General features: G+C 37.2%; 2 protein-coding genes and 1 pseudogene across 2 annotated transcripts; 1 reads left to right on the top strand and 2 right to left on the bottom strand.

Moving 5' to 3' along the window:
- Positions 1-1,853: 1,853 nt before the first annotated feature.
- LOC116143246 (NDR1/HIN1-like protein 13) lies at positions 1,854-2,964 on the bottom strand. The gene has a single exon (XM_031428697.1). It carries the CDS (start codon positions 2,770-2,772, stop codon positions 2,017-2,019), a length of 756 nt encoding a protein of 251 aa, XP_031284557.1. The 5' UTR covers positions 2,773-2,964; the 3' UTR covers positions 1,854-2,016.
- Positions 2,965-10,782: 7,818 nt separating this feature from the next.
- On the bottom strand, positions 10,783-11,841 carry LOC116143181 (pathogen-associated molecular patterns-induced protein A70-like). Its single transcript, XM_031428610.1, has one exon. The coding sequence runs from the start codon at positions 11,839-11,841 to the stop codon at positions 10,948-10,950; it is 894 nt and encodes a 297-aa protein (XP_031284470.1). The 3' UTR covers positions 10,783-10,947.
- Positions 11,840-28,660, top strand: LOC116143180 (annotated as a pseudogene).
- Positions 28,661-55,566: the final 26,906 nt, after the last annotated feature.

Here is a 55,566-nt window from a genome sequence, read left to right as displayed (position 1 = left end):
GTAACAACGTTAGTGATAATTGGATTTTGATATAAATGTAAAAAGTGTTATTACCAAACTGCCCTTGAACCATCTCATTCCAAACCACCACCACAGCCGGGCCACCTACAAAGCAATACCCACAAGCCCCCATCACCTCTCCAAAACAACACCCATTGTGAAGTAAGTCAACCCAACACAACACAAGCAAATAAACCTAAATCCACACCATCAACACATGCAAACAGCAGGCACACAAACAACAATCAATAAGCATGCTGTCAAGGCCTATATTATCGTGAACAAGAACCCTCAAAGTTCTACGATTGGTTGCATCAGCTCCTTCAAGGGAAACCTAAACCCTCGACAATACATAAGTCTTCACCCTTTTTATCATTTGAGCCACTTCCCAGCCTAATTGTCCAAGATCTAGTTGGATTAGGGCCTTTTTCCAAGACGTGACTATCGACCCAAGCCAAATCGACATATTTTCAGTGTCATTGACCTTCCCTAACACCACCAACATACTCCACGCAACCCCCTCACCAAAACCCCTACCACCTCACACCTATTTGCGTCACCTTTCGCCAGTCACCACCCTTGGTTTGATTTGCACACCTCAAGCCTTTTTGATTGATCTTGTCATCGAAAATCACCCCTCACACCACTAATCGCATCATCGACACCTCCTCTCCAAAACCCCAAACAACCTCAACCCTGTTTGCCCTCCAATCGCCGCCCCACTTCTTAAGGTTTCGCTTTAATGATGAATTGAATTTGATTTGATTGATGTTTGTGTTTAAGGTTGTTTTATTGTTGATTTCGAGCCTTGTGGTTGTTTCATTATTGGGGGTGGAGGATTTTGTGCAATTCAATCGAAATCGCACTTGGCCACGTGTGATTCAAGCCAAATCACACTTTGCCAGGTGTTATTCTAGTCGAACCGCATCTAGCCAACGATCTCCGGTTCCTCCTTGCCATTATTGTATAATTTTGATATTTTAATTTCAAATTATAGTCAATAACGATTATAGTCTTTAATTGTTAAAAGAAACGAAACAGTATTATTTTAAAGGTGAAAATCTATAATTTATGAAAATAAGAGGGGAAATCTATAATTTATGAAACGTGGGAACTTGCCATTTCGCTAAACCGTGGGTGGAAACATGTCATTTACTCTTTCACTTAATTAGGTAGATGATGGGAATAGATTTATGATTAAGGAGAGTAAGATGCACGCAAAAGAAGACAAAACTTTATTAATTGAAATGGACCTACCTTCACATTAACCCAGTGAGAAGAGGATTTGCTTTCATATTGATTTCATAACATTGCTTTGCCTACCTGTCCCATGTTACTTCTGTTTTCTAATTCTCTCAGATCCAATACTCTTCCCCTTTCATATTAATTTTTATCTCACACCCACTCCAAATTCCCATTAATTATCCCAACTTAATTCTCGAGGGTCCTTTTTTACCTTTTTTTTTTTTCAATTCTAAACATAAACATAAACAGAAAGTGAAAGAAAGCACTGGATATGATTCAGGTACTTGACTACTATTACAACAAAAATTATCAACAATCAACAAACCCTACCACTCATAATCATAACTTCCTAATTGAAAAGATGCACTTCAATTATCTCTCCAATTCCATCATTCATTACTCCACTTACCCATTACTACCTAATTATGGTTGAGATTTCAGTGGCTGTGACTGTGTCATCTCCTCCATTCAATTAATGGATATTCAAAATCATAAATAAAACTTATTTTCTAATTGTATAGTAATTCTCAATAACACATAACAAAGTGAAACGAAGATGAGAAACACTTGTGTCACAATAATTATAGCACAGAAAATCATCATCAATATTTTCAAAATCAGTGAAACAACTTACTTTACTACCATTTCTCAACCCCTTAATTCTTCTTTTAACACTCTTCAACAATTGACAGAACAAAATAATATATGTATTTATATCAAAAAAAAAAAAAAAAAAAAACACCAAACAGAGATAGTTAAAATATAACTAGACTAGAAAGTCCATTTCCAGATCTTGATTCGAAGATCAACCTTACACTTAGATTTATTAGAAGTAGCCACCGATGGCGACTTACCTTTCGGTACTACCCCTTTGAACTCCTCACACGTAACTCTGATTCCAATCTTCTTGCTGTTCAGCTTCCCTGCTTTCACTTTCACTTTAGTGTCCAGCACGATTTTCAAAGGAACCCCACTCTTTTTCTTCAGATCCGATTTCAATGAAGTTACAGAATCCGTATCAAGCTCATTCGACCCAGAAACGATGACGTTCTTGAAAACCGTTTGGTTTTTAGTCGGGGATGTGAAAGCAGGTATAGTACCGTTACCCAAGAAGACGTCGTTGGATGAAAAAAATGAGATATCAAATGGTTCATAAAAGTAAGTGAGATGGGAGTTAGGGTTTTTGGAGGTGACAGTGAAGTTGAAAAGAGTAGAGAGATGATTAGAGGAGGAGTCGGAGGTGGTGGTGAGATTGAGTCGGTGGACACGGAGTGAAGGGATGGAGAAAGCGGGGCGTTGAGGGCGGTAGAGGACATAAAGAGCAGTGCCAGCAATTGCTATAATTAGAGCGAGGATAAGGAGGATGAGAATGGTCCAAAAGCAGCAACAACAACAGTAGTTGCGGTGGGTACGGTGTCGTCGGTGGTGGGGTTGCGAACGGTATGGATGGCGAAGGGGTGGCTTGGTGGCGGGTGCGGTGGTGCCATTGGTGGCGGGTTTGGAAGAAGGGAAAACTCTGTCAGACATTATTTGTGATTTGAGTTTAGGAAGAAGATGGGGGAGAAAGAGAAAGATTGTGGATTGTATGTAAAGAGAGTAAGTGGGAGAGAGGTAATCGTCGCCACCCAAAAGGGATGCCTACACCTCACCAAATTTGGAATCTCTCTTCTTCTTCTTTTTTTTTTTCTTTTTTTTTCCCAGTTTCAGTTTCACTCTTTGCGATGTAATTTCACTTTTTATTAACTTTTATGCCAAGCCAAGTTTCTCATCTCTCGAACACGTACTTAACTTAATTCTTGTTTATTACATCTTGTGAATTGTCAGACAACGTGGGCTCCATCCTTTAGTATAATTTTTTATTAAGAGAACCCTGATTTTAACTCTGTTAATTGCTGAACTTTTTGAACGTTTTAAGAGAAATTTAATTTAATTATTGGGATTCAGGAAGTTTTAAGAAAAATATGGTACCTGCCCCTAGAGAAAGGGCAGCGCAGTATCCCACCGACGACACTCGGTAGTAGTTTGACTGAGTTCATGTCTTTTTTTCTAGATAAATAATGGTTTAATGACTTATAGGATATTATTTTATTATTCACGTTTATATTTTAGTGATAAAGAAAAAGTAAAAATTTAGTTTAAATTATTAAGATTCTAAAAAAGAGAAGACCGATAAATATTTTAGTTATTAGAACTAATCAAAATTTGATTAGAGAAAAACAGTTATATAAATTATAATCATTTGATTGCTAACGATGAGATTGATCAAAATAGGATTTGAAGGATTTTGATGAAAGATGATTGAAAAAAAGAATGTTAACTACGTTGAAATTAAAATCAAAATATAAATTTAAATAATAAAATAATATTTTAAAAATTTATTATTGAAAAATATTATTAAACAATTATTAGGATGGAAAAGAGTCATTTACTCGGTTTGATTTCATTTCGAAATGGGCAGGTTGGTCAAGGTAATTATTACGTACTCCCAGTCGCTAACTTCGACTTGAATCTTAAGTCAATATATGTTATGGACTAATAGTGCTTCGTTATTAATTAACGCTGCTTTCGAGGTTGGAGGATCATTTCCTTCTCTTAATTAATCATTGATTAAGGTCAATAAGATTTAAGCTCAAAGGCAACCAACAACTTTCGTCTAATGGTTATAGGTCCCCCTCATCATTACAAGTACATCATTTGTAGAGAAATGAGACTCCCTCATGCTTCATCCACAGGGCACACCGACACCCTCCTAGAAAATTGAGACTGACTGAGTGGACAGTACAATAATCCCCACTAAACAAAGTCAGGATACCCCATTTAATACTCAAAACAATACGCATTACATCCATTCTTTTCTACCCACTATAGTTATTTACATTAAGCTTCCTTCTTCATTGTGTACTAAACACTTGTTAAATTCTGTCAATTCCCTGTGATGTGTGCGTGTAATGTATCTTGCTCGAACCCTCATATTATGTACCAGTAAAAGTAACAATGCGTTTTATATTTACTCATGATGTATTTTAACCTAGATTAAGGGTCAGTATTGGGGTCAGTTTGACCGCACCCTAATTATTCTTCTGGGACTTTGAAGTTAACAGTCGATAAATCCTTTTAGTGGTTACCTCTATTAATGTCTGGAGGAACCTCGAACTTAAACCCTGAACCTCTTTACTCTTTACCACTAGGTCATCCATATGTTGTGGTGTGTTTATTGTCATCAACACCTTACTTTGACAGAGGGCAAGGAATAATTTGGTAACCTTCCAAATTTCCTGATGAAAAGAAAGGCAACACACTTCTACGGTTCTACCTAAGCCAACAAGGCAACAAAAAGAAACAAGACAGGCAACTGTCTTACATATCTCCATGACAAAGTACTACACTGAAGACAGCAATGTCTAGTCACTACACAATGAACACAACAGAAACAAGACACTTCTAATCACATCGATTTTCTGTCATTTAATCCACTGGAAATGATGCGCACATATCCATCTTCATTACCCACCTGATAGTAGTTATATTGATTTGTAAGCATCAAAACACTATTATATAAAGTTCACATCATGATATCCGAAGTTGATTTCCAGTTATTCTACATTTTGGTTGACTAAAGCAACTTAAATCAGATTCTGATGATATTACACCATCAATGATTACGGTGGAACACAGCATGTTTTAGCCATGCCATGCACATGCTGTTGCATGTGAATAGCAATGCCTTTCTTTACTTGACAGAAGTACAAGCATAAAAAACCGCAATAATATAATTATGCATTATGCCGCTATAATAAAAAATTTCCAGAGCAAACAGCATATGTGAAGACATGCTATGTAAAAATGTTTGACAACCATATGGCATTTAAAATTGATACTTTTTGTTCTCATACTTCCTCGGATGCCTGGATAATTATGAAATATACTACTGCAAATTTCAAGCAGTATTGCACCCCTTTGCAATGTTTGGACCAACAGCATAGGTGAGCATTGAACTCTCAACACATGGAGAATAAGGTTAAGGACATCCATGTTCATGGCCTGTGCTCTGTTCTCATACTTCTACCATGCCAAGACTTGTACAATCACTAAGGTTGGAGCAATCACAGGGCCCTCACCTGCTAGCATGGAAGCGAATTTACATGGCAAACATTCATTTAACACAATTATAAAACAAGCAACACTTCCAGATATTTTGCAATAATTTCAGCTAAATCACGCCTCGAAATGGCAGAATCTTGTAAGCCGGTAGTAAAACTACCATATGAAAGACAGATCATCCCAAAAAATATAATAATAATAGAGAGGATACAACCAACAGATTCTATTTCATCTTCACTAAGTAATTTGAGTTTTGGTACAAATAGAGTTTACATCAGAATCTAAATCTTCACTGGTAACAAAATCTATTATGAATAACCTGTTGCTTCCCACGATGATTTCCTTGTATGCTGGGGCACCTGATAACTATCGCATGGGAATGCTTCTTTCTCAACTTCATGGACGCTCTTATAGTCACCTAATCTGTTATAATCCTCAGACAAATAAGAATAAAGAAATCCTTCACCTCTCCTCTTAAGGTATAAGAATTATACAGAGTGAAACAAGCACACACGTATACAATATACATGTAAATCAAATGAATTCTAGATTCTAGAATATAATTTCCCCATATAGTTTAAAAATGAACTGAGATTCTCAAATACCTTTGAAATCTTGTATTTCTAACAAGAGCATGATTGAAAGCAGACAGGGACACTGCCGACACAATTCTCCATGGAATGTCCGCTGATAATGTAATGATTTGCATATATTTTTCCTGTCAGCGACAGCTTCAAATCTTGCTAGGAGGTGAACTCCTGCAGCAGAGAATGCATGACTAATAAATTAAAAGCAAAATAAAATTTCACAATGTTATAACTACTTAATACTTTCAAATTATGCATCTGTGACAAACTAATGGACTGATATAATTACGTTTAAGAAGTAAAATAAAGAAAACATAGTGGAAACAAAAATCATCATGGATCTTCTAAACTCTTTCGACTACTTGATCCACATCAGTAAATCCCTCTCATGGTTTAGTTGTGTCTGAAAAATGATACATATCTTGTGAACTTCACAGAAATGAACATCGGTTCAAAGAAAAGTTCAAGTGGGAATGTTTGATAACTCTGAATCTTCCAAAGATAGCTTTGATCTTCAACTCAATCAAAATTCCCTCACAGGTAGAGGTACAACAAATTCAAGATCAAACCTTGCTCAAGCCTTATAGATCAACCTTGCTCAAGCCTATAAATGACACAACCCATTTAATTATATTTGGACCACAAATGTTTGCACTAACCATAAAAGGACTGAAGTCAGCTTAACAAAAGATCTCTTCTTTGACATATAGATAAAACAAATTTAAATAAACAATCAAGGACGTGAAATACCTGCTGCATAGAGCCAATATCTTGAGTGAGTATATTTGGGTGGGAACAAAAATGCCATAGCCGGAATGGCTATGCATGGAATCAGCTGGAACGTCATGCACAACCGAAAATCATTAAATGTTCTGCAACCACTAGCAACACTTTTCAACAAACCCTTATGAATATTTCAGCAAACAAGTCCCAAAGCAGAATACAAAGTGATTAGCAAAAATCTAGAATCGAGAATCAACCTTGCATAAATCATACTAAGAAAGCAACTGAAATGAGTGCAATCAAACAACTTAGTCCATCTTCTCCCCCACTCTCTCAACAAGAAAACTTGAGACAGGAGGAATATGCATCATATCTGCAATTAGAAATGCACAAGAAAACACATCCAAAGAGTAAAATTAAAAAAAAAAACAATGCCTCCAATTGTTATTGAGCAAACTTCTATCACTTTACTTTTAAAGAATTTAAAAAATAATTTCATGCAGTCACATAATGAAAACTTGTGAGAAAGCATAGTGTTACACCTTCAAAACCGTAATTAACTATTAAATGCAGAGAAATTCTTGTTTTATAATTCCTTTCGTTCCCCTACATTTTCTAATAGCAAAAGTAATATCAAGATTCAAATAAGCATCTTAATAGAGATATATCATGGAATTGTAGTTCTAACCGGCAATTTGTCCCACATTGCCCTATCATCATCAGGCATAAGATGATATAAACAGAACCAAAGCCACAGCTGCTATTCCTGCTAGAATAGAGCCCAACCCCAAACCTCTCCTCGGCAACTGTACCACAAACCCATTCCAGACACAACACCATAAACAAATCCATCAACACCATCACAAAGTTCAACGAAAACACTCTAACAAAACGAACCAATATAATATAAACCTGATGTTAAAAAGCTTCCTGGAGAGTGAGAACAAACCCCATAACACCCACAATCAAAAAGGGAAAATTTGTGATCATTCACGGTGTTGGCACTCCTGTCAGATACCCAGATATCAAAATAACATCACTACAGAAAGAGTTATGCATTTGTAATAAAGAGAATAGATAAAGTACCAAGAAATGCGCATATCAGCAAAAAGTGGTGTTCTGGGTAAAAAGAGAACTTTGGAGTAATCAAGATGAAGAAGAGCCCAACAGAAATACTCCTCCCCATAACGAGTTTTTCTTTCCTCTCCCAAGCTGTTGTTTGACCATTAACAACCATTTCTCTTTGCTTTCTCAAGTAACTTTACTTTTGTCTATGTTAAAACTACTCTCAAGTCTCGGCGTGTTTTGGCTCTCTGTGTCTCTGCATTTCTTCTTTTACTTTTTTCTTCGCTTTCCTGAGACTCCCAATGTCCTTTTGCAAACTTTTTATTTTTTTGTGGGTTGATGTGTCTACGAGGTCATTGTTTTGTTAGGCTGTTTGTTTTTTTCGTGAAACGACGTTGTTTTGTTGTTGACAGCACGTGAAAGTGTCATTGTGGACCATTGTTTTTGGTACATGATTTGTCAAAGATTATTAGTAATTGAAGCTTTTTGTTAATACATTCTCTTTAATTCCTTAATTACCATGATACATTTATTACTTACTATGAATATTAAACAAATGATTAAGAATTAGGATATATTATTTATATTGAATTGTTATTTTAGGTACTTATTTGTAAATTATAATTTGCACTAAGGCGTGTCCAATCAACCTTAGGGGCTGGTTTGACAGTTAATTTAGTTTGTTCATTTCCTTGAATTTCTAAATTCAATCTGAGGGTCATTTATCAATAACATTATGTTTATATTCTTTTGAACTTGTTGAGTGTTTCATAGACTCCAAAAATTAGTTAGGTTACATAAACTGGTCCAACACCTCAATTACCAAAAAAAAAAATACAAAAAAAAAATGTCCACATCCTCGTACAAAAACCCAAGTCCTCGTATCATCCTCCATTAAAATGACAACAGTATAATGATAAATATGTCAAGAATATCATATCGGTGGATAGACCTTGATTATTATTCTAAACATATCATCAACTATCATCTTATTGTGATTCAAGAGATAATATAAGGGTACAAATGTAATGGCATATATGCACTCCCTTTGCGGCTGAATCATAATCATCAGAAATAAAATGTTAAACCATTATTCATTTGATGACCTAATATTTGGTATCTATCACAAGTAAGAGTAATACTATACATACATAATTTTTATACAACATTTTTCATACAATATTATGTGGCAAAATATAATTGGCTAATTTAAAGTTAAAATTAAACTTTCACCAAATCATATCTTGTCACATAATATTATATGAGAATGATGTATGTGTAATATTATTCCACAGGTAAAGCTTCTTATGACATTTTAATATAGCTACCCAATTACAAAAGCCACCGCAATTATACATCCATCCTCTTTAATTCAATGTTTCCCCTATATAAAGCCCAACTATATAGTTTATTTAAGAGTAAACTACTTTTTCCCATCTAAATAATAGTCTAGTAACACTGTCCCACCCATGGACATTTAAAATACCATTTTACTATCCAAATTATTATTTCGTTAGTAAATTTCGTTGTAAAAAAGGGTAGACGTCACCCCTATCCTTTTGCATCACCAATCGTCGGCCCCTCTCGCTCCGGCACTTAATTTCTCGCCAATGAACAGAGGCAATCAAAAAAACGATCGCTAGCAGGAGGAAAAGCTATTGCAGCGCACACACAACGTAGCTACACGTTGGGGCATGCTGAGTGGGGCAATTTGTCGAGCACTTAGTGTAAGCCGACAAAAGAGTGCAAAATGGTCGTCATCGGCAATGGAAATAGCCCAGAAAACCAATAAAATCAATCGTCAAACATTCAATAAGTCCAAACAGTCTAAAAAAAAAACAAATTGAATCCAATTTCACCGAAAAATAAAAACCCAATCACGATGGTGGAGGTGAGTTCAGCTGACAATTGACAGGCTAATAGGTGACAGGGTTTGAGGGGTTTTGTAGTTCGAATGGTGGTGTTGGATTGGATTTTGGCTGTCATTAGCCATCGGAGTTTAGCTTAGAACAGTGAAACCCTAACAAGGCGATGGCCAATGAATGGTGGGAAAAGAGGCTTGGGATTGCTGGGGGTTTTGATCTATAGAGGATGGGGAAGTTGATGAAGGGATTGAGGAAAGCCAACAACGTTGTATTTCAGCCAAAATAGGCCAGAGAAAGGGACTCGTGTGGCTGGAAAAAAATAATCGCGAACTCCACAGTCGTCCTTGACTTCCAATGATTGAGGAGTGATTGTGGGTGAGGGTGAGAAGGGTTTCGGTGGAAGGATGCCAGTGAGTTGAATGATGGTGACGTGGCCGATTTCTAGTGCTAGAATCGGCCAAAATTTGAGCTAAGGCATACGAAACTTTGATTTGCGATGAACGACGATCAAGGGTTGATCTTTGGTGTAGATATTTTTGTTTTCACAATTAATATCAAAGTGATTAATGAAAATTATTGACATAATATAATACTTAGATAATAAAGTGGTATTTTAAAAGTTGGTGAAAAAGTATAATTAGGCCTTTATTTAGGACTTTGGGTGGGAAAAAGTTGTTTACTCTTTATTCAATTTCAAAGGTTAGCATTAACAGTTGGGCTGACATAGCAATAGCATTTTCCTACTCTTTTAAATGTTACTTGTTTAAAATGACATTGATATGCACCAACATCACCATTTCACTATGTCCCATTTGTTTTTTAATAATAAATCCACTATTTGATTCCTCTCACTCTCTGTCCTGTCCTATCTTACATGCACCATATATTTGGTATTAATGCTTACTACCCTAACAAAATCACCCACGTGCTTCACACCAAACCACCTGCAAATACGGATAATACATCATGCGCCAACTACCAAAGTGCCCTCTATTTTTACCGTATCTAACGTAATACACATGGGTATTTCTGTAACTCTATCCACTTCTCCACCTCCAATCCAATGGCCATTTCAGTAATACAAGCTTCTGCAACTGCAAGTATCCCCTACTTCCATGGACATCCAACAGGAACATCCCCAAAATTACCAAAATGTCCTCAACCCCACAGCCAAGTATAGTAGTATACGAGTATTCAGAAATGAGACTAGAAATAGCAGTGGCATAATTTTGAACAAAATGTTCATCAACATAAGCAGTAGATCTGCAGTTACATCCCAAGAAATAAACTCCTGAAATTTTAATTTAAACAAAAAAATTAATTAACAAAACCCACCCTCACATAACCAAGCCATAGCTAGTTTAATTTTCACTTCCTCTAGTGATCATCTCCTTGTACCTTATAATGGAATCAATCCTCTGCAACTTCAACTGCTGCTTAAACTTGTAGATAAAATCATCAGCTTTAGCATCCACTTCATCATCAACCACTTGTGTCACTTTAGCTTTTCCTTCTTTAGTAGTTGCAGGCCTGCGAGTCTCGACAATATCTTCTTCTTCAAAGTGAGAAAAGGCAGACTTTGCACTCGCAGACTTCTTCATTTTCTTTGGTAGCTTCTTCGGTATCTCTCCCCCCACTGGTTTGGTATCAGATTTGGTTCTGCTTACGTGGCTGCCCTTCGTTTGTCCATATACCTCATCAAGATCAGGACTCTCTTCTTCATTTTCAATGTACTCGTCTCCTTCATTTCCTCCTTCTTCTTGTGGTTCTTGGTGATGCACATTTTCTTGTTGATGGGTATCTTCTTCTTGGGTTTTGGGCGAAGGAGAGGATTCTTGAGACAAATAGTTGTAGAGGTTAATGGACTTCAGCCTCTGTAACAAAGGAGATCCAGTAGTGGACTGAGGTGGTTGATGCTGGTGTTGCTCAGGTTCACGAGTGAGATTATGATAAGTGAAATGGGAGTCCATACCTGGAGTCTGAGTGAAGTTGGTGTTGGGTTCGGGGGATCTGTAAGTGTAAAAGTTGATAGATTTGAGTCTTTGCAACACAGATGGAGATCTAGCGAGTTGGTGGGGTTGTGGGTGGTCTTGTTGTTTGTGTAGGTCATTGCCTTTGTGGGAATTAGCCAAACTAGTAGTGATGAAAATGGTTCCAATCATGAGGTTGAGGAACAAAAAAAGAACGGTGGGAGTGAACCAACTGTTCATGGAAGCCCAAATTGAGGGTATAAAAGATACAGATTGTTCAAACATGGCTGTCGGTACTGGAGAGGAGGAGAGAAGAAGAAGGGGAATGGAGATAGAAGAAGAGAACAAGGGTTTTGTATAGGTGGGATATTTTGGTTTCATTTTTTAGGATCTCGAGAGACACGTGTTGCCACAAGATGGGTAAATCACAAATAGACAAAACACTATAGGCGGTTGTGAGTTAATATGAGGTTGTAGTTGCATCCAGTAAAGGCCACTGAGCGCGGACTCTGCCAATTACAACTACATCACAACAACGACACCGTTTTAGGATCTCCCGGTTTCTGTTTAACATTTTCAGCCGTTCAAATAAATCAATTGAAAGACAATGTGCAGATAATATGTCAGTACTCTTAATTAAAAACAACGCTCTTAGGTGCGTCTAGTTTTGAGAACGTTAAACTGCCGGAAATTTATGACAATTTTCTAATTCCATTCTCTAAATAATGTTTGACATATTATTTTAGAAATATTATCTTATTATTTTAATTATTTTTAGACCCTAAAAAATTATTAATTTCATTAAATACTCTTTAAAAAAATTTAAATTAATAAAAATACCCTCGTAATCCATGCTTATCAGATTCTGATAACCACCATCGGTGGTAGTCAGAATTTACCACAACGGTGAATTACCAATCAGAACTAGATGGTAATTTATCGATCTGGAGATCGACAACGGCCAAAGAAATGGCCTTTGTTGACGATCAACGACGATAAAATCTTGGCCATCGTTGACCGAAAACGACGGTCATATTACGACACAGATCCGATCGGTCTGTGTTATAACGCGATTTTCCGACCAGATTCTGACGGTGATGGCCGAAATCTGACACTGCAGGTGGTGGGGGTATTTTTGTCATTTTACATGTTAGGGTATTTATTAAATTAGCAAACGTATGGGGTTTTTTAAAAAATTTTAAATTTTACCTCGTAATACTCCCATATTCAATTATCTAATACTATCCCCAAAATCCTATCCAAAATAATGAACCAAACGCACCCTATATTACCTTGAGGGGTGTTTGGTTAGAGGGTATGACATTATTGGGGTTAAGTGATCTTATATTACTTGATATTATATTTAGTTATCAAATAATATAAGATATCAATAATCTTTAAATATCAATAGTGATTACGATCGGTGATATTTGAGGTAATCTGATTACCTTCATTTTCTTAGGTATTCTAAGATTACGAGAGTTATCTTTTTTTGTTACAATTATATCCCTTATTAATAAAATTTTAGGACAATAATGCCCTTATTTTTAAATTTATTTACATGAATATAACTTTTACTATTTCAACCCAAATTAATTAATTTTTTGAACAAAATCACCCTTGAAAACAAATTATAACCCACCCAACCCACCACCCCCAACCACCTGCCGCCGGTAACCACCACCGCGGCCAGCCGTCGTTGTCGCCGGAACGACGCACGGAAGGCCGAAAATGACCGTCGTGCACCGCTATGGCCATTTCCGGCCAGATATCTGGCCGGAAATGGCTAGATCTAATCTGGTCGGCCAGATTCGTAATTAATGGCCATAGCGGTGCACAGCCGCCATTTTCGGCCTTCCGTGCCCTGTTAGGTTGCTTGCTGCTGGTGGCTTACTGTGGTTGCCGGCGACTGGCAGTGGTTGGGTTGGTGGGGGGTGTTTTGTTGATTTTCTAAACTTTTATAATGGGGTTGTTTTGCTAAGTTTTTAAATGTAGGGGGGTTATAGTAATCCAAATAATAATAATATTAAAAAATAATATAATAATAATATTTAATTAGAGGACAATTCAGTAATTTAAATAACATACCCACCAATTTATTTCTCCCAACCAAACATATTAATATAACATACCCACCAATTAACCAAACGCATTTTTCTAAAGATTCCTAGTAATCTTCAAGGTAATCTATCTTTCCAATAATCCAACATTCCCTGAACGAAACGCCCCTTGAAGATTATTGGAAATCTTTAGGAAAATGTATTTGGTTAGTTGGTGGGTATATTATATTAATATGTTTGATTAAGGGGAATAAATTGGTGGGTATATTATTTAAATTACTAAATTGTCTTCTTTTTAAATATTAATATAATATTTTTTTTATTATTAATTTTTGAATAATTTTTTAACCCCTAATATTTTAGATTTAGCTAAAACACCCCTACTTATATAAAACTTTAATTTATAACAAAATCACCCCCACCCCCTGCCGCCACCGCAAACCACGGTCGAAAGTCACTGTGAGTAGCTCACCATGACCACGAGGCTCCGATATAGCCGTTTTTGGCCATATTGATGGCTGAAAACGGCCATATCAAGCCAAATCTCGCAGTATGGCCGAAAACAGCCATATCGAAGCCTCCCGGAGCCTCCCAGCGAATCTCCGTCATTTTTAGGGGCTCCGACGGCGATCCATGGTGGCTAGCCCACTGTCAACAGTGGTGGCTGGGTGACGGTGGTGGTCTGTAATTTGTTTTAAATATAAGGGCATTGTTGTCCAAAAACTTAATTAAACAAAGGTAAAGTTGAACTGGTATATTAATGTAAATTTATTTTAAAACAGGAGCATTATTGTCCAAAATTTTTATTAATAAGAGATAGAATTTTAACAAAAATAAGATTACCTGGATAATTTTACAATACCTAAGAAAATTAAGGTAATCAGATTACCTCAAATATTACCAACAATAACAACTATTGATAATGCAAGATTATCGGAATCTTATATTACTTGACAATCAAACATGGTAATTAAGTAATATAAGATGACATAACCTCAATAATCTTCTATTATCTTCAACCAAACACCCCCTTAATGTTGTCGGATAATAATAACCATAATTTGTATGTTATATTTAACAATCTAACGAATTAGGCATGGCAATAGGCCTTGCCCCCGTATGGGGTAGGAATTCCCCGCTTTTTTCGGGGATAGGGTCGGGAATAGGATTATCTCCCCATCCTCGGAGACGTGGAGTGCCCCTCCCCTCCCTTGGCCCCGCCCCGTATATAATATATATATGTATGCCTTCAGAACAAATTATGGCAATGCTTAAATGGTTTTTGTTTTGTTTCTTCAATTGGTGTAATTGATCAAATACATAATGAGTTTGTATTTTGGGCAAATACAATGTTTTAGCTTAAGTTTAGACGATTAACCTAAGTGTTTATTGTGTAGATGAATCTTAACATTAAAAGAAAATTAATTATTGTGTTTGGTAATGCTCAAATAGTTTTTGTCATCTGTTTCTTCTCATAAATAATGTTAATGTAAAATTAATGGCGTAGGGATGAGTTTCTAAAATTTCCTATAGGGGCGGGGATGGAGAATCTCTGTCATTCCTATAACAACAACGTGACGATGGTGGAGAGTGATTTTGAGGGCGAGAATGGGAATGCCCCGGTCTGCCCCACCCCATTGCCATGCCTACAACGAATGTGTGTATTTTCTGATGAAATTTAAACCACGTTGAATTAAATTAAATTAAAGTTTAGCAAATAAATGACGGACAATGTACTAAACTTGTTGCCATATATATATAAGTATGTCTCATTGATATGAGCATAGATCAAGATCTAATAATTGATAAGGACCACTACTGACCACTTCAATCAGTTATATGATTGCTCAATACACGTTATAGTCTATAGGTTTTGACAATTTGATTTTTTTTTTTTTTTTTTTTCCAATTTTCGGATACCAGCGCAGTCAACGTAATCTCCCCCTCCCCTTTTTTTTTTGTTTTTTTTTTCATGGACCGGGATATCCGGATTGCACGGATCTTAAATATAATTTTTTAGGACCAACACGATCAGTTGGATAACAATGTAGTAGTTACGGATTGGCTACCTTACTAATAAATGAGATGAATTAAATTTAAGATCTCTTAAATAATAATATATTTAAGAGTCTTAGTTAATCACTTAATGATAATTTTAATATATATTTTTCACGATAGGGTAAATATTTTTGTAAGATATTGTAATTTTTAGTTTCTAATTTTTTGAACTAACTATTATAAATATTTCAAATTCGTTATACAATCATTTTTTTTATGAAAGGTTATTAAAAGGAAGCATGATTATAAACACCCAAAGCTATTCATTATCAAAGTTTATTTCCTTCATCCATATGAGATTGTTTAATATGAACCACATCAATTATTATTAGAAAGCTTTATACATCTCTTTGAAAAAAAAAAAAAAAATCTGTAAATGTAAGAAAACTCTATAATAAGAATATTTAATACTTTGGGGATATTTGGATCATATAATATTTTATTATAAAGGGATATTATATTATCGGAATAAAATATCACCTTGAAGATTACTGGAAATGTTTAGAAAATGTGTTTTGTTGGTTTGAATAAATTGATGAATAGTATGTTTGGTTAGAAGGATAAACGGGTGAGTATGTTATATAGATTACTAAATTGCCCTCCTTTTTAAATATTAATATAACAATATTTATTATCATTATTTGTTGAATAATCATTTTAACCCCCTACTTTTCAGATTTAGCAAAAACACTATAGCAACAAAAATGTTTTAAACTTAACAAAAACACTGTTACCCACCCCAAGCCGCTGCTGGCAACTAGGGGTGAGCACGGGTAGCGAGTAGAACCGAAACCTGGGGGTAGAATCGGAACCAGAACCTACCCGAAACCAACACTGTGCGGGTAGGTTCCAGTTCCAATTTTTTGGAACCGATACTATGCGGTTCCGGTTTCGATTCTTGTGTGTGGAGGAACCGAAACTTGGAAAAAGGGTACCCTGTTTGGAACCTGTAGCAGGTATCCGGTTTGGAACCTGTAGCAGGCATCCGGTTTGGAACCTGTTTGGAACCTATTTTGGAACCTGCTTGGAACTTGTTTTGAAACCTGTTTTGGAACCTGGACTGCAATGAAATATTTGTGAAATGTGAATAATTGGGGGTTTCTATTATTTTACATATAAAAAAATTTAAAATAGAAAAAGTTAATTTTTTTTGGAATAACCTAATTAAATAAATATACTAATACAATTGATATTATACTTATTACATATAAATTAAACCATATTAAAAACTTTAATATATTATATATATTAATATTAAAGTTTTGATTAATTAAGTGAATAATTGGAATTATGATCCAATTAAAAGTGTTTTAAATTTTTAATATTATTAAAAGAATTATTTTTAAATAAAATAGTATATTTAATTGACTAATAATATATTTAGTTATTTACTTTAATTATCAAGTTCTAAGTATATCTCTAGTAAATTAGCAATTAATTAATTATATATGATAAATTGATAAACATTAATAAATTTTATTACTAGTTAAATATCATACTTAATCAATTGTAACATTACATTATATAATTAATTATAATTTTATAACATTACTTAACTGATTTATAGTATAATTAATTATAACATTGCATTAATTAATTACTATTTAATTAATTGACTTATAAGTTATAACATTTAGTATATTACTTAATTAAATAATTAGAAATTTAATTAATTATAGCATTACATTATAGATTTATAATATAATTACTTAATCAATTATAATATTTCATTATAAAAATTAGTACAAACTTAATTAAATAATTAAAAATTTAATTAATTATAATATTACATTAAAGATTTATAATATGATTACTCAATTCACTATAATATTACATTATAGTATGATTACATAATTAATTATAATATTACATAATTAAATGATTACTTAATTGATTATGACATTATATTATAAATATTAGTAATTGTTAATTTACTACAAAAAATTTAGCACAATACTTAATTAAATTATTAGAAATTTAATCAATTATAACATTACATTATAAATTTATAGTACGATTACATAATTAATTGTAACATTACATTATAATTAAATAATTACTTAATTAATTATAATATTCTATTATAAACAAATTAATTATAATATTATATTAAAGATTTATAGTATGATTACTTAATTCATTATAACATTTTAATATTTTATTATAGTATGATTACATAATTAATTATAACATTACATAATTAGATGATTATTTAATTAATTATGATATTATATTATAAATATTAATTATAACATTATATTATAAACAAATGATTACTTAATTAAATAATTATTTAATTAATTAAATATTACATTATAATTAAATAATTACTTAATTAGTTATAAATTTATAACATTACATTATAAACATTAATAATTTACTACATTATTACATTACTTAATTAAATGATTAAAAATTTAATTAATTATAATATTACATTAAAGATCTATAGTCTGATTACTTAATTCACTGTAACATTATATTATAATATAGTCATATAATTAATTATAATATTACATAATTAAATAATTACTTAATTGATTATGAGTTATGACATTATATTATAAACATTAGTAATTACTAATTTACTATATAAACATTAGCATAATACTTAATTAAATGATTAGAAATTTAAGTTTAATTAATTATAACATTACAGTATAAATTTATAATACAATTACTTAATTAGCTAATTAATTATAACATTACATCATAATTAAATGATCACTTAATTAATTATAATATTATATTATAAACAAATTAATTATAATATTATATTAAAGATTTATAGTATGATTACTTAATTCATTATAGTATGATTACATAATTGGTTATAACATTACATAATTAGATAATTATTTAATTTATTATGACATTACATTATAAACATTAATTGTAACATTACATTATAAACTAATTATTACTTAATTAAATAATCTGAAATTTAATTAATTAAGCATTACATTATAGTTAAATAATTACTCAATTAAATTATAATATTATTATATTACATTATATTATGATCACTTAATTAATTATAACATTACATAGTTAAATGATTACATAACTAGTTATGAATTTATAATATTACATTATAAACATTAGTAATTTACTATATTATTACATTATTTAATTAAATGATTAAAAATTTAATTAATTATAACATTACTTTATATATTTATAGTATGATTACTTAATCAATTATAACATTCTATTATAAAAATTAGTATATTAATTAAATGATTAGAAATTTAATTAATTACAATATTAAATTATAGATTTATAGTATGATTACTTAATTCATTATAACATTACATTATAGTATGATCACATAATTAATTATAACATTATATAATTAAATGATTACTTAATTAATTATGACATTATGTTATAAATATTAGTAATTTACTAATTTATATAATACTAATTAAATGATAAGAATTTTATTAATTTTAATATTACATTATAAATTTATAGTATGATTACTTAATTAATTATAACATTTTATTATAAACAATATTATAATACGTATTAAATGATTAACAATTTAATTATTTATAATATTACATTATAATTAAATATTATATTACTTAATTAATTATAACATTACAATTTACATTGTAGTATGATAACTTAATTAATTATGATATTACATAATTAAATGATTACTTAATTAATTATGACATTATATTACAAACATTAAACATAAGTAATTAATTAAATCATTAGAAATTTAATTAATTATAATATTACATTATTGTTAAATAACTACTAAATAATTATCAGTATTTATAACATTATATTATAGTATGATCACTTAATTAATTATAACATTACATTATCATTTAATAATTACTTAATTAATTACAACATTACTATATTACATTATAAACATTATTAATTTATAATATTAAATTTACAGGTTATGAGTTACATTTGGCACAAATGAATGAGTAATCAAAATTTGTTAGGGGTGTATTTGTAAACTTTTAAGGTATTTTTATCATTTTTTAAACTAATAGTGGGGTAGTTGATTTTTTACAGGGTACCCGGGAAAATAACCGGAACCTGCATTTTAGGTTCCGGTTCCTTGAATTGAAGAACCTGCACTGTGCGGTTCCAGTTCCGGTTCCGGTTCCCCCGAAAAATGCAGGTTACCCGGAACCGCTCACCCTTACTGGCAGTTAGCCACCAACGCTAGTGGCAGGCTGGCAGCTGGCACAGATTTGACCTTTTTATAACTAGATTCATGATCATGAAATAGTCAGATCTAGTCTTTTTTCGACCATGGATCCATGGTCGGAAAAAGCCTCATCGGCGCACGACGACCATATACAGCCGATCATATGTCATTATGGCGACTTTTGGCAGCCTCCGACGACGGTCGATGATGGTTGGTGGTGGTGGCTAGTTATGGGTATAATGACATTTTTGTAAATAATGACAATAACAAGGGCAACGTTGTCCGAAAAATTAAAAAAGCGGTGACAAAAGTGTTTCCACGCGTGAGTTGAGTGTTTTGTAAATGTTAACAAATTAAATACTAATTTCAATTTAAAATTATTTTTTTGTTAATAATTATTTAATTAAATTAATAATTATAATAAAAGATGTTAGAAATTTTGATTGGTTGGGTGGAGTTACATCATTGATTAAGTATTTTATTAACAAAAAAATTATGAACTTTACTTCTATATTTTATTATTCCATTCATCTTATATCAAGTCATTTTATATGCAGCTTTATACAGAAAATTTGTCTCTAGTCTTATTCATCACTCGCCTATAATTAGATACAGTACCAAACATAGATTCACGCCTGTTGAACACATGAGATAGACGCAGTAACAATTGCCGAATACCAAATGTGAATATGTGATTATGAGTGATATGGAGATCATTGGGCCAGGCTCTAAGTAACGCAGGCCTTGAGAAAGCCCATTTAGAAGTATAGTTATAAGTTTGAATAAGAATAAAATGTTCCATAATTTTTACTTTCTCACTAAAATAAAATATTTAAATTGGGACAAACTGGAATGAGTAAAGCATTGACGTAACAAAGGGAACAAGTTCCGTTTCCGAAATGAGTAAACGACATGTTCCCAAGGCTTAGTGATAGTGAAACAGTAAGTTTTCACCTCTTGTTTCATATATTTTAGATTCTCACCCTTAAAAATAACACAGTTAGTGATTGTTAGGTTCTAACACAGATGCAAACAACACTATTACCAAATTGCCCTTCGATCTTCTTCTTCTTCATCTCATTCTCCTTTGCTATTACCAAACTGTCAGCATTGCCATCGGTTGTTTGCTGTGTTTTCTGATGACGGTTCACCTTCTATTGAACCACCCGGTCTACCCTTAGCCTCGATTCATCTTTCCCCAGTTCAAATTTGGCCATTTTTGGGCCAGAATTGCTGATTCCAGTTACATAAACCCACCAACGTGCAACTGACATCTCCGACCAATCTAACCTGATTCCAGCGTCGTCTGACACCTCGACACCACCAGCACACCCCCCTTAGCCCACTCACCAAAACCCTTTTCATCCCCCACCCAATCGCACCACCACTCGCCCACTGTCTTGACCCATGGACTTCAAGCTTTTTCGGTTGAATCTGTCTACGAAAATCGCCCCCGACCCCACCATTAGCAACAGTGACGTCCCCCCCACCAAAACCCCCAATCTCCCCTACCATAATTGCATGTCGACCGCTGCCGCCAACCCCTTAGGGTTTCGCACAATTATCGTGTTTTCCGGGCAAAATTCCGGTCTCTCCTGTCACCAGAAATTCTCCCCACCACTACCTTTTGCAGCACAATGTTCCCTCTCCAAAACCCCCCAAACATCCTTAGCCTCAGTCGCCCACCGTTTGTTGACCGCTTCTTCCCTTAGAGTTTCAAGATTTTAGTGAATTTTAGGTTTTATTAGTGTTTGTTTCAGAGGTTTTTGAAAGGAGATTGAGATTTGTGATTGTTTGGAAGTTGAATGTGATTGATTCAGAAGTCTTTGTGTTGATTTTTCTTGGTTTTTGGATTGATCCTAGCTTTGGTGATTGAAGGTTTTACAGAAATAAAATATAAAAATATAATAAATGATCATTTTAGCCTTTAAGTTTTAAAAGAAACGAAACGGTGTTAATTTAAAGATGAAAATCTAAAATTTATGAAATTAGGGTGAGACCTTGCCATTTTGCTAAACCTTGGGTGGGAACAAGTTCCGTTTTGGAAATTGATACAAAGTGACAAAGGAATATATTATAGGGATTGGTATGTGAGAATAAATTTTTAATATTGTCATAATGTCAAACTGTTATTATTATCTACTAATACAGTAGTATGTAAAATATGCTAGTATGTTTGGGATCGGAAGAGAAGGAAGGATCACTGTTTCTCTCTTCTCCTTAGTGGCCAAACATTGCATTTCTTTTTGGTGAAAGTTATTTCTATCATTCTATGCTACATCAAGTCATCAATCTAGTCATTCATACTCAGTTTGAAAGAGGCCGCCCAACTACTTTGCTTTTTAGCATGAAGAACACAAATCCTAGGAGGAATTATCATTTTACATTAAATTCTTTATAGTGTTAATAAAATATATGTGACATACGAGAATTATTTTTCTTCTGTGTATTTAAAGTGTATCAATGTATTTGGAATGACAAAATTTGAGTAGAGTGAGTATATGCCTCTAAACAACAAAGCTACGGACACCGATAAATCTCACCGAAAATGTTTATTGGCCTACGTGTAACGCGCCTCTGAATTTTTTTATAATTTTTTTCTAGTGAACGGCCATTCATCAAATTTGGACGGCCGTTCACTCACATGGACGCCCGTCCATATTATATGGACGACGTCCATATATAAGGGACGGGCGTCCCCATTTAAAGGATGCCCTCCTCATTAAAATACATAAAAAAAAATTTATAAACATTAGGGACGGCCTTTCATCCGTTTGGACGGTCGTCCCTTTGTTTTGGACGGGCGTCCGCAAATAAGGGACCCCGTCCTTAACCAAAATATAAAAAAATAAAAATGAAACTTTGGGACGGCCTCCCTTGGTTTGGACTGGCGTCCATTACGAATGGACGCCAGTCCCTTAAGTTTGACGGCGTCCATTAGAAATGGACGCCCGTCCAACTTAAAAAAAAAAAAAAAAAAAAAAAAAAAGGCTAAACCTCTTCTTCTTCGCTCTTCTTCTTCGTCTTCTAACACTTGCAGTCCTCTCCAAACCAGCTTCGTTCTTAAGGCTTAAAGGCACGCGAACTATAATAGATTGCAAACTGCAAATGCAAACTGTGCACTTCCTCCCCCCGTGTTGAACTCGAGCTGGAAGACAACCCTCATCCACCCCAACGGACGCGTATTGCACTCTGGCCACCATCTCTATAGCTAACCTTGTCGTCCCCACAGATACAATACCAACTTTGCTAGCTTCTCCGCCATTTTCATTTTGCTCTCAGCCCACAGGACCCAACTTTGCTCTCTTTCCGTTCATTCATTAATGAGCAATATGCTTTTCTTTGCCATAATGATGAACTGTGTAGACCCAACTTTGACACTTGCATGTGCTTTTGACTATAGGTATCTGTTTCCCCTTCCTATGTTACCAATGAAAATAAGAGAGCACCTGCTGCTAAATTTGAGCTTGCTTCATTGTATGGTGGGCATAGTGATCAGCTAGCATTCATAGCAGCTTTTGAGTGCTGGAGGAATGCAAAACAGAGGGGTCAAGAAGCACGTTTTGTTCTCATTATTTCGTCTCTTCAAGCATCATGAATATGCTGCTTGGTATGCATAAGCACTCAGACATATTAGTTAGGAATGGTCAAGAAGCACGTTTTTTTTTTTTTTTTTTTTTTTTTTTTTTTTTTAATTATGGACGGGCGTCCATTCTAATGGACGCCCGTCCAAACTTAAGGGACTGACGTCCATTTGTAATGGACGCCAATCCAAACCCAAGGGACGGCCCCCAAAGTTTTTTTTTTTTTTTTTTTTTTTTTTTTTTTTTTTTTTTTTTTTAATTTTGGTTAAGGACGGCGTCCTTATTTGCGGACGCCCGTCCTAATGTTTATAATTTTTTTTTTTATTGTATTTAATGAGGGACGGCGTCCTTTAAATGGGGACGCCCGTCCCTTTTATATGACGCCCGTCCATGTGAGTGAACGGCGTCCAAATTTGATAGACGCCTTTCACTAGAAAAAAATTCAGAGGCGCGTTACACAGGCCGTACACATTGTCGGTGCAGATTTATCGGTTTCCGTAGCTTTGTTGGCCTCTATATATTTTTGAGACCATGACACTGTAACAGGCACACTCAAATTGATAAACTTTATAACTATGAAAAAGAGTAAACGACTTTTTCTCACCCAAGCTTTGCCTTAATGACATATTTTTACCCAAAATTTCAAAATGCTTTTTTTTCACCTAAAGTTTATATTCTATTAATACCCAAAGCTGACTTTAGGGCAAGAATTCTTCGTTACTACTATTTGAACTTCCAGTCTTTTCATTAAAAACTCTTTTTACTTCGACATCTGATTTTTTGTTGATTGTCGGTCATCACAAAATTAGAGTTTTTCGTTCTTAATTGATTTTTAAAGATGAATATTTTATCAATTATCATTATTCGATCCATCAATTTTTACTCTATAAAACCTCTTTTATTCTCTCCTGTGTTGTTGAATCGTGATTGAGAATAAAAATGTATTTATTTTTATGTATGAATGGAATATAACCTTTAAGTGGGAGAGTGATATTTTTAAACTTTTTAATTGTAAAGCGTCGCAAACCTTGGGTGGGAAAAATGGTTTACCGTCGCAAAAAGTGGCGGAGAGGAGATGCAACTTTTGAAGTGATCCATCATTTTCCCAACACAATTTAGACCGCAACTCCTGTGGGCGCGTCAGAAAGTACTATACAATTTCAATCCACAAGTCTCATCACCCATGCGAACTTCAACTAGAAACAAGACAAAACGACACGTACCGTACACGCAAATAAATCACAATTTCAATAGAGGACTCACACATTGTCGACACTATCTCCCTCATTCTCTTGCAAAAAGTTGCAACTGCAACTCACCTTCTTCTCTTACTCTTCCTTTCGTCAAATTATGTCGACACTCTCTCGTTATTCCCTTTTTCTTTCTCTTTCTGTATCGAGCTTTGCAAATATAAATAACAGCATCGGTCTTCGCTTTTACCGACGATTACGTCTTTCACTCTCTCTGTTTCTGTTTTTGTATTCATAAATAAGATTCTTGTTCGCTGAGAAATCCCATCAACACCTTTTCACTTTATTTTTGTTCATTTTCATTATTATACCCTTTCCATTCTCTTCCCATGTTTTCATCGAGGTGAGCTTCATTCTTTGGGATCCTAACCATCTCTCTGCTCTATAAACTTTCATTTATTTTTATTTAACGCTGTCGTTCTGGTTTGTCCAGGAGCTTTGGGAGTTGCAGTTTTTCGATTACTTTCGATCAAAAACTCAGGTTTTCCTAGGTAAATTCATTCATTCGCTCTCTCTGTTTAATCTTAATTATTGGGTTTCCGTTTAATTCGATGATCATAACAAATCTTAAGGCTTTTTTTGGGTCCAGCAACAGAGTTATTTTTGCAAGCACCTCGGTATCAATGTTTACTGCCAACTGCAAATCCTTGACCTTGAAACCTGCCGTAACGATGCGGCGGCGTTTACTCTCAAATTCGTTGCAATTGCTTCTATTCTGATCGCTGGAATTGTCGGAGTCGCAATTCCTCTTGTCGGCAAGCACCGTCGTTTTTTACGCACCGACGGCAGCCTCTTCGTCGCCGCTAAGCTTTTGCCGCTGGGTAATTCTGGCCACCGGTTTCGTGCACATGTTTATCCGGAGGTTCCAAGGCTTTGAATGACTCGTGTTTTGCCCGAATACCCATGTCCAAGTTCCCGTTCGCCGGTTTTTCGCCATGGTGGCTGCTCTGCTGACGCTTCTTGTTGATTTTATGGGAACTCAGTATTACGAAGGAAACAGGGCTGACCCGGACCACTGAGGATCAGGGTCGGGTTGGATCGGTTGATGCTGTGTCGGAGTCGGGTATTGTTCCGGTTGTGGATAACAAGGAGCGATGGGAAAGTGTTCTGGAAGAGGAAGGTGTGGCATGCACATTGTGGATGCATGCGCACGCGCGCACCATAGACATAGCCACCCTCATGGTCAGGACGCTTGTGAGGGACTCGTCATCGTCAAGGATCAAGCCCATGGACACGGACACGGACACGGGCACTCGCACGGGTTGGGTGATGGTGATGAGGAGAATGGTGTTCGGCACGTCGTCGTTTCGCAGGTACTTTTCTATTTATTTATATTTATTGTGTTGTCGTTGCATTTGACAGGGTGGTAGTATTGCTGTTATTGCATGGTGATTTTGGCTTTTCGCCGTTGTATTTACTGGAGAAGATAATAAATCTGTATCAGCTTATGATTAAGGCCTAATTTAACTCTATTGATTTTTACAAAAGATGGTGTTGGGTGGGTGGGCGGTCAATGGCCGTTGTTTGATGGTTCATTGAAGCTGATGGATTTGGAATTCTTTAATTAGGGTCTTTATAATTATTGAATTTAGCTTATTTTATAGTCAATTGGTAATATGGTAAGAAACATTTGTTTTCATGATTGTGATGTGTATAATTTGTCATTTGCAGGTGTTGGAACTTGGAATCGTATCACACTCGATTATTATTGGGATTTCACTTGGAGTTTCAAACAGTCCATGTACAATAAGACCTTTAATTGCAGCTTATCATCCATCAGTTCTTTGAAGGGTTTGCACTTGGGGGTTGTATTTCCCAAGCTCAATTCAACACTTCATCAGCTGCACAATGCATGCTTTTTCGCCATCACTACTCCATTAGGTATTGGGATTGGTACTGAATTGCTTCAGTTACACCCCTATAGCGCAGGTGCATTGATTGTCGAAGGTGTCTAGATTCCATGTGGCTGGAATTCTAGTTTACATGGCTTTAGTGGATCTATTGCTGCTGATTTTCTGAGTAAGAGGATGACTGCAACTTTAGGCTTCAAGTTGTTCTTATTTATGCTTTTCTTTAGCTGGATTATGTCTTTGCTTGCATCTGGGCTGAAGATATCAAAACGATTTATCTTTTATGGTTTATATTGTGGATTGTTTCATTTTGGGTCAATTAGTTTGTTCCTTATAAATTGTTTCCGGAGGCAACTGGCAACTGCCCAGGTAGGAGAAAAAGGGGAATGTAACTGTTTTAGCCTTAATGTGATGATGAATTGATGTATCATTAAATATAAAAATTCATTTTCTGGTGCTGCTGAAAGAACAGCACACAGGTTTTGAAGTTGGTTTTATTACCAAATTCCAAATGGCTACAATCATTCTTGTCGATTGGTTCACTTTTTTTTTTCGGTTGAACTACTATTTTCTTTGCTAAATCAATTTTTGGTTAAGGTGTTTTCAAGTACAAATGTTCTTCAACATGCTTCATCCTCGGTGACTACCAACCAATTGCAAACTTTTTATCTACAATATATAAATAATTGGTTTTAAAAAAAAAAAAAAAAAAAAAACTTTAAAAATGATGATAAATTTATTTTGTTAAAAAGTAAGGAGTTTTAGTGAGGATGAGAGATCAATGTATCACGGTTACGGTTTAAACCAACGGTACCCTGTTTCCAATCACCATGCAATTTCCCTAATGAGGCTCTTCTTTCACCGGCCCTCCTCTTCTTCTTCTTTTCCCGTGGCCACCAATGCAGATTCCGCCTACTCCAACAAACCTCTAGAGCCGCAAAAATATCTTTTCTACAACACCCTGCCCAGTACTTGTCTCACTTGTTTCCCTCTTCATCGGCCTGGGTGGAATAAGCTTTGCCATCAACACCATCATTCGACCACCCCTTTCCGTTTTCCCCTGTGGTATATCCTTATACACTTTCCGCCACTTCTACCCTCCCTCCGATAACGGTGCCGTCACTCATCGCCCCAAACTTCTCGGTTTCGTTGGGATTCAAACCGGTTTTGATTCGGGTGATCGGCGGGCGTCTCTTAGGACAACTTGGTTTCTTTCTGACCCCATTTCTCAATGGACTCTTGATGTAATTAATCTTTTTTATTTATATTTTGATTGGGGTCTATTAAAATTTGAATTCTGCTACTCTTTTTGCCGTTTTATAGATTAGAGCAAGCTATTGTTTTAGCCTTTCGGTTTGTAATTGCCCGAACAAAAGATGCAAAGAAGATGGCTCGGCTCCAAAAAGAGATTTATCAGTCCAGAGATTTCATGCTTATTGATATTGAGGAACAATGTCTGAAGCTTCCTTACAAAACGTAAGAGTTGAGTTAACATTCTTTATTAGGTTTATTAAAGTGATATAATCTGTGTCTGTGGCTTGTTTAATTAATGCCTTGGCCTCTTTTGTTTGTGAGATTGGCTTATTTTAAAGCAGCCTTCCAGCTTTTCGAATCAAAGCAGATGATGATATCTATTTGCGTCCAGGTATATCAAAATATGCATAAATGCAATTTTTCTTTTCTTAGCGACAAAATATATTATATGTTTTTTTAACTTACTCAGATCGTCTTGCAAAGGAACGACCACATTTGCTAAAGTACATTGGTTGCATGAAGAAAGGACCTGTGATCACTGCCCTAAATTTAAGTGGTATATGATTTTTGCTTGTTGAAACTTCTCTTCGTCATAACTCACAAACTTAAATGATTTTATGTAATTTATTAGATGATCTTTAATTGCAATATTTTCAGGCATGAGAAAGCTGGAAATCTTATTGGGAGTGCATAGTTTTTGCATGGTTATGGTCCTATAGATGTTCTGTCTGCACAGGCGATGGCTTCTTTGGCATCTGCTAGAAATAACAGGTCTTCATTTCTCTGTAGTTTTCTTCCGATGGTCTTTTTGGTTGTCTTTCGTTGTTCTTCATAATATTACTTTTCTCATCTTATTCAATCTATTAATTTAAGTACACACTGGAGAATCACTAACAGTATTCCGTTAAACTAAAGAGAGCTGATCTGGTGTGTCAAGATGTGATTTATTCCACCTTGTATAACATTAGGGAGCAAAATTTATTGTTGATTTGCTTTGGCTTTTCCTTATTCTTTCAATTGTATTTTTGCTTTGCTATGCCCTGGATGCTTTTGTTACATTGGTAATCTGACGCTGGGACATCGTGAGAAACCCCAATCTTGGCAAGGTTGGAAACCTTACTATGGATGCCAATCGTGATGAGGTTAGAATGAACCCCACTGTGGCAAGATTAACCAAAAATGCCACCATGATTGGCTTAACCAAAAATGCCACCTTGATTGGCTAAGCCAATGGTAACTATAACCTCAAAGAAGAAGAGAAGCAAATGTTTTACTCAAGCTATATTTAGTAATATTTTAGGGATGTTTACAAAGGACAAAGTAAGACTTTATTTATAGCCATTTAAGTGAAATGTAAGGCCTATTTCTTCCATGTGGGACAAAAAAAAAAGTCAACATAACATAATAATTTTATTTTTCTTTTCTTCTTTGCTCTTGCATCGGAAGAGACTTGCCGTTGAGTTTCACATCTTCATCATGTTCTCCATAGTAAGGAGATAGATCAACAACGTTGAAAGTAGCAGAAACTTCATAATATCTAGGAAGCTTAATCTTATAAGCATTATCATTAATACATTTCAAAACTTGGAATGGTCTGTCAACTTGAGGAGACAACTTCGTACGAGATTCAGGGAAACGTTCGGTCCTTATATGGATCCATACTAAGTCTCATTCCTTGAATTTATCCGGTCTTTTGTGCTTGTTGTTGATACTTAGCATTCTAACGAAGAACCTTCTATCGAACCTCTTCATGAAGCTTCTTGATCTGTTTGGCACGCCTATCAACGCTGAATTCACGAGTAATGGATAATGGCGGACGATCTAAAGGACTAAGAGGGCGTTTTCCATATACTACTTCAAATGGACATTTTCCTGTGTTTTGACTTGTAGAACTATTGTAAGAGAATTATGATTGTGCTAATACAAGATCCCATTGGCGAATGTGTTTTCCCACGAAGCTTCAAAATAGATTTCCTAAACTTTTGTTGATTACTTCAGTTTGGCCATCAGTCTAGGGGTGACTAGCGGAGCTAAATTATAAGTGTGTTCCCAATTTTCTCCATAAAGTTCGCAAAAAATGACTTATGAACTTGACATCTCAATCCGAGGTGATGGTTTTTGGAATTCCATGAAGACGCACAATCTCTTTGAAGTATAAATCAACAATGTGAGAAGCATCATCAGTTTTGTGACATGGCATAAAATGAGCAATTTTAGAAAATCTATCCACGACTACCATCACAACGTCTTTTTGCCTTTGTGTTCTTGGTAGACCCACAATAAAATCCATGCTTACATCTTCCCAAGGAGCTTGGAGAATGGGTGAGAGTTTATACGTACCAGTGTTTTGATTTCCAAGCTTAGCAATGTGACAAATGCGACACCTTCGAATGTGGCGGATAACATCTCGTTTAATCTTGCGATAATAAAATTTTTCTTTCACAAGAGTTAAGGTTTTTTCTTCTACCAAAGTGTCCAGTTAATCCTCCATTATGAGCTTTCCAAAGGATAGACTGATGTAGAGAACACTGGGGAATGCATAGTTGGTTGCCTTTGAAAAAATACATGTCTTGGTGATGAAATTGCTTGTAAGGCTACAAAGAACTAGACTTCTAGATGTTACCAAAGTCAGGGTCTTCTTTTGATAGGTCTCTGTCAGAGATTCGTGTACTACAACAATGAATTATAAGTATTCTCTTTGGGTAAGAATAGACCACACAAATTGGACTAAAAATATCTGCCTTTCTTTATTGATGTCCATGAGCAATAAATACAAATAAATCTAACAAACTTTCAGCATATGTCGCCGAAACTATAGGTCCTTAACACCATAATGAAATAAATTCAAATAAAAGATAACAAAGGGAAAGTGAAAATCAATGCAATAACTTTTATCTCTTCTACCACTACTTATGACTCGTTCCTGCATGTGGTTGTTAATAATAGAAGCTTGACTATGAAATGATCCCACAACCACTTGAATGCTTACGTGTCTTCATGCATGATATTTTGGATTTCTTTTGATGGCACGTTGCGAACGTCGTGGCCCATCCAAAGTCTTATCATTACTCCCTCCTCTCAGTGGACTCTTGTCCTCAAGGTCCTAGTTTGGAAACCGCTTCAGCAGCTCTTTGGTATTCTCCCGCGTAGCATCTTCCGCAGCCAGCATACGCCACTTGACTAAACTTTCTTCACTAAACTTAGCCCCACGTTTTACCAATGAGTATCTAATATGGCTTCGGGCTCAATCACAAGTGTACCGTTATCTGAAATTGGCAGAAGTGTTGAACTGGTCATGGAACCATCTCTTAGCTTCTTCCATAGCAGCGATACATGAAAAACTGGGTGCAGGCGCACACCGTCGGGCAGCTTCAGTTTATATGCGACGGCTCCCACTCTCTCCTCGATCGGATATGGTCCATAGTATTTGCTTGCAAGCTTCTGATGAGCGCGTTGAAAAACTGATTGTTGGCGATAAGGCTGTAATTTGAGGAAAACAAGGTCGCCTTCTTGAAATGTAACATCCCTTTGGCCATTATCTGCCATTTGTTTCATTCGATTCCTTGCTGCCGCCAAGTTGTCCTTGAGATGTTTCAACAATGCATCTCTAGTGGCTAGGTTATGATCAACTTCATCAATGGGTGAGGACCCAATCGAATATAATGGAATAACAGGGGGAGGTCGCTTGTATAGAGCCTAGAATAGGGTCATGCCTGTAGAAAAGTGATAGGCAGTATTGTACCACAACTCAGCCCAAGGCAGAAACGTACTCCATTGGCATGGTTGTTGATAGACGAAGCAACGTAGATATTGGGACTGGCCATCCGTTTAAGGATGGTAGGCAGAACTCATCTTGAGTTGTGTACCCAACATTTTAAAAAATTCCTGCCAGAACTTGCTGATGAAAATAGGGTTCCTATCATTGACACTAGACCGTGGCATTCCATGTAGTTTCACAATGCCTTCAACAAATTTTTCCGCCACCACCTTTGCTGTAAATGGATGAGATAAGGGCATAAAATGTGCGTATTTGCTGAGGCGATCAACAACCACTAGAATGGTGTTTCGACTATGGGAGGATGGCAACCTTTCAATAAAATCCATAGTAATATCATCCCACACTTGAGAAAGGGATAGGTAGTGGTTGGAGAAGTCCTGTTGGAGAGAGATTATCAGTTTTGTTTTGTTGGCAAACTTCACAAGATTGAACATATTCCTTGACTGTACGATGCATGGAAGGCCAATAGAATTGCTGTGCTAGCCTCTTGAATGTGCTTAAAACACCTGAGTGACCCCCTATTCTTGTATCATGGAATTCTTTAAGCAACTGGTGAATCAATGGTGTGTTAGGTGGCACCACTACTTGAGTCTTGTAAAAGACTAACCCGTCTCGCCAAGAGTAAGGCCGTCCCGAATTGTTGTGAGCTAACTGACATAAGCGGTCCATATATGGATGATCTTTAGCTGCCGATTTAATGTCCTTCCACAACTCAACATGTGGTACAAACAAAGCATTAAGAATATGACTCCCTGAGACCTGAGACAGCGCATCAGTTGCTGAATTTTCATGCCCTGGACCGTACACAATCTCATAGTCGTAACCCAACAGCTTTGCCACCCAATTTTGTTGCTCCGGAGTCCCAATGCGTTGCTCCAGTATATACTTGAGATTACATTGATCTGTCTGAATGAAAAATTTTCTGCCAAGTAAATATGGTCTCCAAGTACGCACCGCTTGCAAGATAGTTAACATTTCTTTGGCATAGGTGGACCAAGAGCATTTGGCAACTCCTAAGGCCCGAGTCATGAAGGCGATTGGTCAACCTTGCTGGGTGAGTACAACACCAATTCTTTCTCCAGAGGCGTCAGTCTCTACTATAAAGAGCTCATTGAAGTTCGGCATGGCCAAAATGGGAGTGTTGGTCATGGCATGCTTGAGTTTGAGGAAGGCATCTTCGGCTTCATCGTTCCACTTGAATTGCCCCTTTTTTAGCAGGTTAGTGTGAGGACATGCTATGAGCCCATAGTTCCGCACAAACTTCCGATAGTAACCTGTAAGACCCAAAAACCCACATAATCAGAAATTTTATTAGGTCGTGGCCAATTGATCATTACCTCAATCTTTCCTTGATCCACCTTGACCCCTTGGTTAGTCACGATGTGGCCAAGATATTCCAATTCGTGTTGCCCAAAAACACACTTACTGGCTTTAATAAAAAATTTGTGCTGCCGTAATATGTCAAAAGCCTTCATAACATGTTCAAAATGCAAGGTCCAATTGGGACTATAAACTAATATGTCATCAAAGAATACTAATATGAATTTGCGAAGATATGGGCGAAAAGCGGAATTCATAATAGCCTGAAAAGTAGAAGGAGCATTACAAAGGCCAAAGGGCATAACCAGATATTCATAATGACCATTATGTGTACGAAAGGCCGTTTTGTGAGTGTCATAAGGATTTACCCTTACTTGATGGTATCCTGCCCGTAGATCTAATTTGGTAAAGTATGTAGCCTGATAGAGCTCATCAAGCATATCATTAATAGTGGGAATGGGAAACCTATCTTTAATAGTCATAGCATTAAGTGCCTTATAATCTGTATAAAAATGCCAAGTTCCATCTTTCTTTTTAACTAATAGAACAGGTGAAGAGAAAGGACTAGTGCTGGGTTTAATAAGCCCCAATTTAAGCATGTCTTGAACCTATTTCTTAATCTCAGCTTTTTGAAAATGGGCATACCTGTAGGGTTCAATACCGTCCTTGAGGGGAATACAATGATCCACTTCACAGACCGGAGGTAGCTGCGTGGGTTCTTTAAAAATATCTGCATAAGCTTCTAGTGTCTTTTGCATATCCGATTGTATTTTTGGCCTAGCCACCTCGTTGATAGACTGTAAATAAACATCAAATATTGAACTTCCTTGTCGGACTTCCTTCGAAACTGCCTCTAATGATGCTGACTGGATGGCTTGACTATTTAACCCTTGCAGCTTATATTCTTGGTCTTCCCATTGGAACTCCATGGTCATCTTCTGCCAGTTACACATCACCAACCCAAGTTGTTCAAGCCATTGTACTCCTAACACAAGATCAAGTCCTGTAAGGGTTAAAGAGTAGAGGGTTAATGTGAAAGGAATACCCTAAAGGATGACCCGTACGTGCTCGAACCTTCCCTGACACTTGAGACTGCTACCATTAGCCACTCAAATGACAAACGGTTCCATCAGAATAATCGATAGCTGAAGTATCTGTGCCATTTTAGCACTAAGGAAGTTGTGCGTGGATCCACTATCAATGAGCACCTCTAATTCGTGATGGCAAATCTGAGCCTTAATCCGCATGGTGCGAGGGATGGACCAGCCGGTGAGCTCATGTAAAGAAATTTCTGGTTTGATCAGATCCGCATGTTGTTTCTTTATCAAATTTTCATCCACAACCTCGTCACACACAATCTTGTTGGTTTCGGTGTGGCCTTCCAACAATAACAGTTGAGGTCCTTGGCACCTATGTCCTACAGTTAACTTGTCATTACAATTAAAACAAAGTCCCTGTGCACGTCTTCTTTGCATCTCATCCCAAGTCAATCTCTTTATAGGTGAAGCTTTTGTTGGTATTGGTAGAGCAAACGGAGTGCGAGTAGGCAGTGGTGGGCGTGAGATCCTCCTTTGTCGCTCTAGTTGTTCGTCCTTCATGCGAGCCAAGCTTATCGCCTTCTTTAAGGTTTTAGGCTTAAACATACGAATTGCTTCTGAAATTTCAGATGGTAAAGCACCCATGAATGATCCTATGAGCGCCTTTTGTGACCAACCATGAACCCGATTACCTAGCCTCTCAAACTCTTTCTAGTAATCGCGAAGGGATCCAACCTGTCAAACTTTAGATGGGGCTTCATCAAAATCTTCACTCTCTGTGGGTCCAAAACGAGCCCAAAGTTCCTCCTCAAATGATTCCCATGTAACCAAGCGACCTTCCTCCTAGTAAGCTCGACGCAACCATTGCCACCATTGGTTGGCTTCTCCTTCAAGGTGGAAAAATGCTAAAGATACCTTTTGGTTGTCTACCGTGCCTTGAAATTCAAAGAATTGAGCTACTCGGTTGAACTATTCAGTCGGGTCATCTCCAAAATATCTCGAAAATTCTAACTTTGCCATTTTGGAAGAGAAAACTTGCCTGCCGCCGTCGTTCTCCTCACGATACGAATGGGAGGATCCTTCTCGCCAATTGTTGTTGGATGGTTCCTTAGTTGAAAGCATAGCGTTGGACAGCTTGTTGATGGTTTTCTCCAAACGGTGCAGCGTATCTGTTACACCTAACTCCAATCGTTGCATTCCATCTTGAACTCCATCGAGTCTAGCCTCCAAAGCCTCGATCCTCTCTTTGTTGGATGCCATTGTAATGAAGCTCTGATACCACTGATAGGTCCCAGTCAAAGATTCGTGTACTACAACAATGAATTATAAGTATTCTCTTTGGGTGAGAACAGACCACACAAATTGGATTAAAAATATCCGCCTTTCTTTATTGATGTCCATGAGCAATAAATACAAATAAATCTAACAGACTTTCAACATATGTCGTCGAAGCTATAGGTCCTTAACACCATAATGAAATAAATTGTAAACCCCGCGTTATTATTCCAATGCCTTAAGGTATGAAATTTACTTTTCAAATAATTTACTTTTTTTTTGAATGGAAGGGTAAAATGTTCAATTTACATGTATTTCGAGATGTGGCCATTATTAAGTGTAAGGGGTGATGTCATTGAAGAGAAATAAGGGTAGAATGGTCATAAAGTTGATTGATATGGTTAAATGGCGTAAACGGTAACCAAGGGTATAATGGTCTTTTCATACAAATCCATATGTAATAAGTATCCATAAAAGTGCATTAAGGGTAAGTTAGTCATTTACCTAATGGGATTGCTTAATTGTTAAGTGTTTTAAAGAAGTCAAATGGCATTAAATGAGTGCTTATCTTTATGTTGTGGTGGAAATGACCAAAATACCCTTATATGAAAAATTTATGCCAAATGACCCTTATATCTAACTTTTATTGACCAATCACATTAGAGTAACAATTGAATGAATATTTACAAGATTTTAAGTGAGAGGAGTCGGCCTTTTACACCCCAAGTGCATCATCTTCTTCTTCATCTCTCAAATCCACCATAAAAGCCACTAATTCAAGCATTTTATTCTCAAATTTTCATAGGATTTCAAGTTGGTTTTCAAAGGAGATCACCATCTACACTTAAAGAACTTCAATTTCAGAGTTTAAGGTGAGTTTCAAAACCCTAGTTGTTCTGATCTTTTAGTTAAAAGAGAAATTTATAAGTGGTTATGTGTATAAGGTAGAAAGGGTGAACCTTTGGAGCTAAGGAGGAGTGTCCTTGTGCTTTGTATACTAAGGTAAGGAAAAAATCTCCCTTATGACTACAATTGATAACACCTAGGGTTTATGAAACTTACATTTATTTATGTTAATATGAGTGTGATGCTATGTTTTGGTTATGGATTGTTTAAATGGGTGTGTTGATTGGTGTATGTGTGCATGTGGAGGATGATTATGCCAATTAAGAGATTTGTAGTTGGACGATGTTTTGGCACTTTTTGGTTCTGTAAAAAGGGAGGTTTTTATGGCCTTTTATACTAAGAATGATATGGCAAATGATATGAATGTGCAAATGAAGGTGACATGGTTAAAATGAATAGAATTCGGATTTGGCTTTTTGAGACTTATACTGTACATGCTTCACTGAATCAGTCATAACTGAAGTTATAGAAGTCCGATTGAGTTGATTCTTGAAGTGTTAAAAAGTTGAGAAACAGACCTAAAACTTTTATGTTTTAGCCAAAAATAAATTCGAATTAGAAGATAATGGAAAAATTGCTTGAAAGTAACGAACTGTATGGCATCCACCTTCTTAATGGAAATTCCCATTTGTTTCTAATTCTAATAAACCCCTGAATAATCTTACTACTGAAATTCCTTGTATTGTATGAGAAATTGAATGAATTAAGTTAAGAAGTTTAGTAGGAGAATATAGTATGATTGAGCATGGAATATGTTAGTCCATATGTTTGCATTCATAATGGTAATGCATATAGCTTATTTAGTTGTCTTATGAAAAATTTATGAAATGTTAAAGAATGAATTCCATGAGTCTCTTGAGGTATAAACCAAGATCAGAGGAATGGAATTCTTATGGAAACCATGAGTCCTTTGAGGTGACGACCAAGAACAAGGTAATGGTTTAAATGAATCCGATCGGATAACAAAGACTAATGAAACCATCAAGTATAAAGACAAAAGAAATAAGCATGCCATGTACATGAATATTTCATAAGTCATATATGTTCTATGTTATATTATGTATGATTATGTTATGACTTATGTTTATGAGAAAAGTCCAAAGTGTATGATATGTTTTATGAACTTGTTATGTTAAAGAATGAAGGTCATATTTTGTAGGTAGGTAAGGTCCTAAGTAATATACTTGTATAATGAACCTTAATTGTTTATAAATGGCCATATTCCTTACTGAGCGATTAGCGCTCACCCCACGAAATGTTTTAAAATGTTTTGCAGGTAAGGATTAAGGCATGAAGCTGGGAGAGGATTCCGAGGGACGCTATGAGCATGAAGGGATGTTTTAATTATGACTTTTGAATGGTTTTGCTAGTATTTAGTGTAGTAATTATGTTTATATCTCATAATGCAGTAAATATGTCCATGTTATTATGGAGTATATATGTTTGTGTTAATAAAAGAAATCAAATTGCTAGTAAATTTTGTAAAAATGTGTATGTTCTCGTAAGTACTACTATAGATTTCATAATGTACTCCAAGAAAGGAAATTATATTTTTGACTTGTACAATGAACTTATTATAGTTTAGAAATTAAAATGTTTTAAAATAAAAATAGATATATTTTTAAACTACAAGTTTATTCTTTTAATAGGATTTTAAAATAAACTTCTTTCCTAGGCGTGCATTTTCTAGGTTCTCAATGGCCAAGGGATACTTAGGAAATACTCGGCTAGGGAGGGGTTTTACATAAATTCAAATAAAAAGATAACAAAGGGAAAGTAAAAATCAATGCAACAACTTTTATCTCTTCTACCACTACTTATGACTCGTTCCTGCACGTGGTTGTTAATAATAGAAGCTTGACTATGAAATGATCCCACAACCACTTGAATGCTTACGTATCTTCATGCATGATATTTTGGATTTCTTTTGATGGCAAGTTGCGAACGTCGTGGCCCATCCAAAGTCTTATCATCTTCATATAATTCTTTCACAACTTCAAAATCAACAACCTTCAACTATAGGGTTGAAAGTAAAACATGACAATGACTTAAGGCATTAGCTACCTTATTTTGCACAGTTGATTTGTGTTTGAGAAGAAATGGAAAGGCTTGAAGAGATTCACTCCAATCTGCATGACGGTGGTTGAGTTTCTGTTGAGAGTTGAGATGTGTGAGGGCTTCATGATCAGAATATAAGATGAATTTTTTTGACAACAAGTAGTGGCTCCAGTCCCGAACAATGGTATAAAATTCTTTATCATAGGTAGAGTACTTCAACTTTGCATTATTAAGTTTCTCATTGAAGAATGCAATTGGTCGCCCTTTTTGAAAAAGTACAACACCAATACTAACATTAGAGGCATCAAAATCAACTTCAAATATTAGATCGAAGTTAGGTAATGCAAGCACAAAAGCCTTAATGAGCCTTTCTTTCAATTCTTCAAAGCTCTGTTGTGCCTTGGTATTCCATGTAAAACTATCTCCCTTGAGCCATTCAATGAGTGGAGCAGTAATAGAGATGAAATTTCAAATGAAATGCCGATAAAAAGAGGCCAACCCATGAAAGCTTCGCACATCGTGAAGGGTTTTCAGAGTGGACCGATTGATAATAGCTTCAACTTTGCTCTGGTCCACTTCAATTCCTTGGTCAGAAACAACATATCCTAGAAAGATAACTTTCTTTGTTAGAAACTCACATTTCTTCAAGTGGACAAAGAGTTTTTGCTCCCTGAGCACTTCAAAGATCTGTCGTAAATGCTCCAGATGGTCTTAAGAAGTTTGGCTATATACCAAGATATCATCGAAATATAACACAACCAATTGTTCAATGAAAGGGCAAAAAACCTGATTCATGAGGTGCATAAAGGTGTTGGGTGCATTGGAGAGGCCAAAAGGCATCACTGTCCATTTGTATAGCCCAGCACAAGTTTTGAATGCAATCTTTCATTCATCCCCAACTCGCATTCGAATTTGATGATAGCCACTTCGTAGGTCTATTTTGGAAAAAAACTGTGGTTCTATGCAACTAATCCAATAAGTCATCAAGTCAAGGAATGAGGAAACGATACTTGATAGTAATTTTGTTCATAGCACAATTATCAATGCACATATGCCAATTCCCATCTTTCTTTGGAAATAGTAAAGCAGGGACTACACATGGAATCTCTTACTAGGGCTTTCTCTAAAAGTTGCTTAACTAGGTGTTATAGCTCTTCATGTTCTTTAAGATTCATGCGATATGCTAGTTTATTTGGAATGGCAGAACCAAGAATGAAATTAATAACATGTTGAATATCTCGCATTGGTGGCAAACCATGAGGCATTTCATCTAGCACAACATCAGAGAATTAGCTGGACACTTTGGTAGAGACAAAACTATGCATTCCTCAGTGTTAAACAATGAAGACAGAGATATCTTTTTAAAGGCTACCAACTATGCATTCTCCAGTGTTCTCTACGTCAATCTATAATTTGGGAAGCTCATAATGGAGGATTAGTTGGACACTTTGGTGGAGACAAAATCTTAGCTCTTGTGCAAGAAAAATTTTATTGGCCCAAGATGGAACGAGATGTTATCCGCCACATTTGAAGGTGTCGCATTTGCCACATTGCCAAGCTTGAAAATCAAAACACTGGTACACATAAACCCTTACCCATTCTCGAAGCTCTTTGGGAAGATTGAGCATGGATTTTATTGTGGGTTTGCCAAGAACACAAAGGCAAAAAGACGCTGTGATGGTAGTCGTCGATAGATTTTTTAAAATGGCTTATTTTGTACCATGTCACAAAACTGATGATATTTCTCACATTGCTGATTTATACTTCAAAGAGATTGTGTGTCTTCATGGAATTCCAAAAACCATCATCTCGGATCGAGATGTCAAGTTCATGAGTCATTTTTGGCAGTCTTTATGGAGAAAATTGGGAACACACTTACAATTTAGCTCAGCAAGCCACCTTCAGACCAATGGTCAAACTGAAGTAATCAACAAAAGTTTGGGAAATCTATTGCGAAGCTTCGTGGGGAAATACATTTGCCAATAGGATCTTGCATTAGCAAAATTAGAATTCTCTTAAAATAGTTCTATAAGCCAAACCATAGGAAAATGCCCATTTGAAGTAGTATATGGAAAACGCACTCTTAGTCCTTTAGATCTTCCACCATTACCCCGTACTTGTGAATTCAATGCTGACGCTGATAGGCGTGCCAAATAGATTAAAAAGCTTCATGAAGAGGTTCGAGAGAAGATTCTTCGTTAGAATGCTAAGTATCAATAGCAAGCCAACAAGCACAAAAGACCAGATAAATTCAAAGAAGGAGACTTAGTATGGATTCATCTAATGAAGGAACGTTTCCCTAAGTCTTGTACGAAGTTGTCTCCTCAAGCTGACAAACCATTTCAAGTTTTGAAGCATATTAATGATAATGCTTATAAGATTGAGCTTCTTGGAGATTATGAAGTTTCTGCTACTTTCAATGTTGCTAATCTGTCTCTTTACTACAGAGAATATGATGAAGACGTGGAACTCAACAGCGAGTCTTTTCCAGCCCCGGAAGAATGATGCAAAAGCAAAAAAGAAAAGAGAAATAAAAAATTATGTTATGTTGATTTTTATTTTTGTCCCACATGGAAGAGATAGGCCTTAGCTTTTCACTTGAAGGGCTATAAATAAAGTCTTAATTTGTCCTTTGTAAGCATCCCTGAAATAATACTAAATATAGCTTCCGTAAAGCATTTTGCTTCTCTTCCTCTTTGAGGTTATAATTATCTTTGGCTTGGCCAACCAAGGTGACCTTTTTGGCTAATCTCATCATAGTGGGGTTTATTCTAACCTCACCACGATTGACATCCATAGTGGGGTTTCCAACTTTGCCAAGATTGGGGTTTCTTGTGATGTCTCGGCGTCAGATTACCAATGTAACAATTAATCGTCTCATTACACACAAACCAAGATTGGCCCCTAGCAAGGCATCATGACCACCTGATAGATTCGAATTTAGCGAAACCGCAGCCTGTCATCGGTAAGGTTACCGTGCAATCAAATCCTTTCATCAACTGTTATCTCATCGAGACTAAGGTACAGAAATAGTGTCAACCTCAGATATCCTCGACGTGTTTGTATTCAGTTACTGGACCAATGATAGGAATATTAAATTGGATTGAGTATCAACTCAATCCCTTTGTGGCCACAAATTTAGTGTCATTGTCATTTACTGAATTACCCAGTGAGATAACTTTTCCCGTACCCAGGAGTGATGAATCCTTTGTCGATCCACCATAGTCTCGATACACTTCTCAATGTAGTCAATAACTACCATATTGATAGCTCTGAATAGAACTACGTTGGGTTAGTGTCAAACTACACCAATTGGTGTACAAGGTGTTCCAGTGATCTCAAGTCTAAAGATCACATGTACCACCATCCGTTAGATGATTTATTCCATAGACACTGAGGTTACCATCCATATGGAATCCTCTAGTGGGTCTGTCTAGTGAACTTGCCTTTAGCAAGCACCCATGCGTTGAACCAAGTTGTCGGCAAACAACCTTGACAAGTGAGATTAGTCACTGACTTTCGACAGGGTCGTTCAACATTATGATAGCCTTACCGTATTATTTGTGTCCTTGGTCAGAATAATACTGGGGCTACGGACGTTTCTAGAATGGCCACCATATGTGATCATAGGGTTTTTACTATCAACATTTGAAATACTTGATACCCTCGTCATGGTTTTACCATCTTAAGAACATATATCATTACTTACATGATATAAAAGAATATGCCTTTTATTGATAAATAAACATTTATTACATAGTCAATTTTACAATAATTGATTGGCTCTAGGGCATCTACTCTAACAACTGCTAAAGCATTTGCAATCGGTGATGTACACTCTACTCGAATGCCAGCTTGCCAAGTCCTTCGAGAAGTTCGTGGCCTTGTGACCAACCGATCTGGTGACTATCGCGCTCCAACTACACAATTAGGTAAAACGGTTTGTTCCCTTCGGGAACCTTCTTAGCTTTTATGATTTTGAGAAAAGGAAGCTGACTTTTGTCTTTTTTACTATGCAGGCCCAGCTCGCCCTGACTTTGGCCTGGTAGAAGATCGACATAGACTTTGCCGGCAATCTCCATGAACTGAATGAGGAGAATGCCAAGCTAAAGCAAGACCTCGCAACCATGGATGCGAAGGCCAAAACGGCTCTTACCCAAGCGGATCAGTACTTGACAGAGAGAGATTTTGTACTTCAGGCTACGGACGTTTAGAAGGTCTAGCTCAAGAAGAAAGACGGGGACAACAAGAAGCTCTAATAGACGGTGGCAAGACTCACCAAAGAGTTGAGTGAGCGATAAAAAGAGCTGAGGGTGATTACCGATCGCATGAAGGTGACGGAAGAGAGTCGGACTCAGCTATGGGAGAACTTTGAGAGGCAGAAGAGGGCGATGGAGGCGGACCTCAAGCTATCTTAGGGGCAAGTTGCTTTACTAACCGAACAGATGAAGCGACAAAACCTCGAGCTCGAGAGGTCGACTGCTCATTGGGCAATACAAGCCATTTACAGCTTGCAGTCAAGGAACCTAGAGATGGACATCTTTGACCTTCCGAACGAATATCAGTCCATCCTTGTCTCCATGCTTGAGGCTGAAGAGGCCGAGCAGCGAAAACAGTAGGAACCTCCCCCAGAAGATGATCAGTCGAACATCCCAAGGATCAGGTGGATGATTCGAAGGTCGACGATCGTCCAGAGGATCAGGAGGTCATGCCCAACAGGCCTGGAAATGAGGACAACCGATTGTCCCTTTTTAATTTGTCATTGTAGTTCTCCCAACTTTTTATCTTTTAGTAACTCTTGGCCGCTTTCTTGTACATATTATTTTCTTTTTATAATACATAAAAGGAACTCTTGGTTACTTGCGATAGCACTTTTATAAGTTAAGCACTTCGCAGGACAAATATGGCTTTTTTGACTACTGAACTAGCAAAATGTTATAAAGAACAAGATCATTAACAAAGGACTTGAGATAGTGACACAAGTTTTTCTTCGAGAAGAAGCAAAACAATCTTATTCATAATACTTACAAGTTATAAGGACAATTTTACAAGTTCAGAGGAAAAAATCAAAGCTACATGCGAGTTCGGAATTACTGATAATAGTGGCGAAGATGTTCAGCATTCTAAGCTCGCGGTACTTCAGAACCATTTAACCTTTTGAGGTGATACATCATAGGTCGTATTACCTTTGCAATGCGGTATGGACCCTCCCAGTTGGGTCCAATACCCTTGCGCTCGATTCCCTTGTACCGAGAAAGACTTCCTTTAGAACCAGGTTGACAACCTGAAAGTCTCTTCTCCTAACCTTGGAGTCGAAGAATCTTTTTTCCCGTTGCTAGTAAGAAGCTATCCTTAATCGAGCTTTGTCACAGTGTTCTTTAACCAAGTCCAGACTAGCACGCAAGAGTGCTTCATTGTCTGCCTCGTTAAAAAATTCTCTTCGAAGTGAGCCAATTTCTACTTCCACTGGAATCGTCACCTCGCAGCCATATGTCAGCGAGAAGGGCATTTCTGAAGTAAAGGTTCTCAGAGTTGTCCTATATGCCCATAGGACCTCTAGGAGGTCATCAGCCCAATTGCCTTTGGCTGCACCAAGCTTGACCTTCAATGTGTGCTTGACAGCTTTAACCTGACCATTGGCTTGCAGCTTTGCTACTGAGGCAGACTTTTTATGAATCCCCAGTTCGTTGTAAAACTGCTTGAATTCCTCATTGTCGAATTGCTTTCCATTATCATAGATAAGTGTATGAGGAATCCCGTAGCGACACACTATGTTTTTTAAGACGAAGTCTTTGAGTTCTTTTGATAATGATCGCGACCAAAGGCTCAGCTTCAACCTACTTAGTGAAACAATCCATTGCGATCACTGTGTACTTAACACCCCCTTTACCAGTTGGCATGGGCCTGATGAGATCAATTCTCCACATAGAAAATGGTTAAGGACTGGTTATTGTCGTCAGCTGGTAGGAAGGAGCTCGCGAAATATTCGTGAATCTCTGCCACTTATCACACTTCTTCGCAAAGTTTAAGGCGTCCTTGTGAAGTAGAGGCCAATAATATCCCTGGCGAATAATCTTATTGGTTAGAGATTGTGCGGCAGTGTGATTATCGTAGATTCCCTCATGTATCTCTCTCATAATGTAGTCTGCTTCATCATCGGTTACACATTGGAGGAGGGGAGTGCTAAACCCTCGCTTGTACAGCTGGTTCCTGATTAGTATGTAACAAGCAGCTCTAGTTCATAGGATTTTTGCCTTAGTTTTATCGCTGGGCAGGGTCCCATCTCGAAGATACTGAATAATTAGAGTCATCTAGGAAATAGATTCCGTCATAGCTACGGCTTGCTCAGATGAGTTGATGATGGGAATTTTGATGAGCTGAACCAGGATGTTGTCCAGGACGTCAGAGTCCAATAATGAGGCTATCTTTGCCAAAGCATCCGGGATAAAGTTATTATCTCTCGGGATTTGACTGATCATATAATGATTGAAAGGCTCAAGTGTGGCCTTAGGTTTCCTCAAATAGCTGATCATGTTCTCTTATTTGACTTGATATTCTCCTAGGATCTGATTAACAACCAGTTGGTAGTCGCTATAGATGTCGATTATTTTCGAACCTATTTCTCTTGCATCGTAGACCAACAAGTAGTGCTTCATATTCAGCCTCGTTATTCATGGCTCTGAATCCAAACTTGAGGATCCTGTGAATCCGAGTCCCTTTGGGACTAAGGAGTAGAAGACTAGCTCTGGCTTTTCTTCTGTTCGAGGACCCATCAACATAGAGGCTCCAAGTTGTTAAGTTAGCTGTTCGGGTTCCTGATTTGGCTGATAAAAGAACTCCAAAATAAAATCAGCAATAGCCTACCCTTTGACTACTGTCTTCGGTCTATAATGCAAATCGAATTGGATTCTGAAGAACTTGCTTGAGTGGGTAGCTGGTCAAAACATGGATGGTATGAGCAAGGAAATAAGGTCGCAATCTCCTGGAAGCAATTAACAGGACATAGGCTAATCGTTCCATTTCTGGATACCGTGTTTCGACATCTAATAGTCACTTGCTCGTGTAATACACTGGCTACTGAACTCTGCCATCTTCCCAGATGAGGGCTGCGCTGACTGTATATTGAGAGACAAACATGTAGATGAATAAGATTTCCTTGGGAAGAGGCTTGGATAGGAGATGTGGCTTTTCGAGATGTTCTTTTATGCTTTGGAAAGCTCGCTCACATTCTGGAGTCCATTCAAACCTCTTGTTAGCCCTTAGTGTATTACAGAATGGCAAGCAACGATCTATTGCTCTCGAGATGAAGCGACCGAGAGCCGTTATCCTTCCATTTAAGCTCTGAACTTACTTCCTATTCGTGGGACTTTCATATCAAGGAGAGCTTGGATCTTTTCGGGGTTGATCTTGATCCTCCGATGGTTAACCATATACCCGATGAATTTCTCTAAGGATACCCTGAATGAACACTTTAGAGGATTAAGCTTCATTTTGTACCTTCAGAGTACGTTGAACATCTCGCGAGATGTGCTATGTGATCTGAAGCGACATGCGACTTAACCAGCATGTTGTCGACATAGACTTTCATGGATTTCCCGATCTACTCGAAAAACATATGATTAACTAAACGCTGGTAGGTTGCCCCAGCGTTCTTCAGACCGAAGGGCATGACCTTATAACAATATAGTCCCCGATCTGTGATGAACGAGGTATGCTCCTCGTTAGGCTCATACATCGGGATTTGGTTATACCCTGAGTAGGCATCCATGAAGTTTAACAGCTCGTGCCTAGAGGTGGCGTCGACGAACTGATCGATCTTGGGCAAAGGGAAACTGTCATTGGGACAGGATTTGTTGAGATAAGAGAAATCAACACAAGTTCACCACTTGCTGTTGGGTTTTTTCACTAACATCGGATTGGCGACCCAACTCAGGTAATGGGCTTCTCGAACAAACTCGTTAGAGAAGAGCTTATCCACCTTAACTTTAAGAGCAGCGTAGTGTTCCGGGTCCATGGCTCTTCTCTTCTGGCGAACTGGCTTGATTGTGCTGTCGATGGAAGCTCGTTAAATCTGCAGCGAGCTAAGGGTTGAGATTACTCCCGATCCTTAACACTCGCGTCAACTCATTCTGGTTGACAGATACCTCCGACAGAGACTCAACCGGCCCACTGTGGGAATACTCCTCTTGGACACAAGGATCTATGTAATCTTCCACTGGACTTGGCTACGGCTCGATCCTGCTGATCGCCATTGCCTACTCGGGAATGCCCACCAGCTTCCCTTTATTTTTGCACGTCATCTGCACTACCCTCACATAGCTGTCGTGAGATTCGCTCTGAGACACTTTCATTTCTCCGCACCCCGTCGGTGTGGGAAACTTCATCTTCAGATGATAGATGGAGGTGACGGCCTTGAAGCTTTGTAGTAGAGGTCGTCCCAGAATGCCATTAAAGGCAGACATATAGTCTACTACTAAGAACTCCGTCATCTTGGTCACTTCGTTGGTCTCACCCAAAGTGATAGGAAGTGCGATCGTTCCCTTAGGAATCAGATGATCCCCAGTAAAACCGTAAAGAGGACAGACTTCAAATCTGTCTCGTCCAATTGCATTTTTTCAAAAGCTTGCTGAAATAAGATGTTCACAATGCTGCATTGTCCACCATCATTCTGTAGACTTCGCATTGACCTATTTCAGGCGCGATGACGAGTGCATCCTCATGGGGATGATGCAATTGCACTGCATCTTTCTCTGAGAAGGTAATCTCTTATTCCCTGCGAACGTTAGAGGGTCGCGACGCCGTGCTCATCACACTCACGAGGTCATGACGAGCTTCTTGAGTATACCTCTCCTGGGCACCTCGAAAATTCCCCACGAGGTGTGGTTCTCCAAAGATGATCTCTACACAGTAGACCCTTACGCCCACGACGCTTCTTCCCCTATTCCTTTTGATCCTTCTCTCAAATGAGAGTCAGACTATCAACATACTCCTTGAAGTGCCCCTACTTGATGAGGTCTTCAATTGCTTGCTTGAGAGCCCGACACTCATCGATGTTGTGGCCATTATCCCGATGATAGAGGCAATATTTCTTACTGTTTCTCGCTGAAGGGGGATTGCTCATGGGTGCCGGCTCTTTGAGCAGGCTGGGTTCTTTTGACTTATCTAGAATAGCCGATACTGATGCGTTCAAAGGAGTATATTGATTCTTGTTGCGATTGCGACGAGGAACTTGGACATAGGATTTCTTGGGCTTAAACCTCAGCTTCTTTCCTTTCTACTGATTGTCAATAGCCCATTTGCGATTAGGTCTTCTACTACCCTTCCCCCAATCAAGAGCACTAGTCGAAGGATCGGGGTCGTGGCGATTGAGAGAGGCCACAGAATTCTCGATTCGGAGGTACTTCTCTTTGAAATCGTAGAAACGAGTGAGGGAAATGTCATCCTCGGATTGCAGCTTTTTCCATAGGTCGGTCTACAGGCAAACTCCTGCAATAATCAGAGTCTGAACAGACTCTTCAGGTGTATTAGCCACCTTGTGTAACTCCTTGTGAAACTTGTCAATGTAAGGCTGGAGGGATTTATTCTTCTCCTACTGTCTGTTGCTCAGATAGCTCAACGACATTGAGAACTTCCTATTTTCCTGGAAGTGTCTCAAGAATAATGAGCTCATTTGCTCCACAAGTTAATAGGTCATGGCTGAAGCGATCTAAACCAGTGCTTGGCGTGGGCAGTCAGGGTCACTGCCAAACAATGACACTTGGCCAAGTTGGAAACTTGGTGAAGCTCCATGAGGTCGTTAAACTCATAGAAGTAATCTTGCAGATCAGAATTCCCATCGAATGCTCGCATATTAGGCATTCTAAATCTTTATGGGAGAGGAGCAGCTAATGTTAGAGTAGATGCCCTAGAGCCAATCAATTATTGTAGAATTGACTCTTTGTAATAATGTTTATTAATAAATAAAAGACATTTTATTCTATGTCGTGTAAATCATCATTGTATGTATTGATATATGTCCTTAGAATGGTAGAATCGTAACGAGGGTATCAAGTGTTTCAAATCTTGATAGTGAGAACCTTATGAGCACATATGGTGGCCATTCTAGAAATGTCCGTAGCCCCAGTATTATTCTAAAGTAAGGGCACAGATAATATGGTAAGACTATCATAGTGTTGAACGACCCTGTCGAAAGGCAGTGACTGATCTCACTTCTCAAGGTTGTTTAGTGACAACCTGGTGCAACACATGGGTGCTTCCTGTAGGCAAGTTCACTGGATTGACCCACCAGAGGATTCCATATGGATGGTAACCCTAGTGTCTATGGAACAAATCCTCTAACGAATGGTGGTTTATGTGATCCTTAGACTTGAGATCACCGAAGTACCTTGTGCACCGATTAGTGCAGTTTGACACTAACCTAACGCAGTTCTATTCAGAGCTGTCAATACGGTACTGATTGGTTGCATCAAAGAGTGTATCAAGACTGTGGTGGATCGACAAGATTCATCACTCTCAAGTACGAGGGAAAGTTATCTCACGGCCCAATTTAGTGAATGGCAATGACACTAAAACTTTGGCCACAGTGGGATTAAGTTGTTGCTCTATCCAGATTATTATTCAAGTCATTGATTCAGTAACTGAATACATACATATCGAGAGTAACTGAGGTTGACACTATTTCTATGCCTCGGTCTCGTTGAGATAATTGATGATGAAAGGATTGGATTATACGGTAACCATATCGTTAACAGGTAGCTGCTTCGTTGAATCCGAATCTATCGGGTGGCCATGATGCCTTGCTAGGGGCCAATCTTGGTTTGTGTGTAGTGAGACGATTAATTGATATTAATCGCGATACTACACATTGCCGGTATGATAAGGAGCCTACGGGTCATTCACATAGAAGATAATTTAAGAACCAGTTTATAAGAAGGGTGTTTTCGTCTTTTTAGGCAAAATGGTATTTTAGTAATCTCACAGTGCAATTAAATTTGCTGAAGTCGTAGCCTTTATTTAATTTGATAGTAAAATTATCTAAGTGAGATTACGTTTAAATATGTGTTCGCATATATTTAAATAAATTATCATTATTGTTAAATGTTAATATATATATAATTGAATTTAATTGAAATAATGATAATTAAAATTAAAATATCTAAATAAGGCTGTTTGGATACAAGGGGTGTTTGGGTTGGTGCCGAAGCCCATTCCATGATGGAATAGGGCAAAGTGTGCACTATATAAGTGCAACACTTTGTGAATTAAAATAAGTTTTTCATTCAATGATTTAGACTAAAATTCCAACCCCTTCTCTCCCACGCCAGTTTGCCTTTTTGCTTGAATCAAATCTCTTTGATTTCATCTTGGTTTTTAAGGCTAGAGAGGATCTAGCGAATCCCTCTTTAGTTCCTAGGAATTATCTTCGTGTGGACTTCATTGGTTCGATCCTACTTTTGGGTTGGTAGCGAAATCCGTTCAGAGACAAGTTGGAGGAGCCTCCAAACGTGCGTATGACTTTTTAACTCTAGACTGAATTTTCTACAGATTCTTATTTAATGTATAAACTTTATATTTGTGCTCTGATCTTGGTTTTAAAGAACGATCTATGTCATAAATAATTTTTGTTTTTGCTGCCATGACTTGATCGTTTCCTAACAGCTAACACTACTGGGGAGAAGGGAGATGCCTCGGCGACCTGCCTACGCTCATTTTGCTGAGCTCTAAGCTAATCCAGAGCTTGCTGTAACTCCTTAATCTGAGGTAGTGCAGCTATCTGGGGATCACTTTCCGCAACGTGGGTTTGACCCTCACGATTATGGTTGGGAAAAGACAGCAGATCAGACTCTTCCTCGCATTGGTTGGAGGCTTAGGCATATCTTGACACACGCTGACTGGAGCTGTGTGAAGGCAATGAAAGGTTCGGGGAGTTAGCCCGACCTCTGCGGTGGTCAGAACCGACCCGCGTTTGCTGGGGGTTTCCCTGCCTTGCACTCTTAGGGGGGAGCCCATGCGATGTGGCGTGGGACGGTTCATGATGCGACAAATCGCCAAGTCGCAAAGCCATAGGTATTCTACCTATTTTGTGATCGGTATTCATTGGTCCCTTGGAGCCTTTCGGCCCACTATCTGCCACCTGCTTTCCCTTGCCTTTCTGCACTATAGTGCACGTGGCATGGGTCTTCACCCGTTTCCGCGCTTTAACGCGACCTACAGGCGTTTTTTGTGGTAGCACCGCCTTGTCAGACTCGGGTGGTACGACCTGGTCCAAACGGTCTAACCTTCAGTTAACCATCTGGAAAGTATTGTTGAACCTCTCTAGGTAATCCATTACAGCTGGGTCGAGCTGTGAGCTCGATGGAATGTCCATCGCGGCACTATGCTAAATCGGGGGCACTTCAGGAGAAGTGTCATCTTGTACTGGGGGGATCTCTTAGTTGCTGGAGCTAGCTCGCTCGGCTTTGAAACCGCAAGTCATTTTCTATCGAACAAAATCGATTGATCAGAGATTCTTGATGAAGAGCAAATACTAAATCAGGCCCTCTTTCTAGCGCCAAACTATTGATGTTGGATTTTGACACCAACTATTCGCACGTGCAAAGTGTTAAACAGACTTAGAAATTACACGTGAACTGAGAATGGAAATAAATAAATAAAAGAAGACGATTTTTAAAGTGGTTCAGATGCTCAAAGTGAATCCTACGTCCACTGTCTTTTTATAGAAGAAATGTTACAATTAGGTCGTAAGTAGTGATCAGAAAAGAAATACAAGGAGGGAGAGAGAGTGTTTATATTATCAGAAGTCAAATCTGGATAAAGAGAATGGAGCTCTCTATTTATAGTAAGAGGTTCTTGGGCATTGATTACGAGCCTATCAATGGGCAAGTACCATACAATTCCTACCTTGCTTGCTATTGGCTAGCTATGCGGTAGGTATCTTTAAATCGCGTAGGGATCGGGCAAGTGGATGACTCCCAACCATTCACTAGCCATACCCTTACCTTCTAAATTGATGACAGCCTTACTCTTTCTGTCATTGGACGACCTGGTAGTGCTTGGATGACACAATGCCTTCTTGAACTCTGATTAATCGTTGCTAACGTGAGTCTACGTCAGCCCTGATTTTTTAGGTATAACAAATATAAACAGTCAAAGAGTAAATTTGTCATTTTTACTGTATTAAATTTGAAATGAAAATAAAAATTTTAAAACAACCTTTCACATCTCAAAATTGCGGCGATGGTGGCCATTTGGAACTGATTCTGATTGATTTCTCACCAAAATCAACAGAAATCATCACCTTATCATTTCCCAAGCGTTTGCCAGCCTTGATAGCCCTAGATTTGGCTGATTTTCGTCGATTCTCGTAGCCCAACTCCACTGCGTGCGAAAGCCATTTTTAGCCTTTTCGGTCTGTACACGGCATCGTTGACCTTGCCTGACAACACCATCTTCCTCTCCTCAGCCCTTAGACCAAAACCTCTATGACTCCTCAACCATTTACTACGTTAATCGTCGGCCACTGTCACCTTTTGGTCAATGAGTTCTCAACCATTTTTCAGTCAAATCCTAGCATGGAAAATAACCCCTATCACCATCCATTGCTTCTCTGGCATCTGCTCTCCAAAACCCCCCACCAACCTGACCTCATTAGCCCACTGGTCGTCGTCCACCTCTCCTTAGGGTTTTGATTTTTTTTTTTAATAAAAATTAAAAAAGAGGGTGTTATTGAAATTTTTTTGAAAGTAAAATGATTTTTCCAATTCTATTAATTTTGGGGTTAAAAAGTAATTTGTTAATTTATTTGTTAAGGATAATATGATAATAGCATTTTATATATTGTATTAGAATCAAAAAAATCATTAACGGTGTTGATTTAAGGGTGAAAATCTGGAATTTATAAAACCATGGGTGGGAGATTCGCCAAACCTTGGGTGGGTAGATGTAGTTTACTCTTGTTCAAATAGTAAAAGAAAACCAAAATTTAGAATAGATATATTTGTTTCCAATTAGGCGTGAAAAGATTAATGGGAGCGGCTCTGGAAGAACAAAATTAAGATTAGAAGACAATATCTGCCGGTGCCGGTTTAGTACAAATTTGTGTTTCTCCCGGTGTTCTCGTCTTATATGGAGACTTTTTCACCACACGTTTAAGCTACACATTTACCCTAAAGTCTAAACTTAATCATTCCCTGTCACCAATCAAACAACATCAACACAATGGAAACTAACAGCACTCATACACCTTACCTGCATTCAATAATTTTCCATTACCATAATAAAGCCAAATACAGACAAGCTCTTGGCTGTACTACATCGTCATCTGATGCCACAGTTACTTACTCATGAATTCACCACGTCATCATTTGTGAACTAACCATCCTACGTGGCACTAGATTGTTCCAGCGTGTCGTTTCCTCCTTTTAACTTTCAACCCCTCTATATACGTTACTCTTCACACTCTCTTCCTCTTGCTCTCAACTCTCAACACTCTTCATTACTCTCTCTAGACTAGACATGAGAGAAGAAGATTCAAAGTCCCCGGAAACTAATTTTTCCGGCGATGTTGTTGGAAGTTTGACCATGTTGTTGACCGAAGTAGACGATGAAACGGAGCTTTCTCCCGAGTCTCCCATGAAAGAAGAGAAGATAGAGGAGATAATGCAGGAGTTATATAAAGAGTTAACTTGCTCTTCTTCCAGCAACGTTAGCCCAACCTCTCCACTGTCAAGCTTTCCATCACCGCTATCTTCTCCATCATCGTCGCTGTCATCATCATCATCTCTGCTACCGTTTGATGGAAAAAGCGAGAGCTGTGGGGCATCAGTATCGGACTCGGGTTCCACCGTGATGGCAGGAATAGAGTTTGTGGGGCCTACCGGTTGTATGACGAAGGGGAAGGTGGGGTTGTCAGGAAATGGGGAGTGGACGGTGGGGATAGGGTGTCACGGCGGAGGAGAAGGGGAGGGGTGTGATGTAATGGAGGAGGACGGCGATGAGTGGCTGGCAAGAGTACTTGGGTGGGGCCCACCGGTGGAGCTTGAAGATTGGAAGTAGTGATCAAATGGAAAATCATGAAATGATGTTAATCAACTAGTACAAGTAGAGATCAGTGAGTGTTATAATAGTAGTAGTGTAGGGAGAAGTGAGGGTGAGCAGGAGTAGATTTCTAGGTAGGAGGTGTCTCTGTTGACGGTGTTTTCATGTATGTTTGGTTCTCGTGTTCCTTTTTTTGTACCTACTCTGCTCAATAATACTCGGTATTTGTATCCCTCTTCTCAAAGACATAGCCAATGCCAAACACAGTCTTACAACAAGTAGCTGAACTTGTTTGTTCTTCTGTAGATTTTGGTTTATAATTATATTTTTCAATTGGGTTGCATGAATGTGGTATCTCCTTCACTGCCCCTCCACCTTGGGCTTAGTACTATACTCATGCATGTGATCCACTTCATTATCATACCAATACCAAAACCATCACCATTTTCTCTATTTTGGTGTTTTCTATTGCCCTTTTGGATTTTATAGGACTTGTTCGTCAATTGCTTTCCCATAGTTTTATATTATATATTTCACAAGAATGAAGCTTAAAAATCAGTGTCTTCAGTTTTCACACACACAAAAATTAGGATGAACTTGATATTAAATGATTTCATATCTATTCTTGCTCCTGTTTCAACTTTCAATGGCTCTGCTTCTAACATATATATAAACAATGCTTAGAATGGGAAACCTTGCAGTTGCTAGTGCAGTGACTACCCACCCATGGTGTTGTGGGAGTCTAATCTAAATTAAGCTATGCAATGCAAGGTGTCAGATGAAATATTATTCAAAAAATTTCTCTAGTATTCAAATGCAACTTCCTTAAAAGGAACAATAGCAAATGTGCCAGCTATCCTGCTGGTAAAATCGTATCCGATTCTGCAGCAACCAGACAAATGTTGTCACCTTCTTCTATTAATGTTCATATATTATCCCACCACAAACCAACCAAAAGATTAAAAAAAAGGGAAATTTTTTGGAAAAATAAAAATAAAAATTCCTTCCACCATAGTTATGGCATTCTCAAAAGTAGCCTCTGACTGAGACAGAACTATTGTCCAGTATTATTAAAAGGTAAGGGGTGGATGAGGGTGATGATTTTAATATCTTAACTAATAGTGAGAAATTTTTACTATAAAATTGTAAAGAAATAAATGTTTTCCATTTATTGATTGCGTATGGACTAAAAAATTGATTGAAATATATAAAGAAGAGTATACTAATATAGCAAATAGATTTACTGTTGTACCGACCCCACGGCTAACCCATAGTTCACAGAGCAGACCCATCCTCCACCTAATTGCTACCTAGCTAAAAAGCAAGGAGATGTGACAACTTTCATCACCCAGTAAAAGACTCACCTACTTTACAGATGAATCATAAACCTGCTGTGGGTTTCTTATGCTTGCCACACAGCCACTGTATTTGTAGGTTCTTTTCAGTTCAACTTTCCATTGCAAAAAAGATGTTTGCTTGCCCACACTTGTTAATTATTCTTGTCATGTAAACTCCCAATGCAACCCCTTTTTTGTTCAATCAGCCGTAACACAAGGTAATTGCCTTTCTCCAATTACTCTAACATAAGACCTTTGGGTATAACTAACCCCAATGACTAAATGATTTGTCATCCGGTCACAAGAGGAGAGGTTACATATCTATTATCTTACCTCTATGATGGCCATCGGTCAATTAAATGACTCTCATTAGTATTTATTCACCCCATTTTCATTTAACTAGTGGTTATACTTACACTCATTTCATGTAGTGATCACAATCCTTAATTCTTAAGACAACCTTGGTGAGAAGGGTATGATAAAGAGACTGACAATGGATACCAACAGCAATGTTTTGGTTATAATTTGATGTTGCAGATAAAAGAAAAGAAGGTTAGCCGCCTTGGGTCAGAGGTGCAATCAGTTTTGTGTCTTGGCAAAAATAGTAATGTACATTATTAGGTAGTATAAATGGTCATTGATTTGATATTAAAAGAGAGAGCTTGAGTAGTTGCCACTTCAAGTCTTCAACCTACTGTGGCAACCTCCATCCAAATTCCTTGATTTAGAGAGTTTGGTCCACTCTACTTTCTCCTTAAGGTTCAGGGGCGCCATTTTCATTGCCATCTCTTTAACATTTAGATTTAGGGTTGTTTTACTCAGGCCCAGAGAAGATGCTATTTCTGGTCACTGGGTTTCAAAGCGGCACTTGCAGGCGCCCAGAGCCAGGACCATCATTTCGGCCTCGGCCAATTATGAATTGAACTTATTAAGCCCAAGAAGGCCCAGAGAGACAGAGAGGTTATTATGGGACCTTTTGCCAACCAGGAAAGTGTCATCTAGCTCTAACACCGTGGCCCCCTTA

The sequence above is a fragment of the Pistacia vera genome, unplaced genomic scaffold (assembly GCF_008641045.1).
Source record: "Pistacia vera cultivar Batoury unplaced genomic scaffold, PisVer_v2 Contig427, whole genome shotgun sequence".
Classification (NCBI taxonomy): domain Eukaryota; kingdom Viridiplantae; phylum Streptophyta; class Magnoliopsida; order Sapindales; family Anacardiaceae; genus Pistacia; species Pistacia vera.
The sequence above is the reverse complement of the archived record's forward strand: the minus strand, read 5'-3'. Positions and strand labels throughout refer to the sequence as shown.

Bases quoted from the DNA above. Each gene is read 5' to 3' on its own strand.
- LOC116143246 (XM_031428697.1), bottom strand. From the start codon at position 2,772: ATGTCTGACAGAGTTTTCCCTTCTTCCAAACCCGCCACCAATGGCACC.
- LOC116143181 (XM_031428610.1), bottom strand. From the start codon at position 11,841: ATGTTTGAACAATCTGTATCTTTTATACCCTCAATTTGGGCTTCCATG.